Here is a 70,129-nt window from a genome sequence, read left to right as displayed (position 1 = left end):
CCTCTGGGGGGAAGCCCACGCCGCCGTTCCCCTCTTACGGGCAGACCCCTTTGTCAGGGCTGCGGCGGGGCTGTCCGCAGCAGGGCGAAGGGTTTGCAGGGACCGGGGGGGGAGAGACAAGGAAAGCCGACCCCCCGCCCGCCTCATGCACGGAGCGCAGGCTGCATCCCTTCCCGGACCGGGCAGAAACGCTGCGGGACCCCGACGGGGACACGGCACAGTCACCCCCCCGAGGAGCCGGAGCCGCCCCCAGCCTCCCCCGCATCGCACCGGCCAGGGCACCCTCCTTCCCCGCGGCCCGCCCCATCGCGGCGGGGCTGAGGAACCTCGCCGCCCCGTTACCTCCGCAGGGCGGTCCAGCCGAGCCGCTCCGTGCCGCCGATCCGCTCTGCCCGCCCGGCCCTGGCCCTGCCGTTTTATGGTCGGGAAGGCGGTGAGCGCCATCCCTCGCCGGCCCCAGGTCCGCCTCACCCCCGCCTTCCCTCCCCGCCTCCCGCGCTGCCGACTCGGTGTGTGGGTCCCACCCCTCAGCCCTGCACCCACCCCGCCATCGAGCAGCTCCGTGCCGGGGCCAGGCGAGGCCGGGGCATCCTGGGGGGCGGCCCGTTCCTCCCCTTGGCAAAGCAGGATTTGGCTTTAATGCCATTACCCAGCTGGGCGAAAGCGTTACAGCCCCCTGTCCTTCTCCTCGGCAGGTCCCGGGGGGGCTGCCTGTCCCCCACCCCCAGCCCCAGGCTGGTGCACAAAGTGCTTTGCATGCTCGTGGTGGGAGTAGGCGCTGCCCCTTGGACCCTGCTGCAGGCTGCAGCAGGCAGGAGTGGGTGCTTGGCAGGGGTGCATGTCCAGCCAGCAGCCCCAGCCCAGCCAGACTGGGCCATCGGGGTGCATCACCCAGGACCTGACACCATTTGGGCTGGCCAGCTGCAGGGCCCAGCACAAACTGCAGACTGGGTGGTTTGGCACACTCAGGGAACTGCAAGACCCTGGGTGGGAGGTGGAAACAAATCTCCCAAACCTGCTGGGTGCCAGAGCATCCCTCATCCCTCTAGCTTGTAGCCATCCTCTCAGCTCACTCCCCGAACCCCACATCCCCGTTGCCATGCAGAGCTGCATCCCCGTATTGCTCCGAGGGCAGAGTGCAGCTCCGAGGAGTGTGTATCATCCTCCATTGGGCTGCCTCGGGTTCCTGGTGTGAGAATGCTCTGGGATTGCAGATCCTTGTCCAAAGGGCCACTGCTTGTAGGAGTCCTTTCTGCTCGGCCCCACTGCTGGGCAGAGACAGGGAGCAAGGGATGGGAACCAGGTCACTTTTCTGTCCCAGGGTCTGTTGAAAACTTAAACTTGTTTGGACCATATTGCTGTTCCCAGCATGACTTTACGTTCTTGAGCTGCAGGGATTGAAGTCCTCTTTCCCAAGGTAGGAATAATGCCTGGTGGGGTTGTGATAACCTGTTGTTGATGCTGGTAAAGCCAGGCATGAGAAGAGAGAACCCAAAACCTTTTCTGTTTGCTTAAAAAGGCCTGCTTTCTGTAAAGACAGGAAAACAGAGTGACTCCAAACCACCTCTCAATATTTGCCTGTTTCCTGAAAGCCTGATGAAGGTAGCCTAAAATCCAACTCCCTGTGACAGTCCCTGAAAAAACCCACCTCTAGTGGAGGTGTCTGGAATTCAGCAGCAGCCTTGTGAATTCAAGGCTGGTGGTTATTAGCCATGTGGGTTGGTGCTGTGAGGGTTAAGTTTTCACACACTAAACCAGCAGCTTTCCCATGTGCATGTTATGTGGGATGGGGGAAAGTTAGAAACGGGATAAAGGGGTTTGATATTATAGAAATGAACAACAAAAAAACCAGAAAAAGACAAAAGGAAAGGGAAGTAGGGAGTGTTTAAAACTCTTTTTTTAATCCCAATATTTTATTTCACCTGCAAATGCTGTAACTTAAGAGAAAACAGCGTTGCAATCTTGGAGAGCCAAATTCCCCCCTCACCAGACCATAAAATGATTACAGCTGGGTATTGGTCCTAACCAAAATTGGGGTTGGGTCAGGATGAAATCTGGTGTATTTCCATGACTGCAAGCAGGGCTACAACTGTCCATCTCCAGAAGGTGCCGTGTCCCAACCATGTTCAGAGTTAATGTCTCAGCACTTCAGACCATCCTCCTCTCACCCATCCTGGCTCACTGGGACTTGCAGAGGGGTGAAGGACAAAAAAGTCTCTGTACAGTCTGTGTGCTTCTCCCCAGACAAAATCCTGGTGGTGGTCTTACAAAACCTCTTCTGCTGCCAGTGTGGGCAGACGTGGAAAAAGGAGCCCTGTTAAAAAGTCATTTGGACATGAGCAGATGTGAGCAGCCAGATGTGAATGGCAGGCAAGCTGTGTGCAGGCGGTTGTGCTTCACATCACAACCTCCACTGTGGGCTGTAATGCCATGAAACACCCTGGTGTGCCTAGTGGGAGATGTTGCCCACTCAGCATCCCCCAAACCACAAGGACTGGGGGGCTGTGGGGTTTGTCTGAAGGATCCCCTGTGGTGTGTGTTTCCCTCCCAGCACCGGTGCAACAAGGGCAAAGGCTCTGAACATGCGAGGAGGGCAAGATGGAAGGGGCCAGTCTGGTGGGTACATTAGCCTTGATTTGCCCATTTATTAAATGCCTCCTCTGTCCAGCCCACTACTTTCCCCAACCATCAGAAAGAAATCCCTCTGACACCTTACAGCACTCAGCCAAACTTGGCTGAAATCACCCAAAGAATTCAAAACATAGGGGGGAGGGCAAAGGCAGAGGCACGCTGCCTCCCACCCAGCATGCACGCATGCGTGCCTGCGCTGCCATCAGATTAAACTTGTTTCCTTAGGAAACGAGCCTAAAAATAACCTGAATTTGATAATGCACTTGGAAGGCTACAAAAGCAAGGCTGCCCCGGGAGAATTAGTTGGAGGCTCCCAATAGACAACGCTCTGCCCAGCACCCTTGGCAAGGTGGCAGCTCTGTGAGGCTGGAGGGATGGGGACCTTATTTTTTGGAGTTGTTGGAGTTATCCCAGAGGGTGTGCATCATTGTGCTGAGAGAATCGGGGTGGGAAGCCCAGGACAGGCACGGTGAGAGGAGGACAGTGGGGAGGTTTTGGTGCTGAGGTCTTGGGAAGCTGTGGAGAAACTACACTTTGCCCTGTCTGCTCAACTCAGGGCTCCAAGCATGTCACAAGTACATGAAGATGTGTATTTACCCTGTGTCTGTGCCACCACATCCTGGAAGAGCAAGTTCAGCCCTTCTCCTCCAGGCTCCCTTAGATGGATATTAGATGGAACTTTCCCCCTCCCGTTGGTGTTCAGATGGATTAACCTCATTCTGCCTGCAAATTCCTGTCCACCATCATCTATCTGAGCAACAGTTCAGCCCTCTGCAGTCCTCATGCCAACCCCTGCGCTCCTCTCATGCGATGCAACACCGCTGCCTTCATCAACCTCATTGCAAAGGCTCTGTGCTGCTTTAGGGCTTTGTCCTGCACATACTAAGGCTCAGATTGGAGGAAATATTTTCATGAGCTGTGATGGAAAGCATCCAGGCCACTGCTGACATGTCTTGAGGCAACATGAAGTGTGATCTCCAGAGAAGGGGAAGGTTTGGCACTGTAGATGCGATGAGAGGGTCTGGAAACCCAGAAGACTTTGCCAAGAGGTTTTCAAGTTTACAAGTTCTTCCAAAAAAAGAATGAAACAAAAATGTGGGTCCCACTCTGTCTTCTGAAGACTTTTATTGACCGCAACAGTGGAACATGATTCATCCACGTCCCAAGAGAAGGAAGGAATGGGCTCCTCGTGCGTTTGTTTGTGTCCCCTCTGTTACTGCACAGAACGTGGTCTGATGACTGCAAGGAAGGCACTGGCGTAGCTTCCTGCCTGCAATTTCCAGCTCTTCATGTGTTCTGAGCTTGGACACAATCCACAATTCACTTTGCTGTGCCTCTACCTCCTCATCCTCAGAGCCGGGGTGCTGCCTGCTCTCCAATCACCATGAGCATTGCCACGAGTCCCGTTGTGCCCATCCAAAACTCTGCAGTTATTTTTTTTGAAGGGCTGGAAGGACTATCCACTGAAAACAAGACACACATTTTTCCATTGCCTGGGGTTTTTTTTTTCTCAGCTGAAGAAGGTAAAAAAAAATAAAGCTAAACCAGTTATGTGCCCTGCTCTGGTGATCTTGTGATACATCACGTTGCGAGGATGTTGTCACAGAGAACTGATGCTGCTACATCTGCTTGATCAGTTTCTTATCTAGTGATAACAAGGAGTAATGTGTGTTGAGGGGGGAATATTTATTAGAGGAAAAACCCCATATTTCATGTACATCAGAGAGGTCCAGCACACAGAGGTTCAAATTCCACTCTGCCACTGTTATGATTCATGAATGAGGGCTCGATCCAGGAAGCTTTCATCTTTAAACAAAGAATAGCTACTCCTAAAAAGGCAGGAGAAGCCCTGAGTGCCAAGATGCTTATGGGGCACTGCAGTATTTTTGATAGGTTCAGGGCCTTGTGGCCACCTCACCATCAGTCAGTGGGAAAGTCACCCTTCACAGCACCTCTGTACCTCCCTTGTGCTTCCAGCTCTGTCTCCCTCTTCCCCAGCTGTGTTTCTCCTCTCTTCTTCCTCCGTGCTGTGCTTCTTTCAGCTCTCCTCTTGCCGGTACCTCTCTGCATGCTAATTAAAATTAAAGTTAGCATGTAGAACAGTGAGGGTTCTACTAGAATGAGAACAGTGGAGGGTCAAAGGGGCTCTCGCTCCCGAGTCACCAGTCCCATGTAGGACTTGGATGCCTACCAGCAAACCACCACTGGCATCAATGAAACATCTCTTTGGCTCTCTTTCTTCTCCTCCCTTCCACTGGAGAGAGTCCAGTGAAGGGCTACAGAGGTGATTCAGGGCCTAGAGCATCTCCCCTGTGAGGAAAGGCCAAGTGACCTGGAACTGTTCAGCCTTGAGAAAAGAGACTGAGAGGGGATCTTATTAATGTTTATCAATATCTGAAGTGTGGGACACAGGGGGAAATGGGCAGCCTCTTCTCAGTGTCTGTGGGGACAGGACAAGGGGCGATGGCCTCAAGTTGGAGCACAGGGAGTTCCACACCCAGTGAGGGTGAGGGAGCCCTGGGACAGGCTGCCCAGGGGGTGTGGAGTCTCCTTCTCTGGAGATATTCCAACCCCGTCTGGACGCCAACCTGTGTGACCTGTCCTAGGGACCCTGCTTTGGCAGGGGGTTGGACCCGATGAGCTCTGGAGGTCCCTTCCAACCCCTACAGTTCTGTGATTCTGTGATTCTCTGGGAACTGTTTGTAGGCACGGACCACACGCCCATGTGAAGTTAGACAAGTGATGATCCTTTCATGGCTATGCCTGTAACATTCCCCCCCTTCCCCTGATGAGCAAGTAGCATGGAAACTTCAGCCATCACCAGCTTCTATAAAAAGTAGTTAATCTGCTTCTGTGGGGTGAGGAGCTCAGGTGGCTTTGAGGCGCTGGGAACGGAGGGGATGAGCAGCCATGTACATCTGACCCTGGCTCGTCTCATGGTCCTGTTTGAGACCTTGGGCTGCCATTTCCATAATTTACTTATACATCTGATCTTCCCCATTTTTAGCAGCATCTGCCAACTTGCACTACAGTTGTTTTGTCCTTTGTGTGACAGATGGGTTTGGACGAGGAAGGAAAAGTGCTGTGCTTAATGGTGCTCTTTAATTGGCTTTTCATTACGAAAGCTTAGGTGTCTCTGCAGCAAAGTGCAGTTAGAAGTCAGGAGCAGGGTGAGGACCAGGCTGCAAACTCCTCCCGAAACGTGGGGGCTGCTGAGGATCAAGGTTTTGATGACTACAGGAGGATTTTCTAGGACCTTCCCCATGAGTGGTGAAACTGGCAGCGTCACCGCTGACTTTGGGGATGATGGAAAGGCTGCTCCGGAGATCCGCTTCCACCCTGTGCAGTACTTGCAAACAGTAAAAGAACATGCGTACCCGCTGATCTCATTTCACCATCTGGAGTCAGGAACTGGATGGCCACCTTGAAACTACTCATCCCTCAAGCAGGGATGCCTCACACGGCCTTTCCTTCATGACCTCGCTCAAGCTGGGAAATGGAAGTCGTGACGCAGGACGTACATCTCAGGCAAGCGCTGTCACAGCTCACCATGTCCTTAGTGCTTAGAGGGATGGGGGTTAGGAACAGCCTGGGGACAGCAGAAGCATTGTCTGAAAACCAGCAGAACACTTCTGAGCGAGTGGGATGTCAGTGGACTAAGGCCTCCCAATATTTCTCTGCCTTGAACTCGCTGTGACCACCCCGGAGGACTTTTCTCCCCTCCAGACCAAGTTCTGCCCTGGGCATGAGCTGGTGACCCAACCAGTTCGATGTTTTGCTGTCACAAGGTCACTCTCCTGTAGGTACCTGGGTACTCTGTGCAAAAGCACACATCCTGCCTGTTGTGTTTTTAGGATGTGGGTCATTTAGACAGTGAGCTGGAAACAAGTCAGGCTATAAAACTTCCCGTGGAGACTTAGATTTTCATACGTGGAGGATATATTTAGGTGCCATCCAGCAAAACCCCAGCTTGCATCATGCAGCAGAGAGATGTGATAGGAAGACTCCGTGAAGTCTGAGCCGAGGTAGGTGGCAGGAGGGACCTATGTCAGCCTCGCTGCAGACGGTCTGTTCCTCGGGCTCTGCCAACGCGGTGTCCCAGGGTGAAGATGCCATCTGGCTCGGTAGAGCAGCCAGCCTGAGGACGGTGCTGGTGTGAGCAGAGGGGTAGGAGGATCTGCTTTGGCCCGTGCTTCTCTTAAAGGCAGCGTTTCAGCAAACCTGACTGGCAGACGGCTCATTGCATCCCAGCTTGGGGCTGGGACTGGATCAGGGTGGGGGAATGTGGGCTAAAACAGTCATGCCAGCCCATCTGTCCTCTGAAGCCACGGATCTGGAAACACCCTGGTGTTGCCCTTGAGTGGAGCTGTTAGGAACCTCTCTGGGCCATGGGAGAAGCCCTGTACACTGACAAACCACAGCAATAAATCCAGGGTACCCCAACACGAGCTCTTGTGCCCGCTTTCCCCACACTCTGCTGTGGATGGGAGAGCTTTTGGCCCCAGAGGTTCTCACACCTCCCCTCTGAGACAAGCCTTTAGTACTGTATTATTGCTGCAGATGAGAAGGAAACACATCAAATGCTCCTGACTCAGGACTGAGATGTTTCTGAGATACACGTGGAAGTGCCTGAAAAAACCTCTTTGTCTATGTGCTGCAGCCCCTTGGAGTCTGGGCTGCAGCATCAGACTCCCTAGCTTTGGCCTGTGTCTGCTTGAAACACAGTCTGTCACATGCCAGCAGCAATGCAGTGTTGTAAGTCTGCCAGGAATGTAGGTTGGAAGAGTCCTCCAAGGTCAACTGATCCCAACCTGTACAGCTCCATCATAAAAACCATCCCCTGAATCTATCAAATTCCATGTAGAAAGGTGGATTTTCACCACCATGACTCTTACTAGAAGAGACTGTGCTGAGAACCGTCTCCTCTTCCACCTAAAAGCTTGTTCTTGGCACTTCTTCTTGTGTCACCATCATCCTTTAGCTCAGACAGGTCTTGTCCCTTCTGCCCCTTCATGAGTAGCCTGAAACACAGAGTGGGAGAGAGACTTCCCTGATTTACCACTGACATAGCAGGTCAAACACGAGTCAGGACTGAGATCCAAAGCAACCTACCAGCCCTGGGCAAGCACGAGCAAGAGCTGAAGGTGGGTCAGAAATATCAGGGGGCTCAAGTCCAGCAGTACAGAGGGAACTTACTGCCTCCCCATTTTGCAGATGGAGAAGCTGAGGCACAAGAGCATCGATGTGACTTTGCCAAGCGTGGGAGCCAAGTTTTGGAAAGCAGGGTCTGATTCAAGGAAACCTGTTGGCCTTATTTTCTGGTGACGTGCCCTGTGTGCCTCAGAACTTCGAGCACACCTGTGATGCCAGCACTGAGCAGAGAGGGAAAGGCTTGGAAGAGAGTTTTTCTCATGCTTGAGAGGGTATTTGCAGCACAGCACTGACTTTTCCAGCTCAGCCACTCAGATCTGACTCCAGGAAAGCTCTTCCCGTACTGCAGCAAGGCATGGGCACAGAGCTCTGGAACCTGCCAGGGGAAGCAGGGGAGCTTTCTGAATCATCAACTGAGCCTTTCAAAGTTTTTTTTTAATTTATTTGCATCTGATGAAGGGCTTTGAAACATCTCACAAGCTTTTCTTAAGCTGCCCCAAGATTTTTACTACTGCTTTAGTTCCCACTGGGTCAGGCACATTAGGTGGGGATCTGGTTGGGTTTTTTCACCTTCGTACCCTTCTTTATCCCAGTTTTACAATTGCTCTACCAGTACCACACAGCCAAACTCCCAAACCTCCCAGCCCTTCCATTCCTGTGTTTCAACCCCTGGATGATGCGATGCTGCTTCCTCCTACAGGTCATGGTGTTAATTTTCAGTGTTTAAGATGTGGTGCTGCGTGCAGCAGAGCAGCACACAGGCTATCACAGTCATACAGGTCAAGGAAAAGGATGAACTTAATGCAACCTTGACAAGACCATCCATCACAGCACAGCCACATCAGTGGGGTGTTATGAGGAAACAAAATAATGGTGGCTAAATACTTGCTAAGGTGCCTTCTGAGGCGGTGGAGCCCTGCCCTGTGATCTCCAGGCTTTAGAGCTGGGTCAGAGGGTAACTGGGTGTGACCTGGGATCAGCCTTTTGCCTCTAGGCAGCTTGTGGGTTTGAGACCTGGGGGTGGGCAGGGGGATGGGTTTGGGTGTGATGGGGACATTTCATTTATGATCTTCTTTGGGAGTGTTTATCATCTCTGGAGTGGCCATCACCTCCTGAAACGTCCCAAGGAGTGAGATGGGGTTTCTGGCCTTTTTTTAACACAGTGGCAGCTCTTTCTAATTAAGGTGGGTGTCCGAGGCAGGACTCACCCACAGGACACTGTGGTCGCTCTCCTAACCTCCCACCCTGAGCACAAGCAGAGAGCAAAGGGGAATGCAAGGGTCACAACTCTGCCCCAAAGGTGGTTTCCACCCTGAAACCTCATCATGTTCTTCAGTGGATGAACCTAGGTGCCCTGTGTTCCACCACGCAGCTCCTGTCCACGAGCCTGGGTACAGAGACGTAAAGTCTCACCTCATCCAAGCCCAACCTCTGCTTTAATTCACCCTTTTCCCACCCAAACGCCAGCTTATCCCCCTTAGTAAAAGGCCAATGAAGAGCTGTTTTACACAAGGGTTTAACTAGAACTGATAAAACAGCCAAAGTGATTCCCTGAAAACACAAGAGCATTTGTTCCCTGGCATCTCCTGACTACTTGCCATTGTGTTTCCATAGAGAGCACGGTGACAGTGATGGCCATGCCACCTCTAGAATAGGTGACTCAGACTTTGCCCTCACATTACCTGCTTGAAATGCTCAGCTGTCAGCCCTGCCATGTGTTGAGCTTCAATTATTGCCAGCAATGATGCCATGGCAATGCTAGGCAACCCGCTCACTAGCAGTGCTGGAAAAATCTGCTTCAAACAATGATGGGGTTTAACATTTTCCATCAGAAAAACCAGCCAAAAGAGTTTTCCAAACACAGGGCAGCAACCTTTTTTGCCCCTGCAAACAAGAAAGTGAGGTGACCTTTTAGAAACCAAGCAACTTCAACCAACACAGGGAGAGGTGAGGGAGGATTCAGGAGATGGACACCAAGCCTATCAGCATGTCTTCTGTGTGTGCAACATGCCCACTCCCCAGCTCTGGTCAGATGTCTTTTTCTTATTACTTCCTTCCTTCTGAGCCTCACAAGTGTCATTCAGGCAGAAGCAAGATGACACTCACAGTATTTAAGGGAGTTTGAGGAGAAACACGCTCGATCGCGTTCCCCTCCAGAGGAACGCATCAGGCACGGGGCCAAAAGCACAACAGCTGTTAAGGCCACAACACTGAGGCTAAGGAAGCGTGAAGAAATGCTGAGTGGACATAAAGTCGGAGGCAGGAATTTAAAGAAGCTCACTGTACACATCTGCAACACAGCTGGATGCAACGCTCGGCTTTACCCTCATTCTGAGAGGGGTCTAACTCCTGACATGCCCTTGCTCTGTCCCCTCGTTCTTGTCTCCTCTTGCCTCACAGTGGTGTTCACCTCCCTCACAAACATCAATCCCTGCTATGGAGTGACTACAACCTAAACCATCAGGATCACCATCCTCATGCTGCAGACTGGGACCCAGGTCACAGGCAGGTGAGTGGTTTCCCCACGGCCACACCAGGAGTGATGATGACAAGTAAGAAAATGTCTTGCAAAGGCCATAACTGAGGTTCCAGAGATGTTGCAGCTCAGCACTGAGCAGAACCTGAGATCTGTGCAATACGAGCTAGGGACCCTGCTTTGGCAGGGGGGTTGGACCTGATGATCTCTCGAGGTCTCTTCCAACCCCTATGATTCTGTGATTCTATGGTTTGGAGTTTTTCTGTGCACAAAATAGGAGAGCACCTCAGTTTGCATGTTTCCATCCTTGACATGAACCAACCTGGTAAGGACTCACACCCAGCTCTTCTAGAGGTACGTGAGTCTTCATCACATCCAAGCTGCTAAGGGACGGGCTGTGTGAGGGTGATGGGTCCTGCTCTTGTGCAGTTCTTCCACTTTTTGCCCCTGACAGCTTCACCAGGGCAATGTCAGACATGTCACTCAAAACTGCTGCTCCCACAACAACAGTTTTTGGTGTCTGTGACTCACTATTTCCTTTTTCTTTTTTAAACTCATAGCCAACTCAGAAAACAGCCTGGGGCCACCACCTGAACCTTCTCCTTCCCTCACCCATTACCCTTCATTACCTCACCTCTCACAAAGCTCGTCCCTTGCTCCCAGTAAAAGCTTCAGCATGGAATCCGACCCACAGCAACGCCGATGGCAGGGACTGGATTTAGACAGCAAGGGCAGAGGGGCCATCTCACCACAGAGAGACACAGTTTATTGCCCTCTGGCATCTCATGGACCGACTGTCAGCACATGGCAAACCTGCTTATGTCAAAGCTTAACGCTGGCTTAATGAGCAGAAGGGAAACTGTGGATGAAACGTTGAATATTTCATATTTCAGCAGTGAAACTCATTTCCCCATTAAGTAGTTTTAAGGCAGATGTTACCTCCCAGTGCATCTACTGGGCAGAGGGAGTGATGGAAAGGGCATTTTGGAAGGGCTTTCCCATCACAGGACTGGTATATATGTATATATATATGTTATAGTATGCATGTTTCACTCTCTGTTGCTGATTTGGTGCTGATGTGAAGTTTATCTCCCAAGGAGATGTTGCACAATTAGGATGTTGGCATCACTCCGTCTGCAACCCTGGACTTGGCCAGCCGGGCACCCAAGCACCCATTCAGGGCATCATCTGCCGTGAAGGGTGTCCCTGGTGCTGCCTCAGGGAAATGAAGTGCTGGGGGGTTGGGACAATGACAGACACAAGGCTGACACTCCCCCTCCCTGTTCCCCCAGGGACATCCATATAGGTCTTGGGAAACACTCAAGACCTGCATCTGTCTTCTGAGATGGTCCAGAGCTGGGTGGATGCTGTTTGGTTGTGCTACATGTCACTGAGGTGTGGAAGAAACCTCTCACTGTCAGCTGTGTGACAGGCTCCTGTTTTGCTTGGTGCAAAGTGAGATGAGCACATGGTTGCCTTGTAATCTCTTGCTTGGACTCACTCGGTTTATTGTCTGTGTTTACTCAAGGGGGAAAAAAAACCAACAAAAAAAGTGGGTCCATAAACTAAAGACAGGCTTATTTGTCCTACAGTGATACAGGGCAGGTGGTGCTGGAGGTAAATCAGGAGAAAGAGAAGACAGTGAGGGCTTGCAAAGGACATAAGGCACTAGGGATGCTTGGAGGCCCAGGGCTGAGGCAGAGCCTGCTGGCACTTCCCAGCAGAGCTGGGCAGAACCCTCTGGTGGGAACTCTGCTGTGTCTGACTCTCTGCTAGCATCCCCTGCAAACACACGGGCGAGGGAGGATGAGGATGTATGGCCCTTTCATCCACTAGTGACTTGAGAGTCCACTAGTGTCTCACGAGGTCCACGCACACAGGAGACGAAGGCACCTCAGACTTTGTCCCGAGAAGTGAGGGGTAGTGGTGGAGATGCCAAATGGGCTGATCTGTGAGGCACAGAGCAAAAGTTATTTCCCCATACTGCCCCAGACAAGCCCTTCAGCCCTCCTCTGCCTCTGCTCTCCATGAGATGGCAACCAGAACGCAGAGACCAGAGCACCCCAGGACTGCTCTGGGGCTGAAGGAGCAGCCTGAACATGTGGGCACAGGGCTGATCCTCTGGGTAGAGCTGGGGATTATCCTCATTGCCTCCAGCACAGAAAGCTCTGCAGCATCCCCCATCCCCCTGCGAGTTTCCTTTGTGCTCGCAAAGCAAGAAACCCAGAAGAATTAAAAACCACCCAAAAAGGAATTTGCCATTAAAGAACACAGGGCAACACACCTCCCCAGTCATCCCCATCACAAACCAGTGCCTTGCTTGGCCCCATTTATTTTTTCCATTGGCAGCAATTGCTGGGTGCTGTGCAACCAGCACAGTGCTCTGTTTTCCTGTATGAGGCCAGTACATGATTGTGATGTTCTTCCAGAGGAGAGGCTGTCCATCCCTGGACCACAGATCCCAGCCCTCCTGGGTTATCTTTAGGTAGGCTCAGATGGGCTTTTGTAAACTCTGGGGCCATTTGTCTGACTCGAATCCTGAGGCAGTGAGGCCCTTGGGGCAATTATATCTGGCCTGAAAAGATGTTGCTGTGTGTCTTTTAATGCTTTGCCTCTTTGCTCGCAGAGTGGCCTTTTGTTCCCAAGCTGCAGAGCTGAGTGTTGCTGCCACATCAACCGACAAATAACTTCTGGAGATTTTATGGGATATAGTAGGGAACAAATGGCCTCCCCTAAAATATTTTCTTTCTTTCATAAATCTTGATTATGCTGCTACATCCTTCCCAGACATCTGAAGCTGCTCCGGACCCAGCTAAAAAATGTTTGGTGTTTGTTTGTTCTGTGGTGGTTTTTTCCTTCTCTTTAACCCCACATGTAATTCTTCTGTGGGAAAGATGACAGTGCAACCCTGTTCCTCATGTCTGGAGAGATGGGCAGGAAGGCGTGGAAAAGTTACAGGGTCTGTAAATCTGAGAATCACAGAATCACAGGGGTTGGAAGGGACCTTGAGAGATCATCAGGTCCAACCCCCTGCCAGAGCAGTTCCCCAGCTCATAGTGCACAGGTCGGTGTCCAGATGGGGCTGGAATCTCTCCAGAGAAGGAGACTCCACACCCCCTGGGCAGCCTGTCCCAGGGCTCCCTCACCCTCACTGGCTAAAAGTTCTTCCCCATGTTGGTGTGGAACTTCCTGTGCTCCAACTTGCAGCCATTGCCCCTTGTCCTGTCTCCACAGACACTGAAAAGGGGCTGCCCATTTCCCCCTGCATCCCATGCTTAAGATATTTATAAACATTAATAAGGTCCCCCCTTAGTCTTCTTTTCTCAAGGCTGAACAGCCCCAGCTCACTCAGCTTTTCCTCACAGGGGAGATGCTCCATGCCCTTCATCATCTCTGTAGCCTCCTCTGGACTCTCTCCAGGAGATCCCTGTCCTTTTTATCCCAGGGAGCCCAGAACTGGACACAACACTCCAGGTGGGGCCTGACCAGGGCAGAGCAGAGGAGGAGGATCCCCTCCTGTGACCTGCTGGCCACACTCCTCCTGATACCCCCCAGGATCCCATTGGCTCTCTTACCCACCAGGACATAGAACATCATGTGTAGATAATAGGAGCCTTTGTGCTGACCTCAGTTTGTGCTCTTAGAGTAACACCATTATCTCAGAGCTTTCCGCAGCGTGCTTTCACCCAGCAGAGCCCTGGAGAGGCAGTTGCTCCATCTTTCTGTTTATTTCACCAGTTTTTCCCCAGAAAATAGAGAGGGAGCGTGCTCAGATCCCAAAGCTGCTGGCTGGGCACAACTGTGAATGGGAAGAGGGAAGAAACTGGCTTTCTCACTGGGCTAGCTCCAGCACGGTGCCGAGATTCATCTCTGTGCTCAGGAAAGCAAACAGAGACCTAAAAGACAAACAGCCACCTTGATTTACCAGTGAGATTAAGAGCATGTTAACAGAGCAAGAGTCTTTATGAAAAATGAAAGAGGAGCAGGCGAGTGGAAAGAGCAGCGACGATGAAGCTCAGCGAGTTATCTAGGGCGTGTAAGGAAACCATCGGCCCAGCACAAATGTGAGAAGAGAGCACAGGAGGTGAAGACAGGGGGAGGAACAGGGCATTATGTTTTATTAATCTCACTTTTTAATGTTTAAATAGCGTCGCCTCGCTAAGAAGATGGATAGACACCCATGTGGCTGGCTGGGGGGTGTAGTTGCTGAAGTCACCGCAGCCAGGCAGGTCGAGGAGTGGAGGGCAGCAGTTGGGTGGAAAACAGCTTGTCTCAGGCCACAGAGATTAGCATGGGTTAGGTCTTGTCCATGTATCTGTCCATGTGTCCACACATGCATACATGATTGCAGTCAGCTCTCAGCTTTGTGGCACAAGGAAGCAATGGAACAAAACTGTGTCCAAACTCACTTGGGAGGTCCAGGGCACATCAGGATTCAATGTTCACCCTCCTGCCTTGCAGGGCAGATCCCTCCTGGGAGCCAGGGATGCTGAAGCATCCATCATACTCTTGCAGGGGACCCTTTAGCTCATGTATTTCTCCCATCTTAGAATCACAGAATCCTAGAATGCATTAGGTGGGAAGGGAACTTCAAAGGCCATCTAGCCCAACCCCCTGCAGTGAGCAGGGACATCTTCACTAGATCAGGTTGCTCAGAGCTTCATCTAGCCTGACCTTGAATGTCTCCAGGGATGGGGCCTCCACTACCTCCCTGGGCAATCTGTGCCAGTGATCCACCACCCTCAAACTGAAGAACTTTTCCCTAATACCCAACCTAACTCCCTACTTTTCTAGTTTAAAACCATCACCTCTTGTCCTATCACTCCAGGCCCTCAGGAACAGTTCTTCCCCAGCTTTCCTACAGGGACTGGAAGGGGCTATAAGGTCGCCTCTGAGCCTTCTCTTCTCCAGGCTGAACCACCCAAACTTTCCTTCTTCCTTCCAAATCCATAAAGAAGCAAAACAGCTGCTGTATTTATGAAGCAGAGCACTGCAAAGCTAAGAAAGTCCAGCTCAGCAGCCGCCTTCATTCCTCCTGCCCCAAGTGTGTGTTTGGTGGAGAATCTTTGTTTGGTGCCCTACTGTTGACATCTGGCACCTTGCAGAGCCTCAGCCAGACATATCCTGGGGCACATCTGCAAGGCTCTCCAGCACTGACCAGAGGCAGGAGCAGCGTCACACTGCTCATCCTCTGCAATGGCAAAAGGCTTAGCAGAGAATTAAGGATGTGAATCTCTTGAAATGCTTATGGCTGGGTCCTGGGGAGAGGAAAGGGGAAAAAAAAAGGGAAGCCACCAAGTAAATTTGTGTTCAGCTGTCATTGGTCCTCTGCATGGTATGTCAGCTCTCATCCTTCATGGCAACATCGAAGAAGCTGTAGCACACAGTGCTTCCAGCTGCTGTCCTTGGGGAGGAGGAAGATGGCCCAATCCAGCTGGGATTTGTCCCTGGGGTGAGTGGGTGAAATGCATGAGATTCCTACTGGGTCCCCAAACTGCTGAACCACGCTGGTGCCAGGGTGAGGGCAAAGTGTGTCTGAGGGAAGCCCTGCTGCCGGAGAACTTTGTAAAACCCAAGCAGAGGAGCTGATGGGGACACGGGACCAGCAGAAAAAACTCTCTAAGGACTCTGGAAAGTCCCCTTGGCGAGATCACAAGGCAACAGGCCATACCCCCTCCTCCCCCCAGACCTCATTGACAAGGTGGGCATCAAGGGAGCTGTTACCTGGCACAGGAGATCCCCCCTGATTGGGCATATGCTGCATGACTTACTCTAGTTTTACACCATTGGTACCAGCCTAGAAATGGGACTGCTCTGAGGAGGACTGGACGCAACTCGCTTGCAGTGACTGTGGACAAGTGAGGATGTTCCCATGACCGGTGCCTCAAACACTGAGAGCACTGAGAACAAGGAGGTGCTAATTTTTGGACCTCATCTCTCACTGGGTTTAAGAAATGGCAACAAAAGCAGATCAGAAGATACGAGACACAGGTAGGAGGGGGGTGAATTGGCCTCGTGCCCACCTGATTCTTTTTCAGGCAGCGGATGCTGCTCTTGACAACCGCCACATCCGACACAGCACGGGGCCACCTTAGCACAGAAGGTGCTTTCAGAGGGTTGCTCAGCTCACAGATGTCTCACTCGATAAGGAGAAGGTGTGAGGCAGATCTGCTGCTGCAACGGGGATAATTTTGGTCATCGGCTGCAGGGACTTTCCATGCACCAGCTGAAGGGACAGCAAGTGACATGCTTGACAAAAGGAAGGCAGGAGGCTTTGACCAGAAGTAAACCACATTGATCCACTCCATCCTAATCTCCTTGAAGAGATCAGGGAGGGAACCACAAAGGAAAACCCATGGCACAAAGCCGAGACACTTGACTTTTGCAAAGCTTTTCACAAATTGCTCTGTAACCACCGCCTGGCCCACAGCACATCCTCATTGCTGGGCAGCGTGAGCGGGCAGAGCAGCTCAGGTTCTCACCTGCCAAGGAAAGTGGAGTGACCCGAGGTGGGGTCAGTGTAGCCCCTGCTGGTCCTTGGTCCCCTCCTGCCCGATGTTTAAGAGCAGAAAAAAGGATCAGCCATTAAGTTGAAGCAGGAGTGCAGCAAGGAGGCTGAAGAAAATCCTCAGTAGGAGCAAGGAGAAGGATTGGGACCCTCTGCTTATCTTGGAGCAGCTGTCCACGTGTATCTGGCCTTCACATGGTCCAGGGCAAGTCCTGGAAAGGCCTCCCACCTCTGCTTTGGGGGGGCAATGGCAGGAGTTGGCCATTAAACACTGAAATAAGATTCAACATCAAATGATGACCACGAGTCCCCACAGCGGACAACTGAATGGCTTCAGCTCTCTGCTGCTGAGGAGAACCAGCTTTCTGTTCCTTGTTTTGGAGGGGAAGAGCAAACTACAGAGCTTGTTGACCTCTGCCAGGGGACGGCAGTCAGCCCCTCTGAACCATGTGTGCTTTTCATTCCTCTGGCCTGAATGATAAAATAAACAAGTCAATACTGGGTCTGGGGTTGGGTGGGAAAATTCACGTGAGGCACACTGGACTTCCACACTCCTATTTCCCTCTATTGCCTCATTTGTGCGTGTAATTTCCTAATTCCTCTTGGCATGAAAACTGTTAAACACTTTTGAACTGCTGTTTTTAATGGAAGACTGTAAATAATCCTACTGTTAATTCATTAGGATTATGAGTTTACAGCAGTTGAGATGAATTGGTCTTTTGCATCACCCTTACAGCTGCTCCATCCTGTTTGCAGATGTGGGCAGGGAAATGCACAGCAGCAGTAGCTGGCTTTCTCAAGGTTTGTTTTGGGTGGTTTTTCCTTCCCCAGCCCTCAGAAGGCTAGACATGCCCTCTGCTTAAAATAAAACCGTGTCTACACCAACCATGAGACTCAAGGGAAAGGATCCAGGGGAATGATCTTGTCTGGGAGCTGGTGCCCGAGGCCACGGTGCTGCAGAGCAGCTTCCTGCAAGGAAATTGGGGCTCCGAGCTGGCATCCAGATGAGTTATTCTCCTTGTGCAAGGAGAGCATTCCCCCCCCACCCACCCCCCCCCCAACACTCCCTGTAACACCTATGAATGATAATAAAGGCTGGAAGAGAAGAAAATGAGCTCAGTGAGCAAGAAGAGGTTAAGAAGACTGAGTTTATGGGAGGAACGTGAAGGCATGAATGGTGGCCCTGGCACAGCATCGTCACAGCCTTGTGGTGAGTGACACTGTGCTAATGCAATCCTGCTGTGTGCTGCTGTCGCATCTTTCTCTCCTCCATAACGTTTGCCCCTTCTAATCTACCCTCCAAAGCACACATAATGTCCTCAAAGCTCACAAATTGAAGTTGTTTCTCCCAGGCACCGAACACAGCAGGCATGGAGATCCAGCTTCACTTGGCCATGTTTGATCACCTTCATCACCCTTCAAAGGTGTCAATGGCTCAAGGCCCAGGTACAGCCCAGCTGAGATTTCAGCACAGTTCCTGAAGCCCACATGAGTTAGGAACAGAGTTTAGAATAGAGGTTCCCTCCTCTAGTTCTGAAACCTCCAGAGATCAGGCAAACACACTGTTCTCATTTCCCCTAAAATCTTTCCACCAAAAGGATATATCAGGCTTCATCCTCAGCTGAGGGCAACAAAGGATGGATGAAACCACTAACCCTTCCATCTGGGCCATAGGAGTGAGCCTTAAGGCATCGTTCACAGCCACAGCCCTGCAGCTGGACCTGGAGACCCAATCCTCATTCTTTCTTCCTATCTCCTGGATTTATTGCTTTTTCCTCCAGCACAGACCACTCAGGTGCCACTGCCTGCTCTCCAAGCTATATCCTTTGGCTGCAACAGTACCTGCCCGTTGGTCAATACTAAAGCATACCCCAAGGTGTCACAAGGGGTCGGTGTGAGGCTTCTTTCATGCTTAAAGCCAGACCATGCATCACGAGTATGCACCTTGCTTAACGAGGACACTGTGAGCATCCTGCCCAATTCCTAAACCTCTGGAGGCTCCTGAGACCCCTTGATAAAGGAAGAGGACGAGGGAGACAGCATCTAACTGCAGGTTGACTCCCAGTTGCTCTCCATCCAGCATTTTGACTCTCTTTGACAAAGCAGGGAGGAAGTGGAGGGCTGTTTCACCTGGCTTTGCTTTGAGTCGAAACCCACCTCCCCTCCAGCCGCTCCGCTGCTGCACCTGCTCTCTGCGGCGTCCGCACGGGGGGGATTTCCTGCCCCGACCTCAGGCTCATGGGCTTCGCTCAGGTTCTTCAAGCTTCCTGTTTTTCTCTTGCAGCTTTCACTTTACCAGCAAACTCTTTCCGGTTCTGAGGCTTCTTGCAACCGAAATCCTGCAGTTTCTCCTCAGCAAGACGTGCCTGGTAAAGTCTTTGGCTATCACCACTCTCCTTTGGCTATCACCACTCTCCTTTGGCTATCACTCTCTTCCCTGCTGTCAGCTGTCCGGCTGGGTGATGTTCACCTCTCTGACAACTTCAGGAAGGTCTCACTGAGATCTTCAAGCCTTACAGGTTGTCTCTAGAAGATGGAGGGCGGGGGGTGTGGTGCATTAACCAGCTTTGCTACCGACAGCTTTTCAATTACATTTGTGGAAAGCATTGTGCTTTCTGCATTCACTGAGCAGGGAGCAGCCAGGCCTCTATTACTTCAGCTTTCAATCATTTCCCTGTAGCTGCTGCTCAAGAGCTATTCCAGCCGAATTAGTGAGTTCCAAAGCAATACTGGGTGCAGACGGTCAGGTCTGGGGGCTGCCATCCTGCCTGCCGAATGCCATTAGAGAGACTGAAAAGCTGTCAGGGATGGAGAAACCAAGATAACCCGGTGAGGGATTGCATTCAAAGAGATGCTGTGGTGACAGAATCATTTTAGCAGCAAATTTCTTTCTTTTTTATTATTTTTTTGGCCACAGCTGTAGTAGAAAAAAGTTTCAGTAAGTGATTTTGAGCTCATTAACTACATAGCTGAGCTGAAAGCCCCATCACTATGGGGGGGGGGGGAAGCTGTTTGGTCTCACTTGGCTCATTCCTTGCAGAACAACTAGTAATTTCAACGAGTAACGTTCCACCAGCTCGTTCAAAATATTATTATTTTTCCCACCACCTGTATTTTTATTTATTCCTGATCCTCACCAAAATATTGACGTGAAATGTAACCATTCAGCCGCAGGCACCTGGAGCAACCAGCTGTGCAGCTGCTGGTTGTGGCTGAGGATTCACAGCTGACATCCAGGGCAAGGAGTGCCATGGAGCTGACAGTGAGAATACATCCCCACGAGCCTTAGCTCTACATGAGGATGCTGTGTCAGAAGTTTCCATTAAGAATATTGCAGATTAAAAAAAATAATAATGAAAAATAAAGCTGTTTGTGGACAAGCTCTTGCTATAAACACTGCTGCTGCTAAGGTGATTTAAACAAATCCTTTCCCTCTTGCACTGGGTTGACCTGAATCAGCATATCTCAGTGCCTCAAACTAAATCAAGTTGTCTTGTCCTAGCCTAGCCCTAAGCTGAGCTTGCCTGAGCTTTCCAGAGGCTGCAGTCTCCCTGATCCTTTTGTGGGCTGGACTCAAGCAGGACCCTCGTGTCCAAGACCCCATGGCACCTTGAGCACGGCTCTGAGGGAGGCAACCAGGAGAGATCCTCTTGATTAGTTTGCTTTCATACTGCACTTTCCTCCTCTGTAAAGCTGTGGTTGTGTTACTCATGCAAAACCTCACGTGATGCTGTGATGGTTTAAGGCTGGATGCTGCCATTCCCTGAGATGGCTTTCAGCCAGGCACACCACAGCCATTCCTGGGATGCAGAAAGGCTTGCTTGGCTACCTAAGCACAACAAGGGGGGCAAGAAGTTAGGGGTTTTTTTCCCCCCTTAGAATGTGAAACCAAAAGGCTTGTGCTGGTTCAGCTGGCTGAGCACTCAGCAGTGGGTGCAGGCACATGTCCATGAGGTTCTTGCTGGCAGCACGTGGCAGGGGAATACAGACACCAGGGTGTGCAGTGGGAACTCAACCCCAGGGACTGAGACAGCACCTGGGCTTCCCCTTCCCTGTGCTATCCCTTCTCTTTTCAGGTTAATTAGCTTAAAGACAGGGAAGCTCAAAGGAGCTGGCTTCTGGAGAATTTAGGAGGTGTTGGCCCTTAATGTTAATTTGCTAATGAGGCAGCAGGCATAGGAAACCTGCAAGTCCTTCCCTGCCCTTCCCTGTGCTATCCCTTCTCTTTTCAGGTTAATTAGCTTAAAGACAGGGAAGCTCAAAGGAGCAGGCTTCTCCTGGAGTATTTAGGAGGTGTTGGCCCTTAATGTTAATTTGCTAATGAGGCAGCAGGCATAGGAAACCTGCAAGCTCCTCCCTGCCCTTCCCCAGGTACCTTTCCTTGGATGCTCACTGACCTGAGCCCCACGGACTGGGGCTGGGGGAAATGACCCAGCATCATCCCCAGGGACCAGGAAGGGTCCCATGGGAGAGGATCTGGGGGTGGAAGGGTAGGAGGAAGCAGTGGTGGCCTAAGGCTCTTCTTCCCCCAGTTATTTATCCAAAAATGAGTCTTTTAGGTGACTGAGGAGAGAGAGGGGATTCCCAGAGCTGTTAGCTGAGGAGGAAGGAGGAGCAGCTGGGGGTCCACAGGGGTGGGAGCTGCTGAGCAGAGCACAGCCCATGGCAATGAGGAGAGGTTTGGGGAATGCAAGGACTCTGTGCTGAGCTGGAACTGAAAAAGATGATTTTTTTTTTTTGAGGAAACCAAGGAAGTTTTATTGTGGCTGGGTGCACTGGCATGTCCTGCTTACACTGGGCAGAAATTCAGACCAGCCCATTATAAAAGACCCCTCCAGCCTGAAAGGTAACAGAGAGGGGGGGGGTCAGTGTGGCAGCAATGTGTTTTAGTGGTGTGCTGGAGCTTGCATGTGGATCACCTCTGCAGCCTGTCTGTGTCTCACAGGAGGTGCTGTGCAGCCTGTAGTGACCACGAGCATCGTTGGGAGGCACAGGCAGGTACCACTCACACCGCCATGGCTTCTCTTTGGAGCTCGCTGGAGAAAGACGTGTTCAACCCACAGAAAAAGAAGCTGCTGGAAACCATCCGTGTCTGGAAGACAGGGAAGAAGAAGAAGATGTCCATTCTCTGTCTTTTGGGTGAGAAGCCTGGAGTGGGGGCTGGGAGACAGGTTGACTTGCAAACCTGGGGAGGTTTCTGGCAGCTCCAGTCAGAGGGTTTGGTCTCTGATGTCTCTTTTCCTAACCTGGGAGAAAAGATAGGGCCAACACTTGGAATGCTGTATTTTGAGATTAAATGAAAAGAATTGTAATCTGAAGATAGGATTACAATGTCCAGAACTGGCAACATAAGCACAAGCTTCTTCTCGGGTGTTGGGTGATCTCTGGCTGGCTGGACAGAGTGAGCTGGGGTCTGCAGGATTGTCCCCTCCACCACTCTAAGGTTATTTTTTTGCCATTTGGCTCAAACTGTCATTAGAGGTCAGCAACAAACCGTTCTAACACAGCACAACATTACAGCCTGATTGTGTCTTCCTTGGGCTTGATGGAAGTTTTCTCAGTACCCAGACATTTGAGGAGTATGTGGCTGTTTGCTCAGGACCCAAAGGTGCAAGTGCTTTGGGAAATGTTCCATCTCCTTCAGTCTGTGCTTTTCTACTTGATCACTCCTGAGAAGTTGTTAGCATAGATTTATTTATCTTTTTCTGACAGACTTACAGGGGAGAGGCTTCCCTGCCAGTCAGCTTCTAGACAGCATAGTCACCTACGACAGGATTAGTTTCTGAGAGCCTTACCCATAGTGTTTGACCTAAATGATGTACTACATCTCCCTCTGTAGTCAGTGGAGGGCATGAGGAATATCTCTGAGGGGTGATGTAGCCACCTTGTAAGTAGCATCTAAAATAACAGGAGTTACAGAATCACAGAATCACAAGGTTGGGAAAGACCTTTAAAATCATCAAGCCCAACCATTCCCATCCTAAACTAAACTATATCCCTGAGCACCTCATCTACCCTTTTTTTAAACATATCCAGGGAAGGTGACTCAACCCCCTCCCTGGGCAGCCTGTGCCAGACCCTGACAACTGTCCATGTCATCTTTCTGGAGATACCTGGCTCCTATGGGGGTACAATTATAATAGCCAGAATGACCTGACACCTCCCAGATGAAGGAAGAGCTGACTGTAAGCTAACTGGCACAGGAATTGATTCTTGATGGGCTATCTCAGTGTGGGTATCAGCCAAAGAACGTGGCATGTTGTTGGCCATGTGTTGTAGGGCCAGCAATAGGGTTGATAACAATCTTATATCATATGGCACTAGGGCATCCTGTTCCTGCCCAGTTTGGATCCTGGTGAAACATTACTTGTGCAGAGCACAATGGCCTGGTGTGAGACTCATTGAAATTATTGGGAATCCCTCCATGGATTTCAAGGTGCTCTGGATCAGACCTCCCACATGTCAATACTCAATAAAAGTCAGTAGAAACCCTGTCACATCTCTTCATACAGCCACAACAGTGTCTGTGTGTCTGTCTGCAGCTTCCCACTCACACTGAACTCTTGTGTACTGGGCTAACAATAACATTGTGTGGTTTTTGTGTGGTTTTTTTCCCTCTCCCTCATCCTCAGTGGATGCCTTTAGGCCAACCCAGCCCTTTCTGGTGAAGGTCAAGGTAGAGCGAGGAGAGCAGTTCAAGATTGCCTACAGGTGGCCTTTGGCAGAGCTGAAGCTGGTAGATGGAAAGACTCCCGATCAGGTAGGACTGACTTCTACTTCCAGGGGGAATGGCAGAACTGATCATGGGGTAGTGGTGGGAATGTGAAGGGACACAGACCGGGATCCATAGCGGGATTTTGGGGCCTCTGGAGCTCAGCCCATGGGAAGACACTGGGAAGAGCAGTGGGGGCTGTGTGATTTCTAATATAGGACTGAACTGGAGCCTGAGTGAGGCTGGTTTTGAGGAAACAACCACCATCATAAACATTAAAAAGCCTTCTGCCTTCCCTCAGCTGTTTCTTAGAGTGTGGTGAGGTGAGGTCTCTCCCTGGATGGTTCCTCCATCCTCCATCAGTGCTTTAGGACTCCTCGTTTCCCTCATCTCTTCCAGGCTGACACCTGTGGCCAGGATGCTGAGGCTGGAATGATTTCCTCCCACCACAGTTATTCCTCTCTAAGTAAGGAAACGTCATGCTGGCGAAATACCTGACCAGGATGACAGCTTCCATCAGGATCAATGGGAAAAGTCCCTTTCTCCCTCATCAGAGGAGCTCCTGGGGCTCTCTGCAGCAACCCTTCGCGGCTGGAGCGATGGGCTGCAAAGCCCTGCTCCTGCCAGGTCTCCAGCATTTGCAGAACACACTGTCAGGCCCATCTGTCGATCCATGTTGACAAATCTTCTTGACAGACATTTGCATAGGGTATTTAAAGATTAACTGGAGGCATTTATTGCAAGAAGGATTATGGAGAGCTGGAGTCAGTGGGAGTCTGCGCTTTTAGGGTGACATTAAGGGGTTTTTTGGGCAAGAAAGCTTGGACAAGATATTTCCTTCCTGCTGCTGGGGCTGGCAGTGTGTCGTTAAAGTTGTTATAATTAGTTTTTTTTTATTAATGTGAATGTTCCAGGGGCTTTGGCAAGGTGCCTGGGTATTCACAAGCATAGACATCAATGTGAAAAAGAACAGCTTTCCAGTTCTGCATCCAGGACAAATAAAGTGCATCTGCCCAGCATGTCTGAACAGAAAGTCACATTTTCAGGTTTGCAGGGCATCTCCATCCCACAGGTAGAACTGAACTGGTATCTCCTTGTCTCACATTTTCCTGTGCACAAGGAAACACATGCTGTCATCCTGCCTGAGCTTTCCTCTAGCAAATGAGCCTGGCTCCACCAAGTCTTCTTAACTACTTTGGATCTGAAGAGTTAGGATTCTGGGATAGCCCTGGGATTTTCAGTCCTTCCCCCTCACTTGTCATCCCAATGAGGAAAAACTGATCCCAGTCTACATTGAAGTGTTGGGGTATCCTTGAACCCCCTCCTACTTGGAGGCAGATAATGAACTTGGCTGCCCCAATGGCTGAAGCCTTATTATGGCTCTGAGCCTGTATTCCTACCCATGTAGTTATGCCATGGCAGTCCTTTAGGTTAGACAGCTCTTCTCTGCAGATGTATTTTCAGGTTGCAGTGACCTCCCCTATTAACCTTCCTTTTGGTGGGCTAAGCAGGCTGACCCCTTAGTCTCTTTTTCCATGTTGACTTCTCTCTTCCCTTTATCATGCCTGGAGCCCTCTTCCAGGCTGAATCGCTCTCTCCCCCACACAAGCAGCCAGCGTTCTCCATACCATTCCTCAAATGGGATCTACTCACCAGCTGTGCAAGGTCCCCTGGCAGGATGTGCTGACATCTCTCAGGGTCCCACCATGGAGGTCAAGCTCCCCAGTGCTGAAGTCAGCACAGGCCCTGGTGTGTGGCTTGGCAGGTCCATGGAAATCCAAAGAGCTCTACTCTGTTGCTCAGCAGATCACGTTGAGCACAGGCCAACCCCAGCTCCTGGGTCAGTATTCAGTGTGCACAGCAAGGTCTTGGTTGTCAGGTCTGTGCTGGGAGGCCCTCTCCATTCCCTGGCACCAACAAAGTCCTGACATGGCAAGTCCAGCGGTGCTTAAAGCTACAGCTCCCTTGACCAAAACACTATTAATATTTATGAAGCAATTAACAGATCCTGCTTTAACAGCTCCTCATAAGGCCATAAACCACAGGGTGGTGAATTCCTCCCCCAGCATCTCTGCTCTGTGCTGTGGCAGGGCTGCTACCCAGCCCGCCAAGCGATGGGGGTGTGATGTGTTGCTTCGAGGTGTTTAGAAAGCAACCCTTAACGTGTGGTGGGAGGGCATCCATCCTCAGAAACTCTGCCTGTTATGACCATTAGTATCGATAATGATAAGTGTGGCTTCCAAGTTCTCCAGAAGATGAGATCAGGCTGTGCAGCAGAGCTAATGAGATGGTGCAGGAAGGAGTCTCTCTCTGTGGGATGTTCTTTGTTCAGCAGAAACTCTCTTTTTCTCTCCATTTAGTGGCAAAAACTGAGTCTCCTGTGGCTGGAGCTCCCCCTCCATGACTCCACATCCTATGGGCATGGATAGATGCAGAAATGTTGACACTTACATAGATGAAAACAGCATGGGGAAATTCCAAGGGTGCAGGATGCATGATACCCCGGTGCTGCCAGGAGAATTTCAGGACTCAGCTTGGGGAAGCCTGTTTCTGGGTTCCCCTGGGTGTTCCCAAGTCTTGAGTGCAGAGGGGTTTGAGTTTTGGGGTTGGATGAGAATTGCAGAGGGTAATAGCTGTGGTGTGAGGCAGGGTTGGGCTTCCCCCAATTAACTCAAGCTTTCAAGTTATTTGAGCTTTCTCCTTCAGCTCAGCATTACACTGCAGAGCTTATTGCCACGGGATGCTGTGGATGCCAATGCCACAAATAAGTTCAAATAGCCATTAGAGGAAATCAGGGACAGCAGGTCCTTCAAGGGCCGTTAAGCACAGTGCTGTGGATACAACCTCTGGCTCTGTGAGCTGCCAGGTCACGGGCTGCTGGAGGCTGGCAGGGAATCCTGAAGGCAATATAACCCTGGGCTTGCCTTTTGAATGCTTTTCCTCCAAAGCAGCTGCCACTGGCCACTGTCAGAACTCATCAGTGTTCATCTGCCAAAACCTGCAGTTAGAAGGTAAGGGATTTATATAATTTGGGAAGAAATCAGTGTGCTGGATCAGGACAGGGGACCTTGGTCTGACCCACTGTGGGTGTCCTGGACTCCTAGGGCTGGAATTGCCATTCATCCTTTTATTTTCAGTGCTTTTATCCTGCCTGTGATGCTTTGCCAAGCGCTGAGACCACTGCTCTCTAATCCTGCCCTGGGACAGCAGAAGTCCAGGGAAAGAGGTCTATACCTGCAGGAGAGCGATGTAAAGGGTTTGCTGCTCACCAGAGGACTCTCCTGCTGTCAGTGTGGAAATACAGAGCTTATCAGGGGGGTGTTGGGGCTGCTTTCAGCCTGTTTCAGTCCTTTAGCATATCTCGGTCACACTATGCTGGTGCGGCTCAACCAAAACCAGTCCAGCTGGCATGATGTGTTGGTAGTACTGGGCTCCTTGGGGTCACCTTCCCAGCACGTGCCAGCCAGGCTGTTTTGCTGGGTGCTCTCAGGGAGCTGTCAAACCTCCCCTGGCCAAAGGGGCAAAGCTCTCTCCTCAAACATCAAAGCCCTCTGCTAGTTTCCATTCACAATGTGGCTTCCTGGGGCCACTGAAACCCCCAAACTTCAGCATGGGAGCAGTGTGTGTGTCATCTCCTTCAACTGGGCTGTGTTTTTCCTCCTCTGGGTGTGGGAGGTGTTTTCACCCCACCATGCTGCCCAGGGACCCTGCCATTGCGACGTGCTGCAAACCCATGCCCAGTGCACGCGGTGTGGCCAGGAGCATGCAGCTGATGTGCTAATTAATCCCTGCCATCTAGGCAAGCCTGGATTTTGATCTGCAGTTCGATAAGGTGTACAAGTGGACCACTAGCAGCTTTGACGAGAAGAAGAACTTTATCAGATGCTTGTGGAAGCTGAACCACAGGTTCCTTGCCAGCTCTGTCACGTTTGTGAACATCCCCTCTTGCACAGTGGAAGGTAATTAGTTTCAGAGTGGTTTGGCTTTAGGGTGGGGATTTTTTTTGGGGGGGGGGGGGTGTGATTTTTTTTTTTTTGCATCATTGTTATCATCACTTCAGGAATGGGAGGTGTAGACATTTCAAACAGTGAAGTTTATTTTTGCTGGGAGAGGCTGAGGTGGGTACTGGTGAGAGGGAAGCGTGAGGATCCATTTCGTGTGTCTGGAGGTAGAGTCATTGGGCTTATCCATTGCCCCTTGCTGAGGAGACACAGTGTTAGGCTGGGAAGAAAAATTAGATGGATGATTAATGTTATCTCCAGAGATGCTACCTGCACTCTGGGTGGGGAAGGTGACCGGTGAAGGGTTGGTAACGTCAGGCCAGGGAGACTGTAATGACATTCCCCAGCAGTGCAGCAGGAAATACAGGTACAAAAATGTATTTTACTCTACAGCAGGTGACTGTCAGTGTATCTGATCAGAAGAAGTCTGTCCACCTCTGGAATGTATCTCAGCTTTGTATAACAAACCTATCAACATGCCCCAACACGCAGTCCTGGAGATGTGAGCAAGTGAAAACGTGACCATAGCTCAAATTAACTTTCAAATGTCCATTCTGTCCCTTCTACAAAGCTGTCCCTTTATCCCACCCACATCTCTCTTTGCTCCATGCTGTGATGGTACTCTGTGACCAGCAGATGAGTGCTGGACACGTGTCACTCAGACCCAAGGGGACCCCTGGGGCTAACGTTAGCAGGGCTAATAAAATGATATAACTAGAAGACTTGGGCCATCTCCACTTCTCCTCCTGTCTGTGCAGGCAGACAAGGGCCCCAAGAAGATGGGAAGGGCACGGTGAAGACTGAGAGCCCGGAGGAGCTCAGTGCATACCAGGAGATGACACCAAAGGAGGCTGCTGATGTGTTGAGGCTGATGGAGGAGTACGAGCCCCTTGTGAACAACTCAGTGGCCTTTGCGGAGCAGCTGAGCAAGGACCTCCATGTGCTGGATGAGGTAAGGGGGCTGGGGGCTGTGACTCAACCAAAAAGAAGGTGTCTGGCACATAAGGGCACTGGATTGAGTCTCTGGGCACTGGATTGAGTCTCTGGGCACCAGCAGTTCTTTTGTTTGCTGCGAGTGCTTGACCTGAGACAAACTCATCTCGGCACTGTGCTACAGCATCTCATGTGTGAGGCAGGAGCACCTGCTCTCCCCTCACCCTGTCTGCCCCACCGTGCACCCCAGCTGGGCTGCCAGCCCCTTGCAGATACTCAACAAGTAATTGCAGCCTGTCTGCCAGGCACCAGTGTCTGTGTGTCTGTCTGTGCTGACCTCAAACCCCTGAGACATGGGCTTGAGCGGTGTCTCTCTGATGAACACGGTGACTGGCCAGCTCGGGGCAGATGTGGCCCACTGTCAGCTTTGCACAGGAGTGAAACAAAGCAGAGGCAGAGACACGGCCACGGGGAAGGACAGGGAGCCCAGCTGCACATGGACGTGGGGCAGGGTATAGCTTCTCGGGGCAGCACAGGGGCAAAATGAAGTGGGGTGCTCTGGGGCTGGCTGGGAGAGGTAGGTGAGAGTGGGGAACTCTGGGATCCCCTTCACATTGTGCACAAAGTGTCCTATGCAGCGTGAATCAGGACCATGGTCTCTGTAGGGACCCATGCAGGAGAAGCTGGCGTTAGCGTGTCGCCTCTGACCCAAACTGTGTCTCCAGCTGGGTCCGCAGTGACCTGGAGCAACACAACGGTCTTTACCCCATCTGGAAGTGATGTACAGGAACCATCCCAAAGGGAAAACGCTGTGACAATGCCCATGCTATGTGTCTCCCCTTCCCTGTCTGCATGGGGTGTCCTGTGAGCAGCGTCAGCCTGCCAGACACCTCGGGGCACTGAGAGCTCCCCAAACCTGCAGCCAGGTCTGCAGCTCAGGGCAGGCCTGGGTCTGTGTGGCCACCACAAGAAGGAAAAGCAGCAACCAGGGAGAAAGGAAAGAGGAAGAAATGGAGCAGAGATGTGAGGAGATAAACAGCAAAAGATAAACTGCCGTAGGAAGGGACGATAAAGAAGGCACAGGTTGTTTTCAGACTGCTGAGCTTTATTTACTTTATTAGAGTTGCTGCATTTTACTGTGCTCCTGCAGTGAGTAACTCGTTTCTCTGAGTGCTGGGGCAGAATAATGCAATAGCTGCTTTGAGCATTTAGCTCCTGTTAATAAACACTGTGCTAGGATTTTATGGCCAGGTAGCTGAAGAACAAAGAGGGGTGGAACAAAAACCCCAAGCCATTCAAACCCTAAATCTGACTTTCTTTAGCTCCAGTGTTCGCTCTATTCCCAGCTGGTATTTCTATACAACCTCTTACACTCAGCAGACCCAACTCCTGAGGTTGGCTCCCGCTTGCTCTCCACAAGCTGTAGGGGCACTTTGCCACTGCTTCCCAGGTGAAAAAAACTACCCTGTGAGAGTAGCTCATAAATCTGTTTGGTTCTCTGAGATGAAAGGTGATGGTGAATACATTATTTTCATGCCCGCTGATGCATAAATGCCACTTGCTGCTAACACAAACCAACGAACGAGATGTTGCTATTTATAAGGCTTAATCTGGGATATTAAGTGTTATTAATACCAGCAAGTTAGACTGGCACATGCATATATTGAAATGTTTTCCCCCCCAAAACACTGCGCTGATCTGCTTCCGAGGGATGGAAAGCACGGCCAGGGCCACCTGGGTGGCTGTGAGCTCTGATTTTTACATTGGTATTCCTAAGCTTGCAGGATACCTGCTGAAACACAGGCAGCTCCAGCCAGGTTTGTGCTGCTTCTAGCAGGAGAGTTATTACCCTCACCCAGATGGCGATTCTCCAGAGAGCCCTTTCCGCCGGCGGTTGCCCTGCTGATATGACCGGTGATGCTTTGCTCTAGGCAGCCCCCCCCGTGGGTCTGTTAGGCCCTAATAAGACAATCCGAAGGCACATTGGGGACAGGCTTGCAGGAGGTTTATGGCTGTAATTTAGGAACATTTAATAAAGTGGGAAGCTCTGGGCAGAGCCCGCAGCCTGGGGCCGGGGTCCCTCGTGTGCGGCTGGAAAGCAGCAGTCTGGGAGTGGGGCTGTTTGCTCCCTCCCAGGTCCTGTGTAGCATCGCTGGAGGTTTCTATCAGTGATGGGTATCCGTGTGCATTAGCAAACCCTGCTTTAAATCCGACTGCTGGGAGTGAAAGCTCTGCCTGCTCCAGTCACCCAGCTCCCCACAGGAAAGCTGCATCACTTTGCGCTGGGGTAAACCTGATGGAGCAGCTTTGATGTGCTTGCTCCAATACCAGGCTTTTCTTTTCTCCACTGTTCCTCTGACCTTCCCAGATCCTTTGTGAATCCGCTGTTCCCTCACATGATTTCCCCAGAACAGCCCTACGTTAGCCACAGGAGTGTGTAGGCTGTGCTTTGCCAGTGAGACTGCAGCTCTCACACCTTTCGGGAGCTCCTCTGTGCTGCTCCAGCACCTTCAGCATGTGGCTCCCTGGGACCTGGTGCCACCAGCTCGTTTTTATCCCAACAGCAACACAGGTGGAGCTTGAAGAAGAGAATCTCCTTACCTCAGTGCTGTAAATGCCCAGTGCCTGTGACTTCAGGCATTTCTAATTTGGAGCATGGGGAAGGTCTGGGTCACAGAAACCTGACCTGGGGCAACAAGGCTTTTTGCTTCTCTTCCTCCTGATGCTGTGAAGAGCTGGAATGAAAACTCAGTAGTCTTGGTGACTATGAAGCAGGTATTCTTTATTGCAGCGCTGGGCAGCACTGGGATCACTGCTCCTAATGTGCATGCCATAAAGGGTCAGTGCCACAGCTTTCCTACACGCCATCTATTCACAGGGGTTCCAAAGAATGGTTAATCTTTCCATTATGAGAGCTCATTATCATCCACCCTTCTACCCCACCCCAGATACTCTCTTGGTGGGCTTCAAAGACCTTTTACTTCATTTGCTCCTCTCCACTACAGGTCCTTTAGGTGAGCTTCAGCTTTTTGTCTTGCTAGCAAAGCCATGGAGCTGATTCTGCAGACTTGAGGCACCCTCCTGTTCTTTTTCCCTCTTCCTCACTCTCTTCTCAGGGATAAGTTGCTTCTCCCGAGGCATCACAATGCACACCATGTACTAACATTGCAGTCCTATTAGGCAGAACTTTGTGCATCCTTTGCATAGTTCCCTGCTGACTGACTAACATCCATCATGCTCCCTGATTCTCTCCTCTCGCTTCCCATGGGCAAGCAGAGCACAGGGCGAGCTGGGGGTGGGGGGGGGGGTGGGGGTGGTGCAGATGCAATTGTTATTCTGAAAGACCTCAGGTAATTGAAATACCATAAAAGACAAACTTCTTCAAAATCTTTATTAATGGACAGAAAACTGGCAGTCTGGAAGTCTCACACCTCCCAGGCCCATGTCTGCTGATTGTTTTCTTTGCTATCACAGGCCCTGAAAACAATGCAATTAACATTTTGGAGCAGTTAATCTCTGCCAGAGTTCCTCAGCAGCGATTAACACACCGCTATCATCTCTACCACCAGTCAAAGCAAACACCTGAGACCTCCCTTGGCAAATTGTGCCTTCAGTTTCCACATTAGAGATGTATATACTGCATGATTTCACTGCTGCTCGATTCCCCTGCCAGGGCAGCTCAGCTGGGTAGTGCCCTGGCAGTGCTTGAAGCTCTGCTAAATGTGCTGTGATGGGCATTTGGCATGGCCATGGGCAGTGAAAACGTGTTGCAGAGAAAGCCAGCACCTCAAAGCTGGCATGTGTCATTACAAACATTGTGTGATGGACACCCAGGTCTTCACCAGTTGTGAGGATTGAGGGATGGAGGCTCCATCCAGCTTTGCACAGAGGGAAAAGCAGGGTGCCAAAGCTGGCAGGGCTCAGGGCTCTCTCACAGCCTACAAAGACACTGTTCTGCTCACAGTCAGATTTGCCTGGTGTTTCTGCAGTAGCTCTTTGCTGTGCCAGGTGAAAGTCCTTGGAACACGCAGCTTGCTCAGGGAAGGGTTCTGCCTTGGCACTCTGGACTTGCAGATGGTTGCTGATGTGGAGTTTGACCACATGCAGGGTTGAGGTGTTGACCTTGTGCAGGTAGTAACACAGAACATCTGCAATTACAACAGCACCTTGCACGTTGGGATGGCAGGCTCTCTGCTTTGAGCTGGGAGGGTGGTGGTGACCAGTCCCTGCTACAATGCTGAAGCCCTCTGTTTCTCCACTTTACAGGCCAACCTTAGAGCCATCATCTCTTCTGAGAAGCAGGTGACACAACTGATGAGCTCCATTGATGAGGCCCTGGCAGAGGTGGCCAGAGTGGAGGAGACCTTGCAGATCTACGATGTGTTATTGGGAAGTGTGAAGCAGCAGATGGACCACATCCACCAGGAAAACTCCCTGCTGCATCAAATTGATTCCAACAAGACAAAGCTGATGGATGAGATCCTCTTCCTCACGGTACGTGGATTTGCAGAAACATGAATCTTCAGCCTGGGGATCTGTTAGAAAAAAAAAACCCAAAACTTTCTGCAAGCCTCCAACACTCTGAAAACCATTATTGGTCTGCAAAGGCTGCAGGGCTTCTCTGGCCTTGAAACAAGGGGCCACCCATCTGGGATGGACTACAGGTAGATAGGCCAGCTGCAGATGTGATGTTCAGCACCCTCACTGTGACCCAGGGCTGTAAGAGGGATCCATGAAAGCCCTTTTGGTGGGCAAAATAAGCCTCAAATGATGTAATTGCCCAGGACCTCCCAAACGCAGCTCTGCAGACTTTCAGTTGGGATGCTGTGGTCTGCCTTTCACTGTCAGCTTTGGGGCTCAGGGGCTGCTGGGACAGTGCTTTTACCTTTGCACCCAAAGCCCTAAGATCCTCCTGGCTTTGTGCCTTCAAATTCCAGGGGTATCCACCTCAGGTTTGTAGGGCTTCTTGTGGGAAGCAGTTGCCACTGAGAGGAGCTTCTGTCTCCTTCCCTTCAGTCGGTGGTATAACTTTGTACTGGGGATAACAGCTCTCATTAGTAGATAATAGTAATTTCAATGGCTAGTAATCACTGCCCGGGAATAAGCCAGCACGGTACTTAAGGAGCAATTAGAGACGGAGCTTGCACCCCCAGCCCTGGTCAAAGGGTGCTCCCGTCAGCCTCCCTCACCTGGTGCACAGAGGCAAAGTGTACATCAGCCCTGGGAAGCGCATGCTGGGGACTGCTGTTTGTCCAGGGACCCTGTTGCTTCTCTTCCCGCTGGTGGGAATTTCCCCATCAGAGCTTTCCTCTCCTTTCTCGCTTATTTTTTCCCCCTTCCCCTGCCCCTGAGGGAAGCTGGACTCCCACCTCAGCCCAGACTCTCCACACATCAGTCTGGCTCAGCAGCCGCTGCGCAGTGAGGGGCTGTTCCCTGCAGAGAGCCCCATGGCCGCACAGCCAGGGGAAAGGCTCTGGATGGGAAAGCGACTTATTTACAAACACAACATAACATAAATGCAAGAACCGTGCGGTAATAGCACAGCTAATCCTCACTTCCACTGCCTACCCTGACCTCTTGTGCCACTGACGTTATAATTGATGAGTAACACAAGCTGCGGTTTCCTTAGCTTTTTCTTTCTCCTCCCCACTGCTTTGCTGCCAGCAGTGATCCCAGAGGTTCTGGCCCTTTGGAAACTCATGCTGAGCTTGGCCACTGCTGCAGTTGTCATCCTGCAGACCTTTGGTTTTGGTGGGGATGGAGCAACATGGTCTTCTTGGCAGACTCATGCAGCCTGGTAGCATGCAAGAAGATAGCACTTGGCTGTTTCGACCCAGCAGCCTTCTTGGGTGGGATGAGGAGGGATGAGAAGCTGGTTGGACCTGTACCTGTTCTCTTTTGGCTTTGTTTTCAGACCCACCTCAGCCTCAGCAGGGAACACTGTGGTGCCCTGAGCCGCGCAGATCTTTCCAGCCCCAGCAAGGTGAAAGCCTGCATTGCTGCAGCAGAGGCTTTATCTGGCTGCATGAACATCCAGATACAGCCAGGTGAGTAGAGAGCAGACATTTACGTGTGCAAATGGTATCCCAGCACCGTCCCATGCTGCCCAGCCTCTGCAGGTGCCCCCAAACCAGGGAAGCCAGAGGTGTTCTCAGGAATTGCATCACAAGTTTGCTGGGCAGTGGCAAAGTAGAGAGGAAACAGAAGACAGGTGTGTTTTTGGGAAGCTAAACAGTAGCTCTGACCCGGGGGTTCGTGGGGTGTATGGTGCAGAGCACCCTGCAGCCCACCCGGAGCTGTGGGAAACAGGTTGGTGGGGTTGGCTTTCTTCTGAAGGTATCACTGAAGCTTTTAAAATCTTCAGCAGCTTCTACCTAGAAGCTCAATCAAACAGGGCTGAGAAAGCCTGTGTAACATCACCTCTGAACATGCATGGAGAAAAGGAGCCGGGGGAGGAATCCAGCTCCTGCTGCCAATGGCCAAGCTGGGGCATCCACGTACTGCAGCAGGTCTGCAGCCACCTCTGTCTGGACTGGGGCACCAGCTGGTCCAGTTTGCATTGAAATTAAGGCAAGCTTATGGCAAGCATCTGTACAATTCCTCTAAATACCTGGGTGTGTGACACCATCGTCTGCTATCTGTGTACAGCACCCCTCAGGGAAGGGACTGCTGTGTTTAGAAACTGGGGGCAGCCTGTGGTTGAACACAGAAAAATGACTGTTTGCTGTAGCAAACACTGTGGGTGTTGGAGTCCTGCAGGTGCACAGAGGCTCAATCCTGGCACAACCCCCTGTGCTCTCCTTGTGAAGAGGCTGTGTTAGTCCTTGGCCATGGCTGGACTGATGAATACTTGGCTACTTTACTTTGTTCACTTTAACCCCTTCCCTGTCTGAGTTTACCAGCTCCCACAGCAAATCTTGTTTCCCTTTGTTGCCTTTTGGGTGGCAGCATTTATCTCAGACCCTCCTCCTTGGAGACCTGTCTTCCTTGCCAGCTCTCTAAGCAGTGTTGTTCTGCAGCCACCACAGCTCGTGCTACTCTGTGCCACCGTTAATTTTATTCATTTTTGGGGTTTTTTTAACTCAAGGTTACCGGAAACTTCAGGCTGTGGCTGAGCAGCTCATCATGTTTGAAACACTCAAGCAGAACTTTGAAAATGCTTTCATCAGTCACATCACCAGCATCTTCGAGCTGCAGGTAAAGATGCTCACGTGGCATCACAAAATCCTGGGAGACTGTTATATTCTGGTAAAATAGTACTGGCAGAGTAGGGGATGCCACTGTCAGAGGATTCTCCAGAAGTGTCTCCCCAAATATAACTTTGTAATGTAAAATCCCAGGATAAAAGCCAAACACTTGGTCCTTTGATTGACATTTTCAAGTGCTCGTCTTGTAGTTTAAAAGATGATGGCAGATGAGATTTCTGTGGGCAGCAATCTGAAAGGAATCATAGAATGGCAGGGGTTGGAAGGGACCCCAAGGATCACAGAGCTCCAACCCCCTGCACAGGCAGGGCCACCAACCTTCAGGCCTGGATCTATACAAGGTTGCCCAGGACCCCATCCAACCTGGCCTTGAACACCCCCAGGGATGGGGCATCCACCATCCCTCCGGGCAGCCTGTTCCAGCCCCTCACCACTCTCTCTGTAAAAAACTTCCCTCAATTTCTAATCTCACCCTTCCCTCCTTCAGCTTTAATCCATCCCCCTTGTCCTGCCAGTGTCTACCCTTTTAAAAAGCTGATTCCCCTCCTGTTCCTCTGCTCCCTTCAGGGACTGGAAGGCTGCAATGAGGTCCCCCCACAGCCTTCTCTTCTCCAGGCTGAACCAGCCCAGCTCCCTCAGCCTCTCTTCGTAAGGGAGCTGCTCCAGCCCTCTGAGCATCTTTGTGGCCCCTCTGACCCCTCTCCAACAGTCCCACATCTTTCTTGTATCCTGTGCCCCCAGCTCTGGACACAGGACTCCAGCTGGGGCCTCACAAGGGCAGAGCAGAGAGGGACAATCCCCTCCCTGTCCCTGCTGCCACCCCTCTGCTGATGGAGCCCAGGATCCCATCGCCCTTCTGAGCTGCAAGAGCCACTGCTGGTTCATGGGAAGTTTCTGACCCACCAGAACCCCAGGAGCTTCTCAGCAGGGCTGCTCCCCAGGAGCTCTTCTCCCAGGCTCTATCTGTGTCTGGGATTCCTCCAGCCCAAGTGCAGCACCTGACCCTTTGCAGTATTGACCCTCATTAGGTTCACATGGGGCCACCTTTCCAGCCTGTCAAGGTCCCTCTGGATGGCTTCCTTAAAACGTTGATCTTCTAGATTTTATTTCATGAAGAAAAAAGGAGTGACCCCCCAACTCCTTAGCATTATTTCCTTAAATGTTTAGTATTTACTTTCAAGCATTGACTCTGGGAATTCAGGGGTAATTCTGAAGCAATGATTTGCCAGATCTTTTCAAAGCTGTGTTTCATTTGACTCTTTCTGCTGTTTCTGTTGCCTTAGGGTAATGCTCAGGTCCCTGCTCTTAGGCAACCCATTGGCAAGTTATCTGCACCAAGCCATGAACTCCACCATGATGAACTGGTGCCCTACACCCCGCTCATGGCCTGGCTGAGGAACGCCAACTCAGTCCTGTTCTGTGATGTCCCCAAGGTACGTCTGAAATCCTGGGCAAATATTGCAAACTATCCACCTGCAACAGATCAGTCCAACTGGTCAATTCATGATGAGAGCTTGGCTCCACTAAACCCATACTGCCTACAAGCTTCCAGCACTGTCCCTTCTAGGAGGAGAGTGTCTGGCCAGCTTGGCCACAAGATGTTGGACACAAAGAGGTCTGGGACTCACTGATAGACATTGTGTTGAAGGAAAAGGTCTGCAATGTGAGAATTTTGTCTTTTTGCTTTCATCTGGCCATTTCTCTACTGAGTGAGAGTGAAAAGCATGAAATACATGTGGTTAATCTTGCATTCTATGCAATGCTGCTTTATTTAAAGGGTTCCAGGGAAAGGGCATTGTAAAGTCCTCAGCCTCTTCCTTTAATAAGGACATTGTTAAGTAACTGAGATGGTTCTTTTGATATCACTGAGTCTTGTTTTCTGCTTTTCCTGCTGGGTTTTGCCCTTCAGAAGGTCTTACCCACCAAAGCCAATAGGTCTGTTGCCATCTACTGACTTTTGTTTTACGTGGGCGGCTGAAGGAAAGGCTATGAAATGGGGAGAGTTCACAGAGAGATGAGATACACTGGGAATGTCTCTGTCTCCTCTTTCCAGGTCTATGCCCAGAACCTCAGCAGACTCTATGACCGGGAAATCAAAGCCTTTTTTGAACAAGCCAAAACCTTCTTGTTAGGAAGAAGAAAAGCAAGTGAGTGTTTTGCAAATAATGACTTTTGTGCAACTGAGCAGTGACTTCTTTGCAAGTAGGGAACACAGCAATCATTCCCTATCACAGGTATCTTCCCCAGATCTTGTGCCATGAATTTACTTTCTTCTCCATGGGCTGGGTCTGCAGCTTGGCAGCGTGTGACAAAGCCAACTTTGCTTTGCACCAGGCAGCCTTTGTGGGAGCCTTGGCTCTGTGTATTATCCAGTTTTGTTCAGAGGCTTCTCAGAGCTGTAGGTTTTGTGTGCCTTCCCTTTGCTGGACTCAGAGATGAGGCATGGGTGGCTGAGATTGTGTCCCCATGAGCTATAAGATGACGTGGGACTGCCTGGCTAGTGCCTGGTCCATATTTTATGCAAGCAGAGCAGGTCACAGACTCCTCAGACACTCTTTTTCCTTGTAGAGAGATGGCACCAAGCCTGTCCCTGAAGACATGAGTGTGTTCATAGCAATGTTTATGTGAGCAGGGTGATTTCATACTGTGGGGCTGTGTTGTCCCGAGGTGATTGTTTCAGCAGAAATCACTGCATCTGACTCAAAACACTCCAGTCAGGTGTTTCTGAAGATAAAAAGAGAAACTGATCTGTCTCCTCTGGAAGTTTTTTGATCACACAGAAGTCATATTTTCCTTCAGCAAAACAAAGCACTGGAATGGAAAGTTCCAGGCCAGCTTGGCCCTGCTTGAATGTCAAAACCCAGTTTGCATGGCGTGTTTAGTCTATCAGAGAGCTGGCTCGGCTGCTTCCAGCTCTGCACCTACTTCATCACTTGTGTCCAGGTCCCAGAGCCAAGCGGTGAAGGGCACAGGGCTGGTGGCTGAAGGATGCTGGCCGAGGGCTGGGGCGGTTGCTGTGCTGGCCCCGCAGCAGCGAGCACACCGATCGTCCCTGCACGTCTGACACAGCTGCCCTGGCATCTGCCCATCTTTTGTCTTCTGAGGTGAAGTCTGTGTCATTCTGATGGGGAGCAAAGGATGGTGAGGGAGCCTGTGCCATGGCAGCTGGAGGGAGCTACGCTGAAGCTGACCAGGCTGCAGGGTCAGATCATCTCTGCTTCTGTAGCCCTCCAGGACCCTCTCCCTCAGTTCTGGAGGTGGAGTAAAGGGAATTGCAATAGCTGGGTGTTTTGCTTCTCCCTGTTCTGGATGTGTGAAGAACCTGGTGAGTCTCAAGCTGGTGGAGAAAGAGACTGTGCCAGCAGCAACTTGCACAGGAGTGGGAGCAGGACAGTGCTGCTGCTGGCAGATTTACCCACCCATTGTCACCCTGAATGCCCTCCTCTCTCCTTGGAGGTGCCAGGGACCCAGCCGTGCTGGAGCGCTCGATACATCACTCATTGGATCTGGGATACCCACCTGTCGAACACTCTGTCAGCCCCTGCTGCTGCCATCTGGACATGGGGGTGGACACCTTCCTTCAAGCAGACAGTGATGGGTTGGTGATGACACCTCATGAGGATGCAGCTTTTCCTGGGAAAAGGTGCCCTTTCTCGCTTAAAAGTAGGAATTCCTGATACGAGGTACTGAGCACCCAGGCAGGAGGCAAGCCCGGGGAACCAGCAATGGGAAGCAAATGCTGATCTGAGGTTTGCAAGATAATGTCATCAAATATCATTTCCTGCAGAAGGGTGACTGAGTTGATTTAAACAGAAAGAAACAGCAAAGATGGGGTACAGGATAAAGAGGCCCTGGTTCCTATTGGTGAAGTGATTGATGGGCTCAGAGCGAGGGACTTCAGTTTTGCTGGGTGATGGGAAATAAAACCACCCAGGTTTGTCTCTTCCCAGAGCAGAGCCAGTTCTGCTCAGAAAGCCATTAAAACAGGGGACATTGCAGGGGCAGTTGCCTATTTAGAGGCCCCTTGTGAAAATGGACTCGTTAAATTTAAAGGGGAAATAAAAAGAAGAAAAAGATAGTGCAGGGTGTGTGTTGCAGCCAGTCTGCCTGGTCTCCTTTTGGTGAATGTGAAAGCAGGGATTCCCTTTCAGTGCTTTTGTCTGGTTTTAATGCCAATCCCACAAGTCCCATCAAGTGGGAGTCATTAAAATCCCAGGAGAAAACCTGGTGCCAGTGAAAACCCACTGCAGCAGGAGCAGAACAGCTTGATGGCCACAAGCCTGTGACTGCACTGCTATCCATCACCCAAAGGTGTCTGCCTCTTGCTGGTGTTGCTCCCACAGCCAGGATCAGATGAGAGGAGCTTTGCCTGTCTGGGGGTCAGCTGGCACCATGTGCTGCTCCCTGGGGTGGGAAGAGGTTTAGGGCAAGGTAGGAAGCCCCAGGCTTGTTCTGGGATGCTCAGCTGGCCCATCATTAGTGTGAGCAACAGGTTGAAACTACAGCCACCACATCACTGTAAGGTGCACATGGAAATGGTGGGAAGTTTCAGAAAATTGTACCCACAGAGGTTTGGCCAGCTGCAGAAAGGCACCTTCCCTGGGTACCACCAGCTGAGAGCCACCCACCTGCCCCTGGATCCCCTGGGGATGGAGCAGGAGGGAGAGCATCACCTTCCTCCAGAGCTGAAGCTGACCTCTTCTTGGCTCAGCAGCACCCTGGAAACACATGGACACGTCCTTCTGCAGAAGGAGCTTGGCAGCAATGGGTGCTGAAAGCCAGCACAGCCTCTCCCAGCTCCCAGGGAGTTTCAGAGAGTCCTGATGAAATATTTCCTGCAAAACTGGCTGGTCTCAGGCTGTTTCACAGGGAAGGTCTGGCTTTGATGGAGTTCTGCAGGAGCCTCATCCAAGGTTTTTCCTGACGTTTCACCTGCTCAGCTGCTCCTTGGGGTGAGCTGTGGCATGGATGAAAGCCCAGGCTGCAAGGACACTTGCCTGATAACATCTCTCATTCACACTTTAAAATAACCCAGGTTAACACTGGGCCCTCTGTGCCTCTTTCTTTGTACTGATTACTGTGGCACTGAATTTTCAGGGTTGATTCCCTGCTCTCATTTATGCCAATCGCTTCTAAATAGGCCACCTGATGATTTACTGCCTTGTGTCTGCATTCTGGGAGAGCTTAGAAGGCAAACTCCAAGCTGTTTATAATTAATTGTGAGCTGATAATTAAGTCTATCCTCATTTTCCCATTCCCTTTTCCACACTAAAACTTACAGGCTTGTAAAAGTCTTTCCAGTTTGCTGTGGGGAGATATTTTCTTCCTGGTTTTGCCAGCGAAATTATCATCCCCCATTGCATAAAGGTGGGGGAAAAGAAAGATGATGTAGCAGCTTATTAATCTTCTCCATGGTTTTAGCAAGGCTGAGGTGGTGAGCAGGGCTGTCTGTCATCTCCCATCCCTGCTCAGCATGTAGGGCATGTGACAAATCCTTTTCCAGAGGTAAAAGCCCTGCAGGGATTGGCTCAAATAAGGATGTATCAGGTGCAGCGAGACATGGAGAGCTGGCCTGACTCACCCAGGACCTCTGGGGTTAGTGGAATGATCCTGGTTGTTAGAATTAATTCTAAAATAATAGGGATGTTTGCCCACTGGCTTTTTGTGGCAAATATAACAGTGGGTTTTTTTAATGTACATTTCAAAGAATGTTTTTTAACAGTTCCACTTAAGCCAGGCACCCAGTGCAAACAGAGGAGTAAAAGCTGGTGATGTTTGAGAAGTATATTAATTTCCAGGTGGATGCTTAGAATTTGTAAAGGCCAACAAAATCCCAACACCAAAAAACCCCCACCAAAAAAACAAACCAACAAACCAAAACCCCTCCCCCCCAAAAAAAACCCCCTCATCACTTCCCCCCTAGTTGGATACCGGTTTATGGCTTTTTACCATCAAAACTGAGCAACAATTTTCCTGAAGCTCTGGCAGGGATTTCTGCTGATTTAGGCACTTATCACCTAGGATTTTTCTCTCCCCAGTCCTCAAGAGTTAGTATTAAGCACTAAATAGCAGAAAGGTAAAAGTCACAGGCAGTGAAATGAAAGAAGACAGCAATGAAAAAGAGAGAGAGGAAAAGCTGGGAAGGCAGATTTAAACATGAGCTAGAACCCTGCATCCCACCTCTATCTGAATCCAGCAGGAAAAGACCAATTCATGGGTAAGATCAGTCATAAAAAGAGACATTTAAATCTGTTCAAATGATCAAAGGAGCTGGAGAATCCAAGAGGGCAGGTGCTGTCTAACCACCTACCAACATAAATGTGCAGGTCTTCAGGAAAGCTTAGAGAAGCCAATGGTGATAGGGAGCAGGCAGCAGTGTCGGTGGAGTCTCCCTGGGATCAGAGAAAGCCTGGAGGACACGCCAGACAAAGGCAACATCATCAAGGTAAGGAGCTGAAGTTGTCTACAGGGTTCGTGGGTCTAAGATGGGCTGAGCCAGTGCAGGAACCCATCCCATGGTCCTTTTGCTAGTGCTGTGTCCCTCGAGCAGAGGCAGGGATGTTCTGTGCTGCTCACCTGGCTTAGCTGTCGCTTCAGGTGGACATGGACATCTACTGCAGTGTCCTCAGTGCGTGCTAGAAAGGTTTTCTAACATGCCTGATGATTTCTAAGCAGATGCTGGAGCAGGTGCTGAGAGAGCTGCAACCCCTTTGCACTGCAGAGCAGCAGTTCATTGAGAAATTCTTCCAGCTAAGACAGGATGCTGCAGCCCGCCAGGTGCTGGAGGTAAGTGTGAGGACTATGTCCTCTCCAGTCCTGTTAGCCAGCTCTCCCCCCAGCCTCAGCAGGCACAGTGAAGTGGCTCTCAGATCCCTGTGCTCTCCTGGGCTCTTGTTGTCTGCAGCCATCATTGGTGTGACTAGAGGGGGAGCTTGAGGCCTCCTGATGACAAAGAATTGAAGTGAATTGATGGCTCCAGAAAAATCACAGGTTCTCTAAGCGTTAAACACAGGACTCCAACATGAGGCAGCAGAAATGAAACCCAGATCTCAAGTTTCACTCTCTGAGGCAGACAAAGCCTAATTCCCATCCCATTCTTTCTTTCAGGCTTCTACTACTAAGGGAGGAGAAAGCATGGCACCTCCAGAGGACCCTCCTTGTGCCAAGCCTCGGAGCCAGTACGTGGGTGACAAGATCATCATAGCTGCCCTGACAGGGACGTGGTCTGGGGTGTCCTACAGGAACTGCCCAAGGAACCGATTCAGGGATTTATTTGTCACTCTTGACCACGCTGATGTCAACTAAGTGGTCTCAGGTTTGAGCCCTGGATAGCAAAGGACCAGGAGGAATGGTAGCTGGGCAGGCAGAGAGGCTGAGCAGAGCCTGAAGTTGTGCCTCCCTCTGGCACAGTGGCTCTGCTTTGGGGTGGATCAGACAACAAGAGTTCTGTTCCATGGAAAACCCTGTGTTTTGATTAGGTTGATTTGCTCATTAGCAATATCATAAAGTGGAACTGTGCTATGGAACAGAAACCTTATCCAAATGTCCACATGAAAACTCTGGAATGTTTCGTTTGGCTGCCAAAACAGGACGTTTCAGTGTCCTCCCACAAGCAGAGATGGTGAAGAGTTGAAGGATGACCCAAGTGCCAGTGTGATGCAGAGGTCTTTGATTCCTTCTTTAGCTTTGCCTTTGCCTCTGCAGCTGACCACAGGGCCAGTGTCCCTCCCCTTTTAATTGCATACTTCTTGTTTTTTTTTTTTTAAAGACTAGAAGAACCTACAACCCGACTGCTAAGTGAGATCTTCAGCTGCCTGGAATCAGAGCTGAGAGGATTTCTAGATGTCTGCAATAAGGTCCACCCATTTGGCTGCTTGCAGGTCCTGGTTGCCTTGAATGACTCCATCTTTGAGATGTGGGACTCTTCCTCAGCTCTCCCCTCGTCCTTCCTCAACACTGTCCTGGGTAACATGCTGCTCCTGGCCAAGAGCAGCTTCAACAAATGCATTGTGAGTGTCAGCAGGACTAAGCACAAGTAGATCTGAGTGATAGTTGACCTCCAGAATCTTCTAAACTTCTGTCCTGTCCTTTGTTGAAGGTTTTATATCAGGCAGGGAATCTGGCTCTTTGATTTTGGGAGGACTAGACCCTCATTGCATCAACAGTTGTGTCTGTGTGAGGGAGGTGGGACACAATAAATAAGTGCCATCTGTGCCTCCTCTTACCAGGATGGTCAAACCAAAGGGTTTCTCCTGTATAGAGTACTCCACCCATGGAGGGCAGCTTCACATCTGGCCCAAACAAGGAGGCTCACGTACTGTAAATGGAGAGAGGGGCACACAACCGATCACTCTGCTTGGTTTCTGGCCTAGGCCTCAGTGTGCTGTAAAACGAGCCTGGGGCCACGTCTGAGTGCTGTGTCTTGTGTGTTCTTCCCAGGAGACCTTGTGCAAAGAGATTGAGGAGGTAAAGATGCCCAGTAAGATGAAAGGTGGTGGGATCCTGCCCTCTGTGAGCCGCTTTGAGGAGTTTGTGAACTTCTCGGAGGAGGTGTTCAGGACAGCTCGGCGGAGAGGGGTGCTGGACAAAGCACATCTCAGGCTGGCCAGCAGCGTCTTCAGCAGCAGTGAGTACAAAGGCTGGCAGCTGGATCCATCAGGCAGGCAAACATATACATGCAGCCATCAGCTGAGTCACCAGAGCAGGGTACATGCAGGCTACCCACCTCCTGGGCACTGCCCGTGGCTGAAACTGCCTCCACGGAGCAAGAGCCTGGGAGCATCAGGCAAATTCAGAGTGTGACATGCCATGTGCATGGTGTGTGCCACACCAGGACGGTCCTGGCTGTGACAGGGCTGAGGCACATGTCCTTCCTCTCACAAGTGCAGAAGTCAGCAGTGGCAGAACAAAGGGCAGCTCCCCCAAAACACCAAGACAGAATCACAGAGCATTAGGAGCTGGAAGGCACCTTGAAAGACCATCTATTCCAACTCCCCTGCCAGAGCAGGATCACTTAGTTCACACAAGAACATGTCCAGATGGGTTTTGAATGTCTCCAGAGGAGGAGACTCCCCAACCTCTCCAGGCAGCCTGTCCCAGGGCTCTGCCACCCTCACAGTGAAAAAGTTTGTTAAAGTTTGTTCTTATGTCCACATGGAACCTCCTGTGCTCCAGCTTGCACCCGCTGCCCTTGTCCTGTCATGTGGCATTGTCTCAATGTACTAACAAAAGTTAAATCCTGGTATGTTATGTGGAATTGGAAATTTCTTTCAAAAACTACCACACACAGAACACCTTTAAAACAGTCGTTATCTTCATTGTTTTCAATAGCAGAGTTTGTAGGGAGAGAGGGGTTGGGAGAGCAAGGCATATACCTTTCAGTAGGTCCCTGTGTTGTCCCAGCTGGTGCTCTCAGCTGCTTGTCAGTGAAGGGACCTTGCTTCCCAGTTTGGAGACAACCTCAAGAGCTGCAGAAGTAACAGCTCCAAGCCTCCGAACCAGAGATCACACAGTGAAGCAGAGAAGTAGCCCCTGTCTGCAGATGAGATGGGGATGACCCACTGAATAAGCAGCTCATAAATCCATGAACTCAGCCTCTTCCTGGCTCCAACAATGCTTATTGCAAAGCAGGTGAGATGGGGAATCAAGCAAGTGAAAGCAAGTGAGCAGGGATCAGATAGTTGCTCCCTCCAGTACTGGAAGAGGTCAGATGGTTCAAATGATATCTACTGCCATGAGGACCCCCCTCTCTTCTGCATGCACAGTGAGATGCTCAAGCTCTTGCCCTCTCCAGACCAGCTGGTCAGTGTGGTGAGCCATGCCTCTGCTCAGCAGGCCAAGCTGATGTGCTTCTTTGGCACTCAGGTCAGGAGCAGATTTGGACAGGGCTGAACTTTGATGTCCAACCCCAAGACAAGGCAGCTGAAGAGCTGAACAACCTGTGGTGATGCTCACCTGAGCTCTTAGTTAAACTCATCGCTGGTGACCAAAGCCTGACAGCTTCTGCATCTCGTGTCCCTCCTGACCCACTCTGCAGGGTCTTCTCTCTGTACCTGATTTGTTCTTTTCTTTTAAGTCAACAGCCTGTCCTCAGCAAACCTGAAGGTGAACACAGATATGGTCATGATGGCAAATTTCCACCACATTCACAGCTTCCTGTGCCAAAAGAAGATCCATTGCCTAGAAGACAAGAAGAGAGAAGCCAAGCAAAAGTGTAGTGAACACATGGAGAAATATGTCATCAAGTACCTGGGCCAGCCACTGGAGAAGCTTCATGTGAGTATGGGATAAACTGACCCTTGCCTGGGTCTCGAAGGGCAACTGCACTTCACAAAACTATGAATTAATTATAGTGTTCAAGCTACCCCTCCCCAAATCCAGTCTGGGATTATATTTAGTGTGCTGTCACATCCCCAGTGTCCCCATGCCTCTGCCTGCTTGCTGCTGGGTTTCACAGAATCACAGAATGGTTGGTGCTGGCAGGGACCTCTGGAGATCATCCAGTCCAATAGCTCCCCAGAGCAGGATCACCTCAAGCAGGCTGCACAGGAGAGCATCTGTGCAGGTTTGAATGTCTCCAGAGATGTAGACTCCACAACCTATCTGGGCAGCCTGTCCCAGGGCTCTGCCACCCTCACAGTGAAGAAGTTCCTCCTGGTGTCCAGGTGGAACTTCCTATAATCCAGTTTGTGCCTATTGCTTCTTGTCCTGTCCCTGGGCCCCACTGAAAAAAAAGACTAACCCCATCCTCCTGACATCCACCCCTCAAGTATTTATCAGCACTGATAAGATCCCCCCTCAGTCTTCTCTTCTCTAGGCTAGAAAGTCCCAAGCCCCTCAGCTTCTCTTCATCAGAGAGATGTTCTAGTTCCCTCAGCATCTCCATACCCCTTTTTTATACCCTCTCCTTGAACCAGAGAACTGCACATGACATTCCAGATGAGGCCACACCAGTGCAGAGCCCCAGCAAGGAACAGGGCTCAGCAGCATCAGACATGGGTACCAGCATCCCTGCAGCAGCATGAGGACTTGCTCAGCCCCCCCAGCTCCCCTCTGGGTTGCGTGCCTGTGCCTGGCAGATGCTGGGGTTGTTTGTGCACGGCTGCCTGGGCTAACAAGTCTAACACAGTTTCACGCTTCCCAAGCGGCTGCTTCATTAACTGAACTATGAGAGCTAACTGCTCCTGAAACCCCTCCTCACTCTGCTCCCTCCCTCTTCTCACTGCCCTAAAACGCCTCGCAGACTGAGATCAGCTTGAATTATTTATAGGGCCTGTTACTTTTAATTTCTTTCCAGTCTTTGCTGTCAAACATCGTGGAGCTTTGCCTGGAAGATCAGCGCGGTGGCTCATGCTACCTGCAGCCCTGCTACATGAATGGCTCCAAATCCTCCCTCCGTGAGGGAAAGTGTAATTTCATTGCTCACAACAAAGCAAAGCAAGGAACATATGAGGCTACTTGGCTTGTGTTCTGCTCAGGATTTCCAGAGCCCTTGCACGGCCATCTCTAGCAGACCACACAGCTCTTCAGGTTTGGGCACAACTCACTTAACAGCAAGAGAAGTTGCAAAGTAGTTAAGGAGCCCACTTCTGGGTTTGAAAACAGTGAATACATTTAGGAAGTGCTTTCCCTCTGAAAATCCTTAGGATCTGGAGTACTTCTCTGTAGCAAAATTGCAGTGGAAATGCCCAAGACAGCAAGCAGATTATTGGGCTGTTTGAACAGGGGGGGTAGATGTTAGGTTGAAGGAAGTGATTATTCCCTTTTTTTGGCCTTCATTAGACCAGATTAACAGATGTAGAATACTACAGAGGAGGGGCAGAGACAGACTGAGATGTCTGTCACATCCACCTATGACAAGAGGTGTTAAACTGGAGCAAGGCCAGTGGAGGGTCACCAGCATGGTGAGGAGGGGCTGAAGGAGCTCAGCTTGGGTGGCCTGGAGAAGAAAGAATTTCAGGGGTACCTAGTAGAAGAGATACAACAGCCAGAAAATGTAGAAAGGAAGGTTGTGGCTGGACAGAAGGAAAAAAATTACTAGCATTGACAGAGTCTGTCCAGAGAGGCTGCACAGTCTCTATCCTTGAAGGTTTTAAAGATCGACCTTGAGAAATGCCCCGGGGACCCTCCTTTGAATTCAGTGTAAAACCTGCTTTGAGCAGGAGCTTGGGTTAGAGACCTCCTGAGGTGCCTTCCAGCCTGACAGATTCTGTGCCTGAAAAGGTTATGCAGAAAAAGGTGTTTGCCAGCATGGAGCTTTTTGTGGAGCCCTGGAGATCTGTATCCCTTGGGGTTGGCACAGCCCTGGGCTCTCAAGCAACAGCCATGCTTGGGGTGGGACATGTGCTCCTTTGGAAATGCCTCCCTAGAGAGCAACCATTCCTGTTTTCATACAATATCCTGGGAAAACTTGTTTTGCTTTACACTTCTGCAGATTCTGGGATCCCCTAATCCCACCTCCAGTCCTCAGCCCTCTCTATGAAGCTGTATGAAACACCAAGGGACATGACTGTTCCAGCAGCTCCACTGTTCCATGGTGCTGCTGTCCTTAGAGATGCTGCTTACCAAGCAGGGAGAAAAGAGAGCTGGTGAAATTCCCTGTGCCCTGCTTTCCTGGAGGAGAAACAGTCTCAAATACTTCATTTCCACTTAATTAGACATGAGAAGGGAACTGAGGACAGCAGTCAGGTTTCAGCCCTGATGTGGGAATCCACCTTAGGGAAGCTCATCAGTGAATGTCTCCTTGCCTTTCCAGCACTTCTTTGAAGGGGTAAAAGCCCGTGTGGCTCAAGGGGTGAAAGAAGAAGAGGTCAGCTTTCAGTTGGCCTACAGCAAGCAAGAGCTGAGGAAGGTCATTGAAAAATACCCTGGCAAGGAAGTAAACAGAGCCCTTGAGACCCTCTACAGGAAAATCCACAAGGATCTCTCCCAGGAGGAAGACCTTTTGCCGGTAATTGGACTGTGATCTGGGTGATGTTTTGGGGTCTCAGGACTGCACAGCATGTATAGCTGTCACAGGCTGATGAAGGGAGCTGATGGTCTGTTTTTCCCTAGGTGGTGTGGCACGCGATGGAGCAGGAGTTCATTCGGCAGTACCGAGAGTTCGAGGATCTGATCCAGCGCTGTTATGCAGGGTCAGGGATTGCCATGGACTTCACCATGGAGGACTTGCTGAGCTACTTCAACTCCATCACTCTGTCCAACATGTAGAGGCAACCCTCTGGATGGCTCTTGGGAGGAGCTCAGGAACCTTCATCTGCAGCTACAGCTTTAAGGGGCTAAACTCAAAACTCTTCCCAAGCTGAAGTTTGACATATGGGGTCTGGCCCACCCCGAACTTACTGCCAAAGTGCCTCTGACATTTTGGTCTTAGGCTTCCTTTGGGGAAGTGGAATTCTCAGACCTCAGCCACAGCTTCCCTACTCCAAGGAACCTTTACACAGCTTTCCCCGTCCCTGGAGGTGTTCAAGGCCAGGTTGGATGGGGCCCTGGGCAGCCTTGTGTAGCTCCAGGCCTGGAGGTTGGTGTCCCTGCCTGTGGCAGGGGGTTGGAGCTCTGTGATCCTTGGGGTTCCTTCCAACCCAGACCATTCTATGATTCTATGATTCTAGTAAAAAACCCAACCCTCCCAAACCTCAAATTTCCACCAAAGTGAGTGCCAATGCTGTACCTTCAGCAGACCACTTCCCACTGCAGATGAACAGGCATCTTCTCTCCAGGAACTCTCCTTTCTAATCTACTGTCAGATTTCATGGTGACCCTGTGCCAAAACAAGAGGGGTACAACACCCTGAGACACCCAGACGTGTGTAGCATTACAACACCCAGGCATCAGACTGTGCACCATGGCTCTGCCAGCCCCTCCTCCGAGACAGATGAAAATTCAGAACTACCAATATTAAAAAGTTATTGCTTTTAGCTAAGGAGTGGAGCAAATGCTCCAGTTCTAAAGGTCCAAGCTGGTCTCCTGGGGAGTTGCCTGTTCTTACCCCATCTTCTTACAAGCCATCCTATGGCAACACCACAACACACTGATCTATTTCTGCTGTTGAAAATATGACCCCCATGCCTTGTGATGATTATCATGGGGCTAAGGGACTGTTCATTATAACCTTCTCTCTAAAAAAGTGAAGATCCTGAACTCTTTGCTTCACCAGTGGTGTCCACAGTGATGTCACGGGGTCGGCAGCTTGAACAACCCACCCCTGAGGAGCCGACTGCCCAGAGAGCTTCAGACCTTTCAAAACTCCATTTCTGACAGATCTGGGTTTTGTGGAGGAATAAAAAGAAAATCTCTAACTCTGCCTCAGGCCACAGAGAACCCTTTTGGGTTCTCTGCCTGTTTGCAGGAAGGGGTGTCCAGAAAGCTGCCCAAAGCTCTGTGCATCACCCTCAGGCTGTTTTCTGTTGCACCTTGCTGTATAACAGCTGCAGGCTGTAGGTCAGCATGGCACCCACCCCTCACACGTCCTTGGGACGTGCTCCCAGCATGTGCCTTGCCAGGTGGTTTTCCCCTCACAAAGGGAAGGAGGGCTACAACTGGCTAAAATGCCCAGCCTCTTTTTCCTGGACTTTCCAAGCAGCATTATCTAGGAAGTTGGACTTTCAGTTCCTTTGGCTCAAAGTACACCCTTTGAGCAGTGCTCAGAGATCCTGTTTCTAATCTCTGCTTTCCTCCTCCCCATTCTCCTGTGACGTTGCTGCTCACACAGCCCAGCTCTGGGCAGCAGGAAGAGGACAGACCTAAGGGAGCCACCCTGCCCAGCTGTTGGTCCTCTCTCACAGGTACTCAGACTGCTTCTGCAGCCCCCTTTCCTTGCTGTTGTTTGCTGAGGGGCTCACCTGGGGTGTGGGGGGGGGGGTTTATTGGTGAGGTTTGCTCTGTGGGAGTGGGGGGCTGCAGGCTGTGACACAAACTTGGGAGCACTCAGGAAAACTTCCTGGGGGGCAAGGACTTTGCAGAGGGACCTTACTTGGAGGTGAGGTCGTTAAACACCAAGTGACATCTGCAACAAGGAGGAGCAGTGACTTTCCACTGCCTCTGCTGACAGCTTCCCCCTGTAACTGGGGCAGTGGCTGGGCAAGGGCCAGGTCATGCTGCACTCCCAGCTTGGGGACAAGGGGGTCCTGCTCCAAGCAGCTCCCCTGAGTGCAGTGAGCAGAAGCCCCAGTGAAACTGAGCCTGGTTTGATGCTGACCTTGCTCCTGTGTCAGCTGGACTTTGAATCTGCCCTTGCCAGCCATTACCATGTGATGCCAGAGGGTATGGACCCAACAGAAGGCAAAGCACCAAGATCCACCAAAACCCAGGCTACCAACCCCCCCCCCCCCCATACCCTCATGCAGAGGCCACCAGGGCCAAATCCATTTTCTTCTCACTGCCTGGTGCAAAGGTGCTCCCAGGCTCTGGGGGACAGAGGGAAGGCCTGCTGCAGCCCAGTTGAGCAGCCTGAGCCTGCTTTAAATGCTCAATGATGGTTGGGGCCCAGGGCTTGTCAGGGAGTCATCAAGGAGGATCATCTGGTGTGAATACGGCTGAAGTGAAGCAGAGAGGTGGCAAGCAGGGCCACTGAAATATTTACAGCACTCTTAATTTTCCTGAAGCTGATTTTTTAACTCTGCCAAGGCACCACGTGACAGTCCCAGAACTCTCAGCCACTCTCCCCCTGGGCTCAGACCCACAGTCATGTTGGTGGCAAGGTCCCATCCTCATGGTGCTGATCCTTACCTCTGGTCCCTGTGTCACATCTGTATTATAGAGGCACAAGAAGGGCTTCTGTCCCCTTCCTGAAAGATAATGACAATGACACAGCCCCTTTCCCTGGGGACACCAAGCAGCCCCTTCAGCCACGGTGCCCTCTTCTCCCAGGAATATTCTTCCCCCAGAGACGTTTCCTACCGCACTGGCAGGGCCCAGCTTGGCTCCACTCTGCAGCTCACCTGGATGAGTGTCCACACCTGGACACTTAGGAGGTTGGGAGGACACCAGAGGGGGCTGGAAGGAAGGATCACACACATGGTCCATCCTTGGTGTGCACAGGTTTTTGTGCGTGGGGTGTTTGGTGTGTGATGACACAGCCCCTGGTGAGGTGATGCAGCTGGTGCTCCAGATCTGGCCCCAGCCGGGGGGGTCTGGCATGCTCAGGTCCCACCAGAGCAAAGCGGGGGTCTCAGGACATTTCAGGGAGGAGAATTTATTTATTGCTTCGGTACTTGTGCCACCTGCAGGCCAAAGGAAAACCTGTTTGGTCTCAGTTCACGGCTTCCTGGACTGTTTCCCTGAAGAGCTGATCGCTCCCAACCTTTATCTTCTGTGCTTTTGCATGTTGGTTCTCAGGCCTGAGATCATGTCCTGGAAGGAGGAGTGTATGAGCCCACCACCCTCATGTTTCATCCAGCACCTGGATCACCTTGTGTTGACTGTGAAGAGCATTGAGGACACTGTAGCTTTTTATTCCAAAGTCCTGGGCATGGAGGTGGTGACTTTCAAGGTAAGATGAGGCACAAACACGTCTCCAGTCTGGTTCTGCGTCAGTGGCTGCTCCTTGTGAAGCTCTTACAGGGTCTTTGGGGCATCTTCTTGGGGTGGGGATGGTAGTACCAGCACAAGCTGCAGGCCACCAAGCTCGGAGTTCCCAAAAACCTCCCTCCTCACCCTCTTCCCATTACCCCAACTTTGTCCCCGCTGCAGTGTCAGCCTGTGCATTATTTGTGTGGCTGCCCCAAAGGCAGGAAGGAGAGTGCCCATCCCTAAAAGCATACATCACTACAGCTTGGAAGTAGCTGCCTGTGGCTGGGTCATTCCACATTTCCAGGGATGTCATGGGAGCTTTGTAGTGGCCAGTCCTTGTCTTGGATGGCCACAGCAAGAGCCTAGAGCTAGGAGGACTACAACCAGATCCCCAGGACTTTCAGGACTACACAAATGAGTGGTGCTGAAGGCTTCCAGCCCAGTCAGTCTCATTGCACTTTGATTCTTTTCCTTGGGAACAGGGAAATCGCAAAGCTTTACGTTTTGGCCACCAGAAGTTCAACCTGCATGAGGCTGGGAAGGAGTTTGAACCCAAGGCTCGGTGCCCAGTTCCTGGCTCAGCAGACATCTGCCTTATCACACAGGTGCCCCTGGACCAGCTGCTGGATCACCTGAAGGTGAGGAAGGTGCAGAGTGTGCACAGGGCAGTGTGACCCAGGAAGCTTGAAGTCAGAGCTTCCCAAGTGACACTCCCCAGGACTGTGTCTTGGGGAATGTCAGAATTATCTCATCCAACTGCTCACGTTTTCAAGGCTGAGTGGGGAAGAATGCACAATGCCCTGATAAGAGCTCCTTAAACATGAAGCCCCTGCTCTTATATCTCCTCCCAGGCCTGTGGGGTGACTATTGAAGAAGGTCCCGTGGCCAGAACTGGCGCTGTGGGTCCCATAACCTCCATCTACTTCCGAGACCCCGACGAGAACCTGATCGAGGTGTCCAGGTACTGCACGGATGCGACTGCAGTCAGTGGAGGGGAAGCCTAAGCACAGCCCCTACTCTGCCTGTGTTCCAGCAGGAGACAGGATGTAGAGGCCAGGCTTTTGATGGCCAGTTTACAGGTTCAAGCTCTTATTTTGCAAACCTAGGACAAATCTCTCAAATCCCAGCCATAAAAGCAGGGCTGCATGAACCATGAGGGTTTTCTCAAGGCAGTCTGCTCAGCTCTCACCCCTGGGTATGAATCCTGCTTTTATAAATCACCATCAATGGACACCTCATTGACCTTCTTGGAAGATCTATCCTGCTGCTGTTGGCACATATTTCCTGATGTCTGGTACCACTTTATCCACAGTTGAAGGCTCTCATTTCTGTCCACCATGAACACACAAGAACCTGTCACTTCCCTTCTCTTCACAGTTCCTTTTTACACAGCTGAAGATTTCTGTCTCCCTTCCTCTCCATCTGCTTGCAAGGCTTAACACTGGCTGGCTGGCACCAGTGGCTCTCACACCAAACCAATGGTTTAAATCACAGAATCACTAGGTTGGAAAAAACCTTTAAGATCATTGAGTCCTGTGCTAAACCATATCCCTGAGCACCTCATCTACCCTTTTTTTAAACACACCCAGGGGCAGTGACTCAGCCCCTCCCTGAGCAGCCTGTTCCAGGCCCTGACAACTCTTTCAGGGAAGAACTTTCCCCTCACATCTGCTCTGACCCTGCCCTGGCACAGCCTGAGGCCATTTCCCCTTGTCCCATCTCCTGTCACCTGTCATCCCCTTCCTCTCTACAACCTCCTTTCAGGTAATTGTAGGTGGTGATAAGGTCATCCAGCCATGACTCTTGAAACTCACTTCCTGACTGGTAAATGGGGTTTTGGCCTCAGTGTCTGACACACAAAATGCTTCTGAAGCTGAAGCTCTGTGCCTCATGCTCAGCTCTAAATAAATAGCTACAGGGTTCCTGTCACTTGGGATGGGAACGAGTAGAGATGAGATGACTGCATGGAGGGATGGAGGGTCTAAAGTCAGTGAGTTCACCTAGGTTTGTGCAGGAATAAAGAGGAAACAAGATGCTGAGAAGACGCTGGCATCAGTCAGAAACCACCATCTCCCTCTTGCAGCCCAGCCTGGCTGCCCTGTTTTGCCAGTAAGGCCCCAACAAGGTTTTGCTCCGGTCCTTCCACCAGCCACGTGTGTCTGGCCTGCACATCCCAGATGTGGAGGGAAGGATGCAACCTTGTACTGCAGTTGGGAAGGATTTGCACCTCCTTTCCATCCCCATGCATGTCACATTCCTGTGGACTGCCTCAGGCATTCATTTTTGGAACAGCAGCCTCCCCCATGGCAACACATCCAGTGTTTTGGAGAGCCTCTGGACCAGGGAAGAGGAAAGCCAACACTCTGTTCAGAAGAAGCATCTAGAGTCACTCCAGGAACTCATGGGGTTGTCTGCATGGCATGGAGGGAGGCATGGCTCATCCCTGTGAGGAGGATGGTGTGTCTGCAGAGCTGGGGCAGTGGTTTACCAACACAGCGTCCACTCTGACTGGTGGCACTCAGTTACTGCCCTAAGTTTTCTTATTTCTTTAATCATTTGAAAAGCAATTCACCAGTTATTTACAAAGCATAAAGCAGTGAAGAAGGACCTGGGCTTTTTCAAGGAGAGCAGTTCTCCAGCTGGCCACACTGCGGTAGCAATGGTACCATCACGGAAACGGTGCTGGAAGGCAGAGAAGATTCTCCTGACCTCTACAGTCAAAGTCCTCTCTAAACCTGAATTTTACTAGTATTTTTTTCTGCTGCTGTTTTGCAGGAAATCCAAAATTCCGTAAAACAAATAAAAAAATTAGTGCAAAGCCCGTGTTCCAAATGACTGGAATCTGGTGCCGGTGGCAGCCGTAGGGTGGAAAGATGCTGTCGGCTCCACTCGAGCCATTCGTGGGACCTGAAGACAAGAGCTGCCATTGGAGAAACCTCCCCGGCTGCTCATCGCCCTTACCATGCGCGGGGACCCCCGGGTGAGGACCCCCGGGGAGGGAACCCCCCAGGGAGGGAACCCCCCAGGGAGGGACCCTCCTGCGTGGTCCAGGAGCCCTCGGCCCCGATCCGCGGTCGCTCTCCATGGTGCTGAAAGCTGGTGGCCACCTCCGCCCCTGTGATGGGGAGGGGGGTCCTGTGATGGGGAGGGGGGTCCTGTCACTGGGAGTGGGGTCCTGTCACTGGGAGGGGGGTCCTGCCCACGGGAGAGGGACGATGCCCATGGGAGAGGGCTGATGGTGACATCCTGCCCCAGGTTTCCCCCACTTCTCCCCGGCCAGGAGCTTGTTCCAGCAGATCCCTGTTAACGTCTGGCATGGGGTTGTAGCTACTGCTGGATTGCTGACACGGATCCGGCTTCTTTCCACACTGCAAGTGTCCTGCCATTCACTGAGCTTCCTACTGTAAATATGTGTGTGGAGAAAGGCTTCCCTGTATTAATTTTAAGCCTCATTTATCTTGGAACAGCAGCAGAAAGGAGGACAACGGCTCTTTTCTTAGTCAGCCTGAGAGGAGAAATGAAGGGCTTCGGTGGCACCACATTAATACCTTCAGTGTCACACAGGCTGGTCTATAATTTTCACAGGTCATTTTTTACCTTGCCAGAGGTTTGGGCCTCCTAATTAGTTGAGGCTATGAAATGTTTGCTGTTTGAAACTAGAAATAATGAGTGAGAGACTTTCCTGGTCTGGGGTACTGGAGGCGTCTTCAGTGCCTCAGGCTTTTAGAGGCTTTTAGAGGAAATTCCATCAGTGAAAAACATCCTAGGTATGCCTTTAGCTCCTAGATGCTCTGGAAAAGCCACTTACTGCTTCAGCTGATAAGGGGCCCAATAAAGGGCCCCTTCCTGTGTCCCCCTTTCCTAATTTTCCACATAGTCTGCTGGGAGGTGTAAGGTTTGCTTCTGGTGGGACAGCCAGGACATGAATGAAGCTTAAAAGGATTTCTGGATCTCAGGGACAAAAACGTAGCCTGAAACCCAGCCAGAAAGCTCTTTTTTCAGCTCAATAGGTAAAAGGTGCTAGTTCCCACATGGCATCCCTGCAGCACAGAGCAGAAGGCATGGAAATGAGAACATTGGAACAAATGTTAGGACACTAAACCCACCAATAATCCACTGAGACTCATTGTTCCTTCCACTGCAGCCCGTCTGCAGTCAGTATGTGTGTCCTGTCACAGGTATTGATTCCACTGACAAATGTTGAGCTGACGGCTGACCTGGAAGGCACTGTGTCTGTGGGCTTCCAGTTCATTGGGCTGTGAAACATGGAATGATGTTTTTGGTGACCTCACCCCTGGCTTGAACTAGGGGAAACCAGAAGCTTTTCATGGAAACTTAGCAGGTATTTGAAATCTGTTGCTTAATGGAGAAACACTGGGTAACTTCTCTTTGTTGACAGATCATGTTTAGCCACAACCAGGCTTTGCTGGCTAATAGCTATTGTTCCCATCAGGAAAACCAGCCTGTAGGGCTCCATGTTAATATATGACTCTGGAGAAATCACTGTCCACAGGGCACCTTCTCACTGGCTCTGTCCTAGCTTCATCTGGGTTCTCCATCTGTTGGAAAAGCCTCTGTATTGCATATGTTCAAGTTAAAACTGAGAACCTGATGGTATTCATAATGTATCATTAAATCTTTATTCAGAAAATTAATTTACTTCAGTTCTTTATTCAACAAGATTCAGTGTGGATACGTTATACATTGTGAGAGAGTGGATTAACAGGTGGGCAAACAGTTTTGCTCTGGCTGGGACGTTCTCTGCATAGACCACTACCAGCAAGCTAAAAAGGAACCGGCCCTCACTTCTGCAAGAGTTTCTGTACCTATATCAGGATGATATTGGAAATTAGTCCTTGGATCAGCAGTCACAGTATGTGTTGGATGTGTAGGGGAATGTTGCATAGTTCTCCACCTCACTGATCAGAGAAGAGACAGGGTAAGAAAGCCTTTCAGTGACTCAGGAGCACGAGTACTGATTTCACCCCAGAAGGAAAGGAGAGTGAAGAACTGAGTCTCCAGAAGTTTTCCCTCCTCTGAGGGGAGTGAATCAGGAATTTCCCCATGTGAGTCAGAGCCTCTGTGTCCCAAGTCACCATCCAGAGGTGCCCATCTCCTCACGGTCTATAGAGACCACCTCTGGTGGGCCAGCTCTGAACAGGAGCCTGTGCAAAGCTGATGTGGCACAGCCCTAGGACTGGCAGGGGCCACCTCACAGGAGCTGCAGGACTGATGTAGGGTTCCTCACCTACTGATTGCCTTTCACTCAGAAAAGACATACAGGTTTCAAGGGTCCTTGAACCATCCCTTGTACAGACCGAAGTCACAAACACTTCCCAAGTGCTGGAGAAATGGGAGGGGTTTACTGGAAAAGAAAAAAATAAATCCCTCTCTGCCCAAGAGTTTTGCAGGCAGGGCTGTTTACAGTAGCTGATAGATTTTTCATCTGGTCAGCATGACTGACTAACCATCATCTGAAAAGTGCCCAGAAGAACACTAAGAAAAGCACACATTTTGGAGTTGTACTTCCTCTTCTTCCCAGACTCAGCGGTTAGGCATCTGCACAGAAAAACCCCCTTTGCTTGCAGGTTTAAAAAATATCTAGACACAGTTCCCTCTGGGGAACGGACTTCCAGATGATACCCCAGGATTCTCACAGATTTCCATGGGATTTGGGGTTTTTTTTTGGTACTTTGTGGCTTTTCAGCTACTCAGACAGCATCAACCACGGCTTGAAACTTAATCTGTGTACTAATTACTGACACAGACACATCTCCTTCCTTGTGGGCTCCTTTGGTATTAAAGCATCTACTTTGATTTCAAGGGGTGGGAACTTTCCTGTCATTGGAAATCAATAGTAAAGCACCAATGAAGAAAGGAATCAGAGTTTCATCAGGGCACATCCCTTATCAAAACCCCACTTGCTTCACCCTCACAGGCTGCAAGCCAGCTGGGAACTATCTGACAAATTCTCCATGTTGTCAACCATAGTGATGATGGTTTCTGCTTTTTCTTCTGGAAGCACATGAGAGGCATTGGATCGAAACTTCTTCAGGAGCGATTCCTTGCTCAGAGGTTTCCTCCAGTGCCCATAGAAAGTGTCACACTTGCCTGTCAGGACATCCCCAGTGTGCAGCAGCAGTGCCACCTCTCCATACATCTTGTCAAAGTTGGCCACATTATCTTCAGGGTGCTCCACCACCACTTTGTCCAGAAGCTCCCTCAGCTCAGCCCGGTGGATGCTGCTCTCAGAGAAGGAGCTGAGGCCCACTTCACCATCTAACAGGGCAGCACAGGCATTGAACTGGAAGGAGTGTCTAGCCTGGTGTTCAGAGTTGGGGAAAGGCCGATTGATGTACTTTGACACTGGGATCTTCAGCACAATGGTGCGGATCAAAGAGGGTGAGAAGGAACCTGCATAGTTGATGAAGAGGTTCCGGACAGACAAGGCAGCATCCACCACCCAGTGCATCCCCAGGTGGGCTGGGAAGCGCTTGAAAGCAATATCCTGCTTCTCCAAGAGGAACTCGTGATGGTCACTTGGTGCAGACAGTGGTTTGGGTTGATAGATACTGTAGAAAGCACTGAATCCAGAGCAGCCAGGGATATCATCCAGAATTAGGGGGTTAGCCTCCATGCCTCGGGCAGCCAGCAGTGCTGCTTCGAAGCCCAGGCGGGTGGCATTTCCGATGTGCAGTGGCTTGGCTTGAGTGGCAGCGTTTGCCATGGGTGCCCCTGCCAGCGACGCAGCGATGCCCAAAGCGTTTGCACACTGGGCCGTGCTGAGAGAGAGCAGTTTTGCAGTGGCTGCAGCACTGCCCATGGTACCAACCACTGAGGGAGGGTGGAACCTAAAGGGGAAATTGCAGATCGTAGAATCATAGAATCACAGACTGGTCTGGGTTGGAAGGGACCCCAAGGATCACAGAGCTCCAACGCCCCTGCCACAGGCAGGGACACCAACCTCCAGGCCTGGAGCTACACAAGGTTTCCCAGGGCCCCATCCAACCTGGCCTTGAACACCTCCAGGGATGGGGCACCCACCCTCTCTCTGGGCAGCCTGTTCCAGCCCCTCACCACTCTCTCTGTAAAAAACTTTCCCCTAATATCCAACTTAAACCTTCCTTCTTTTAGCTTTAATCCATCCCCCTTGTCCTGCCATTGTCTACCCTTTTAAAAAGTTGATTCCCCTCCTGTTTCTCTGCTCCCTTCAGGGACTTGCAGGCTGCAATGAGGTCCCCCCACAGCCTTCTTTTCTCCAGGCTGAACAAGCCCAGTTCCCTCAGCCTCTCTTTGTAGGGGAGGTGCTCCAGCCCTCTAATCATCTTCATGACCTCCTCTGAACCCTCTCCAACCCTGCCTGTTTGGCACAGGGAGCACCCAAGCACCTCACCTACCAGACCTGCCTATGGGACTGGAAATAAACGGCCAAGTCAGACAGTCACCAGAGGTCACCAAATGTGTATGAACTAAGTGGTGCCTCATCAGCACTGGCAGAACTGGAGTTTGGCTCTCAGCAGGGCTTTACACTGATCCTGAGTTCTGCTGACTTAAACTAACATTTTGAAACCCAGCACAGGCTTGTTAACAGATTCACCAACCTTCTTCCTACTTGGTAAAGAAAACAAGATTACCTTTTGGGAATGTTGTGAGCCTCAGTGGAGAAATGCATGAGCCTTCCTTGCACTTCCAGGCCCACATTAAATGCCAGCAGGAACTCCATGCCACTGGGTTTGTTGCTTGGAGGCAGCATCTGGGAAGCTGCCAGAAGAGCTGGTAGAACAGCCCCCGATGGGTGAGTAGCAGGGTGCCAGGTATCATCGAAATCCATGGAGTGAGTCTGCCAGAGAAATGGAGATGAGGACATGCTGGTGTGGGGGGGCTGGCAGCTGAGGGAGACAGGGGTCCTTGCTGATACTGATGAGACTATGTCTGTAACAACATCCACCCAGTCACCTTCTGGTCCCCATGGTGGCCGGTTGGTCCCTCTCGAAGCGATGTGCAAGACTGCAGAGAAGCCCATGAAATCTTGCCTCCCACTACCCCTCCCAGCCACCAGTCTGCTTTCTGTAATACTAACGGGTGTCTCTGCAGACACTGTACAGCAGAGCTTCTCCTGGAAGAGCCCATCTTACCGCAACTCCGTTGGTGAATGCAGCCAGCGTTGGGGAGAGCTTTATGCCTGGCCTGCCATAGACAGAGCTCACAGCAACCGAAGAGTACAGCTCCTGTGAAAGGGAGAGACTGTCAGGTGAGGACCTGGAGTGATGTCAGAACACACCTCCACTGCGAGGCAGAAGCCCTGCATTGGCATGAAATAAACCCTTGGTGATGGTGGTGATGCCAGGGTGGGAACCGTGGCAGCATGAGGTTCTCCCTACCCGGCAGTACTGCAGCGCGATATCGACCACGTGCGTGGTGCTGCCCACAAGGCCAACCCCAATGCTGTCCAGGATCATCCTCTTGCTCCTGTGACGGACGGTCTGGGACAAGTGCTCAGCTCGGACTTCGTGGATGAAGGAAGCAAAGCTGCTGGTCACGGTCTCCTCCGCGGCGCTCCTGGCCACCACTGCAGCACACAGAGAGAGGGGGGGGTGTAAAGACACGTGTGGACCACGTCCTGACAGCTCACAGGTCTTCACCCTCCACTCACACTGGATTAATTGAAGGGCAAAGGCAGGTGGAGAGTGCAGGGTCTGCCCAGCATCTCGCTGGGGTAGCTCCAGGAAGGTCCAAGTGAAGCAGTGTCAGGGCTCAGTCCCATCCCCCCCACCCTGGGTTTCAAGCAACCATCTTCTGGGGGGGTCAATACAAATTATGTCCCTTTCTGGAGAACAGGCAGTGCAGGTGCCCTGGCTACATGACCAGCAACGCCCTGTCAGGAGTGGATCACATAAAAAGTGAATTTCCTAGAGCTTCCCTTATTTTTTGGCAAGCAAGACTAGTCCCTAAGCCTGGATTTATCCAGAAGTTTGCGTCCTGCAAGGCAAAGAAGTGTCTTGCCTCAGCCAGCAAAGCTCTTAAGCCCTATGTACTCAAAAGGATACTTAAAAAAAATAAATAATTCAGCCTGGGCTTCCGAAGGGGATTAAGCAAGGAGATCTCCTGAGCCTGATCTTTGAAGGAGTTTTCCTGTCTCTGAAACAACTTTGCTGGTTGATAAGGAGCAACAGGTCGAGCTTCCCAAGGCAAAACAGGTGCCTGTGTTAGTTAGTTGTTAGTTAGTTAGTTGAGTGTTTATGACCTGTAAGGTAGAGGCGGGCAGACAGCACAAAGCACTTGATGCTTTTGGATTTGGTTGTCCCCATTTCCAAATCCTGTGGATTATATCCAGTTTGGGACCGTTGTACTGTCCAAATTCAGTGGCAAATTGCTTTGTTTTGCTGAATTTGTAATTCATAGAATTACACTTGTTGTCACCCATTGTAATTTATAGTATCAATAGAAAAACTGTAAAATCCAATGTAGCTCACAGCCACATGATTGTATATGGATGTGGGGGATATATCCACAGCTGCACACAGGTAAAAGATGGCATCAGTGTCCTGATGAAAGTAATCACATGAAAAAGTCAAGATGAGTGAAGCAAGAAAATAAAAATCCTTTGCTTCAATACCTCACAGGAAACCTCATCAGAACCAGCAGCTACATATGACATGTTGATTTGTTTTGTTTTGTTTTTTTTTTTCAAACAGAAACATCCCAATTAAAAAAAAAACCCATAAAACATTCCCTAATTTCACTAGCAAGTATTCATTCTTAAATGTCATGCCTACTGACTCACAGTTTGCTTGCAAATGTATTTGGACTCACCTAGAGCCCAGGAGTCTAAAAACTACTTGTAAACACAGCTGAGAATGCCATCACTGCTGTGACTCACTGAAGTAAAATCCATCCCTTGCAGCGGGCTCGCCGTGAAATATATTGCTATAGGAATCCCTAACACTCAGCAGTTTGGAAACTGCTGATAAAAAGAAATAATACCCTGTGTTTGGTCTGGGAGCATCTTCTGTAAACCACAACTGAAAGCACCAACGCCCTGGAGGAGAAGGAAACAGTGAAGCTGAACTAGGCTGGAGAGGCTGGAGGAAAATCTGCTCAATCACACTGCACCCAGAAAGTTTCGATTGCTTCCTTCCCGTCAGCAGCTGCTCTTTGTCACCTCAGCAAGCAGGGATGTTTTCTTAACCCTTCGATTAAAAGTGGTTCATGACTCCGGTGTTTTTGTGCTGGTCTGGCAGCTGCAGGACACAATTTACAGCCTCAAATAAAAAGGGTCTGTCTAATAAGGTTATCCAAGAGGAAACAGGTCTGCATGGATACTTTTATTCTTGTTCTCATTCTTTCTCTTATTCTTACTCTTATTGATATTCATATTCTTACTCCTTATTCTTACTCTTACCCTTATTTTTATTTTTATTCTTTTCTTACTCTTATTTTTACTCTTATTCTTACTTTTACCTTTTTCTTACTCTTACCCTCATTTTTATTCTTACTCTTACTTTTACTCTTATTCTTACTATTACTCTTACCCTTTATTCTTATTCTTATTCTTATTCTTATTCTTATTCTTATTCTTATTCTTATTCCTATTATTACCACTCTTCTTACTCTTACTCTTACTCTTACTCTTACTCTTACTCTTACTCTTACTCTTACTCTTACTCTTACTCTTATTCTTATTCTTACTCCTATCATTACCACTCTTCTTACTCTTTTCTTACTCTTATTCTTATTCTTATTCTTATTCCTATTATTACCACTCTTCTTACTCTTACTCTTATTCTTATCCTTATCCTTATTCTTATTCTTACTCCTATTATTACCATTCTTATTATTATAATTATCATAATTACTATTAATGATGATATTACTATTACTATTATTATGATTTCTCTTGTTCTTGAGTGTTTATTAACTAACACACACCATGTTTATTATATTAATAACACACTTTAAAATAAAGTTTCTAGGCAAACTTGTAATAGACCAAGTGGCCACGCAGCTGGGAAGCCACAGACAGGCGGTGCTGGAGGAGACTCCAGCACACTGGCTGGGAGATGCAGAGCAGGATCCCTGAGCCCCTTCGAGCAGCGTTAATAGCAAGGTCAGATGTACCAGAGAAATCCTGGCAGAGTTAAGGATCTGAGCAACCCACTGACAGGCACAATTGAAATATCTTACATTTATGGTCAGGGCAGGAATTTGGAAAGTCTGGTTCTAAAGCAGTTAAAGTGTCTGGTTTAGCACAGGAGCAGCAATGGATATTTCCCCCACTTGTTACTTTTCTCCTTGTTCTTTAGCAACCGAGGGCGATACCCACCAGCAGCCCTCCCAAGCATGCTTTGTCTTCCAGGACTTTGAGCAGTTTATCTCAGCGTGCTTAGCCTGGGGCTTTTTCTTCATCATAATGCTACGATTATTTTGGGCTGCTCTTTAGAAAAGGACAGGGGTTGCAGTTCTGCAGAGAGATACAAACCGTGAGCAGCAGTTTTGTGAACTTGCCGGGAGCTTGCCAAGAACTTCTGGGATTTCTAGAGTAAAGACAGAGAAAGAGCCTTTGTCACCTAGGGTCCTTGAGCTTTCCCAGAGCCGTTTGAGGGGTTGCACCTCTACCATGGCATTGCAAGGCACTCACACAGATCAAACGAGCGGATAAAATCAACGAGGTGATTAAAGGAGAGAAAAAACAAACCCGCAAAACTTTCCAAAGCTCAGTCCAACAAAGGTGCCAGGAACAGCCAGGGAAATAAAGCAGCACGGTCGAAGGGGCAGCACAGCCTTTGCAGCCCTACCATTAAATCCTCTGACAGCTGCAGGACCAGCTCAGAGTGGACACGAGGAGAAATAAATAACCACCACACAGCATCTCCCAACAACAACAACAACTTCCCCCTCCCCGCCGTGGTACTGTACAAACCACTTTTGGGGCACATAAGAGGAGCAGGCATGGAAGGAGCAGGTTAGTAACTATGAATAAAGTGTCTGTGAAAACCATCTGATGCTGTTAGTAGCAGGGCAGGTTCCCATTTAATGTCACGACGGGTTTGGAGCCGCCTGGGGAAACGGCATCACCTCCTTAAAGTGAAAAAGGAAAGGTTAGAGAGGAGCAGGTTTGGTACATGAAAGAGCAGTTACCTGTAGGGTGAAGTAGACCATGCTGGTGGCTGTTACCAGTGCTTAGTGGCCAGCTCTGCACTGCCCTATTCGAGCGATGGGAGAGGTGTGTGTCTGGAAGGTGCTTTGGTGTCAGGGTTTATATATGCTTCTGAAAGGCAATTTGCTTTTTTGTTTTTTTTTTTTTCTGCAACTGAATTTCAAGTGTGATGACATCAGCCTCTGGGGAGTGAGAGGGTGGGGGGAATAGATGAGGAGGGGTGGTTTTGCTCTGCTGAACAGAAGGGAAACCCCTCAGGTTCCAGGAAATAATATTAAAAAAAAAAAAAAAAAAAAAAGATTTAGGACAATAACTGACAAAGTTCAAGGAAATTCCTGTCTCCAAAATGCCACAGGTGCCAATGAGTGAAGTAAGTGGCCGCAGGCTCCTCCTACAGAGGAGGACTATAAAACTGGTACTTACCAGGAAATGAGAGGGACAAGAGCATCCTCCCATTGAGCTGAAGTGTCACCAAACCAGGTAATCCAAGCTGCAGAGGGAGAAGCATGGCATTGGTGGTTTTCTTTGATGCTTTTCTTGAATACGTTCAGTGTTTAGTCATTTGGCTGAGTCTTTTCACAGCTCTCCTTCTCCTCAGCTCTGCGATGCTGCTGGCTCACAGAGATATTAGTGCAGACACCAATTCTGCACCTTCCAGGAGATGTTGGGACCCTTCGTTCCCAAATTTTGGGGGGGATGCCATGGCTTTTTGCTTTGTCCAAGAGTGAAACATGGGGACATTTTAACATGCTGCATATTGTTTTGTACAGAATAACAGCCTGGTGCAATACATCTTGCATTTAAAAGCAGCCTGAATTTTCTACTAGGCAGACCCTTGACCACTGTGAACATAGCAATGCATCCCAGGCAACGTCGTGCTGTTGTTCACCAGAGGAGAGCCAGGGCTGTGATCTTTATTCCAGCTGTGTGGAGTTGTTGTGCACTGTTAATCTTGCTGTGTGCTTATCCAAAAGGAATTGCATTTCATTCTCTTAATGTGTTTATCTTGAGAGACATGGTGTTTTCTCAGAGCTGTGTAAACATTTGTTATCATTAATAAGGTGGGATGGAAAACTAATGGTGAGATGCCACTGGGGAATAAGCTTCTGAAAAATCTCAGGCTTTGGTATTTGTATGTGTGTCCTGTGGTGTGCTGAGCCTTGCTCCAACCTCCTGCAGAGACAATGTCCACACACCACCACGTTCCTGCTAATGTGACTCGAGGTAAAGCAGCACAGGCAGCAGATGTCAGTGCAAGGTAGAGGCAGGCAGTGATGCCTGCAATGCCTGGGTATGACAGCAGGATGGACAGGGGGTGCAGAGGGGAAGGACCTTTTCTGGAGGAGGTGAAGGGAGGTTATTGTGAACTAAGTGGCAAGTAAAGGAAAAGGTGTTCAGAGGCACCCTGTGGTAAGGGGAGAAGAGCCAAGGTGGAGGGAGGACCTCACAAGCCATTCCTGCAGACCCCAGGATGAAGGATGTCAGGGGCAAGCAGGAGAAGGAAAGGAGTTGGAGGAGGTTGGGTGAGTGAGAGGATGGCTTTGGTTTTGTTCTTGCTGCATGAGGGATTTGTGTGAGGGAGGGATTGTCCCAGGCTGCCCCAGCAAGGGAAGGATCACCCCAGGCTGCCCCATCAGTTCCCTCTTTGAAAGGCCTGGCAGTGCCCCAGGTCTCCATCCTTGTGGTTTCCCAGACTGTGGCTCTGATGGCTGGTACTGGTGGGTACAGAAAGCCACTAACCCCTACGCATTGGACAGCGACATCCCATTTGCTCCCTCTGCCCCCACACCATCCTGCATTGCCTGTGTGATCTCCACCCAAAGAGCTACTTTGCATCAGTCTCACAGGAAAGACTCGGTGGGACATCCCTCCTTGCATGGAGTGAGGGGTGTGCACAGGGAAACAGGTCCTTTCAAAGTGCCAGAGGCAGCACCTGTACAAACTGGGGGGTGATGCACCTGGTTTTATCCCAGGGCCAAGCAAGGCTCCAGCTTAGTTTTCATGAATTTTTGAATGTGTCTTTATGTTGCATGAAATAGAGGGGGGAAGCAATGCACAAATGGTCTCAGGACAGGGACCACAAGTCGGTGTTTGCAGCATGGGGGGGATGCTGTGGGTAGGTCTGTTTCTAACCCCAAAACCTTCTCCTCCCAAGAGAAGCTCCTTCATCCTCCTCCTTTTCCATGTCTTGGTTTAGATTCTGTCCCATCCTTTCCCTTTACACCTCTGTAGCCTGATATAGCATCCTCTGCTATTCCTTAACCCACTTCTCTGATGTCAGAAGCATTACACTGCAAGCAGAGGGAAGCATCTCTATCAGTCGTGTCTCTGCTTCCTTCACAAAGCCGAGCTGCCTGTCACAGGCTCTCAGACCCCCAGCACAGCAGCAATCACGAACAAAGCGATCCTTGGCAAATTGAACACCAGTCACCTGGCCAGCCCATCTCCCTCCAGAAAGCCCATCTCCCTCCAGAAAGCCCATCTCATCCCCCTCCAGGGACCGACTCAAAAGAGGGGCTCGTTGCAGCGTGCCTAGAAAGCCAGTCTGAGCTATTTCAGAGCGAAACATCTGGAGGAACTTAATATTGTGGCTCTCCTCCAAGTATAACTGCTTAACCCAAAACATTTCTATCTGAATGCCATTTGGAGGGAAAAAAAAAAAAAAAAAGACAAGGCAATGAGCTCCACAGGTAGCTGCTCAGCTCTTCCTAAGGGAGTGTCTTTTCTTAGGCCCTCCTTCAGGTCAGTAGTTTATCCAGATGCTTGAGGTTAAATGAGTGTCACTCCTGCAGAAATGTGATTTGGAAAGATCTCTCTGAATCAAAAAAAGGAAAAAAAAAAAAAAAAGGAGCCTTCTGCACAACAAATAATTGAATGAGTTAACTGTCCCCCAGGGTTCACTTGAAATTTTTCACCCTTTCCACATTTCATGAGGGTTTAAATTGCTGAACCAGTTCAGAACTGTTAGGAGACAATTTCTCCTTCATTCTTTTTATTTTTGGTGAAAATCACATCCTTTAGAATAAATGGAGGGAAGGAAAACATGGGGATTCTAATGGAACAAAAAAGTCCAGAGGCCACTGATGGTTCCAAACCACTTATGCCTGCCCAGGAATACCATGCTTTAAGAGTAGACACTGGGATTTAGGTTAATTAATATTCACAAAAATATTTTTTCTTTGGGCTGTGCTCCTTCACTCCTCCTCTCTTCCCATATCAATAGCAGCACCACACGCTTTCCTTGCTTTCCAAAAAGGCTTCTTTGGACTGGCTGAGAACAGACTACATCACTTTCTCCTTTTCCAGCTCCTTTAGGTCATAAAAAGTTCTAAAAATAGCAAAATAACAAGAACATTGCTGTTTTATTTTCATCTTTGTTTCCTAACAAAAACCTCCAGAGAGCAAACTCCAGCTCATGGTACCCAGGAGTACAGAGGAATGGAAATGTGGGGGCTGCCTGCAAATAGACGAGTTAATGGTAGAAATATGAAGGGTTTGAAAATAGACTATTTAGTCACCGGGGCTTCAAGAAAGGGATGGAGCTGGAAAATTCCATCTGGAAGGGAGACTGTGTATGTGTGCATCGTGCCTGCCTGTTTGTCTGTAACAGTGGATAAGAAATGTCCTGGAATGGCTCAAAAATACCTTGTGGGTTTCATCTGAATGTTTGTTCACTTGTGTTAGGCTATTCATTCCTCTCCATCTCCAGCAGCCTGGAGAAGAGGGGGCAGGAACCATCCCCACCACCACCTGCAGCGCTTTGGGGCACCTAAACATGTTTTTGCCAGAAATCCTTGGTAGCCTAAATAGGTTGTGTGTGTTTGTTCTGGATAGGACTCCGGAAAGTAGGCACCTAAAGTTCTGCTTTGAATTGAGCCTTTGTCTGCAGCAACCAACGGGAAGGGACTAAGGGAAACACCTGAGCCTGTCACCAGTTTCTCCCTCCTTGGAGCAGGGACACAGCTCTGAAGGCTGGCTGGAAGCCCGAGCCAGAGGAGGACTGGTCTAGACACCGACGACGGTGAGGTTGTGGGGGCGACCGCTGACACTCTTGTTTTGTCTGGAAGGGCCATGGCGGGCGCGGCGGGTTTCGCAGCCGTGTTCTACAGCGAGCCGGCGGTGCTGGGGCTCCTCGCAAACGTGGTCAGCGCCTTCCTCCTCTGCCTGCAGAACTTCACTGTGGCACACACAGGCCTCAGGCCACAGGAGGCAGAGGACATCCTTGCAGGTGGGTGACACTGCTCCTGGGGGACACCGGGGCTGCTGTTTGGAGGTGAACTTTCCCCAAGAGCACCGGGTGGGATGGACTCTATGGGCCAATGGACAGCATTAGTGGGACAGGGGGGGAAATGTGGGCCTTCCCCAGCATACAGAAGGTCTATGTGCTCCCTAGTGCAGCTGCTTCTCCCACCCCAGCAACTCAGCCAGGAATATGGTCCATTAAGGGTTTGGACCATTCCCCTACCTTCATAAATCCAAACCATCCCTGGACTGCACACCATGTGGAGTGTACCATGGGGCTCAGTGGCCACGCACCAAGGCTCAGCACAGAAATTTGTTGTAAAGGTGGGAAGAGAGGGGAAGAATGAGGCCATAGCGCTGGTCACAAGAAGGCTATGGGACCTGCAGTGAGGGACCCTTCAGAGCTTGGAGACGTGGCACGGCTTCCTGCAACTCCAGCCTTTTTATGGCTTGCTTCCTACCTGACCTCTTCACGTGTCTCCCAGGTGTCCAGCTCATCCTGATCGGAGGTTTTGTCCAGCTCCTGGCGGGATTTCTCGCCTTCCGGAAGTACGACCACCTCGGAGGCGCAGCCTTCCTCACCTTCTCCGCTCTGTGGAGTAGCTACGGGGCTACGCGCATCATCGTGGCTGCTCACCCCTCCTTGCCTAACACAACGCTGCCCTCAGGGAACACCAGCCACCTCCTGCCCACCGGCATGGCCCACCTCTCTTCCAGCCAGAGCGCGGTGGCTGGGCTGGTGGCCTACATTTCCATCTCCTTTATCCTCTCCTTCTGCTCAGCCACAGTGAACTACATCATGCCCTTCATATTCGGGGCCATTGCACTCGCCCTGGTGTTCGAAGCGGTTGCGCTGTTTGGCCAGTGGGCCCTGGTAGTTTCAGGTGTCATCGAGCTTGTCATTGTCATGTGCGGGTTGTACGGGGCGGTGGCTCTCCTGTTCAAGGGCATCACGCAACGGTACGTCCTTCCAGGCTTTGGGCATCCTCTCTTCAATGTCCTGCTGCTGGGGTCAGCACAGAAGGGCTCTTCCAAGGCCATTGGGGAGGAAAAGAAAAAGAACACAAAGTATGCCGAGCCGATGGCCTTAGGCAACATCTGTGATACCATCTCTGCCTTTTTATTTGCATTTTACTTCTTTGGGTACATGAAGAACTTCTGTGTTGGAGCAGTGTGGATATCCATCATCTCCTGCTGCCAGATGCTGTCCAGCTTCTACAGCTATCTGAGAGGCGATGTCTACTACACTACCAAGTTTGGTGTCCACAGCCTCTACTGGCTGGTGGTGTCTTGGGAAGAGTTTACACTGACCACCTTCCTGGGGCTGTCCCAGGCTCAGGAAAGCAGGTTAGGAATGGTTGGAGGGTGGTTCTTCCTAGCCATTGCCTGCATGCTGTTTCTGATGTCTACCCACAAAGATACCCTGGAGATGCTGCAAAATGCCTCATTCATCCTCCTCACCTCTGCCTCCATCCATCAGATCCCGATGCCAGGGGCTTACCTGTTCCTGGGGGCTGCCTGCAGCCTTTGCACTGCTCTCTCACTGTACGCCACTTTTGCCAGCCTTATCAACTCCATCGGGGAGAAGGCTTTGATTCCAATTG

At 50.4% G+C, this 70,129-nt stretch overlaps 3 protein-coding genes across 3 annotated transcripts; 2 read left to right on the top strand and 1 right to left on the bottom strand.

Annotated features, from left to right (window-relative positions):
• Positions 1–21,781: 21,781 nt before the first annotated feature.
• On the top strand, positions 21,782–48,901 carry LOC311195893 (exocyst complex component 1-like; the record flags this gene model as incomplete). Its single annotated transcript, XM_084269341.1, has 18 exons — positions 21,782–21,905; positions 23,399–23,526; positions 24,393–24,524; positions 27,278–27,437; positions 28,238–28,431; positions 32,679–32,906; positions 34,327–34,459; positions 35,500–35,609; positions 36,901–37,050; positions 37,671–37,764; positions 41,944–42,062; positions 42,290–42,403; positions 42,725–42,795; positions 43,386–43,626; positions 44,057–44,243; positions 45,693–45,892; positions 48,372–48,566; positions 48,671–48,901. 18 exons carry the CDS (start codon positions 21,782–21,784, stop codon positions 48,824–48,826), a joined length of 2,736 nt encoding a protein of 911 aa, XP_084125467.1. The 3' UTR covers positions 48,827–48,901.
• Positions 48,902–51,938: 3,037 nt separating this feature from the next.
• GLOD5 (glyoxalase domain containing 5) lies at positions 51,939–53,130 on the top strand (the record flags this gene model as incomplete). The annotated part of the gene is made up of 3 exons (XM_084269374.1): positions 51,939–52,106; positions 52,609–52,764; positions 52,978–53,130. 3 exons carry the CDS (start codon positions 51,939–51,941, stop codon positions 53,128–53,130), a joined length of 477 nt encoding a protein of 158 aa, XP_084125500.1.
• A 4,928-nt stretch (positions 53,131–58,058) lies between these two features.
• LOC311195922 (cis-aconitate decarboxylase-like) lies at positions 58,059–64,285 on the bottom strand (the record flags this gene model as incomplete). The annotated part of the gene is given in 9 exon segments (XM_084269371.1): positions 58,059–58,977; positions 59,761–59,966; positions 60,262–60,354; positions 60,508–60,695; positions 61,940–61,961; positions 61,965–62,018; positions 62,020–62,087; positions 63,606–63,660; positions 64,265–64,285. Coding segments are annotated over 9 exon segments (1,626 nt in total).
• Positions 64,286–70,129: the final 5,844 nt, after the last annotated feature.

Source organism: Gallinula chloropus (assembly GCF_964237585.1).
Source record: "Gallinula chloropus genome assembly, chromosome: 11".
Taxonomy (NCBI): Eukaryota; Metazoa; Chordata; class Aves; order Gruiformes; family Rallidae; genus Gallinula; species Gallinula chloropus.
Note: the sequence above shows the minus strand (reverse complement) of the source record. Positions and strands in the feature narration are given on the sequence as shown.